This window comes from Mesoplodon mirus (genome assembly GCF_964341445.2).
Source record: "Mesoplodon mirus genome assembly, chromosome: 3".
Lineage (NCBI taxonomy): Eukaryota > Metazoa > Chordata > Mammalia > Artiodactyla > Ziphiidae > Mesoplodon > Mesoplodon mirus.
Genome location: NC_138978.1, coordinates 196,543,736 through 196,615,824, shown reverse-complemented (window position 1 = coordinate 196,615,824; position 72,089 = coordinate 196,543,736). Strand labels below are relative to the sequence as shown.

Below are 72,089 nucleotides of genomic sequence, written 5' to 3'. Positions count from 1 at the left end.
CATTTGTTTTTGATAATAGTCGAAGACAACAAAATTTAACAATTGCTTATTTTGTGTCAGGGACTACACTTTTATGTGTATTGTCATTCAATTGTCACAGCAACCTATGAATAGGTACTATAGTTACTGTGAATTGTCTAACGTCTCAAAAAGGATACTTAAGGAAAGAAGATATAGGAAAAGCCACAGAGCTAGTAAGTGGTAAAGCTGAGATGTGAACCAGGTAGTCTACATTTCCCTACCCTTTTTTATCCTCACGTACACCCTAGGTGACACTACCCCCTTGTGTAGCAAGAGAGCCAATTCAAATTAACTTGAAAATATTTGTTCAGCTTATACACAGTGCCAAATATTGTGCTAAATGTTGAAAAAAATATGAAAAAGTATGATTTCTTACCTAGCTCTACATCACTGGGTTGGTGGAAGAAAGAAAGGAAAGTACATTATTTTGGGGACTTTTTAAGATGAGGTAGGTAATGATAAAATTGAAGTTTAAATGACTTATGTGGACATCTGAGACTTGCAACACAGAAGAAAGAATTGAAAAGTTACATGTGCAATGTAACATTTTATAGGGAAGAAAATAGTGAGAAGTGAAAGTGACTGAGGAAAGAACCATAAAAACACAAATTTTAGAGATAAGTAGAGGAAGAGGAGCTAACAAAGGGTATTTAGAGAGGAAAGAAGAGAAATAAGAGCAAGCAGAGTCATAGAAGCCAAGGGATGAATGAGATTAACAAAAGGGGTGAATCAGTAGCATCAGATCATGTGGATAAGCCCACATGATTGTAGACCGGAACAAAGCCATTAGCTAGGCAATCATGAAGAAAGCCTTTGGTAAATTTGATGAGGTAGGACTTTAAAATATTTTTCCTATGGGAGAGATTTGAGTATGATTAAAGCCTGAGTAGGATATAAAGTAAATGAAGAAAGTAAGTGCAGATGGCAGGGTTAATGTGGGAAGAAGTTCACAGTACCTCTGGCAATGGTAATTGGAACAATGGTTCAGAACAAACTTCTGCTGAGAACTTAACAAGCTGCCTAAGTAATGAAGTGATGTCCTTTGTATTTATACTACTTAGAGGTCACAGTACTTCTTGAATTTATGGCTTGATGTCTTTCATCAGTTTTTGAGAAACCACACCTTCATGATAAATTGTTGAAAACCAAAGACAAAGACAAAGAGTTAAAAGCTGACAGAGAAGAAAAGACATATTGTCCTCAAAATAGCAATTTTGGACTTCTCATCAGGATCTATAGAAACCAGGGAACAGTGGAATGATAATTTCAAGGGGCTGAAAGGAATATAACTGTCAACGTTGAATTGTTAATGCAGAATGCTATGTAAAAATGTACCTCAAAAATTAATGTAAAATAAAGGCATTTTTAGAAAATAAAAAATAAAGAAAATTGCTTCCAGTAGATGTGCAATATAGAAATACTGAAAAGTGTGTTTGGGCAGAAGAAAACAATCCCAGATGAATGCTCAGAGATATAAAAAGACCTAAAGAACACTGAAAAAGTAAAGAGGTGTTTAACTCTAAATAAATGTAAGAAATAATGTCTGGGGAGTTTCAGGAAACAATAGTATGCAAGGTGGGAGACAGATAAGTGATTATTCTAAGATTTTTACATTGCCTGTGAAGTGGAAATGTACTAATTTATATTAGACTTCGTTAAGTAAAGACTTCATACAAAATCTCCATGACAACCCAAATAGAATTGTAAAAAAGTGTGTAAAATGATGGTAGAGAAGAAAATTAGAATAATAAAATATATACTCCTAAAGAAGGCAAGAGCAGGAGGGAGATAATAGCAGATAGGATAAAAAGAAAAAGTAAGTGGCAGATTTAAGCCTCAATATTTTAGAAATTAAGTTAATACTTCAATTGAAGACAAAAACAGAGATTGTAAAAAATTCAAAACTCAACTCATGTTACAGGACACGTAACTTTAATGTAAGTTGAATATAATTGAATGGTAAAAGTTACCCATGCAAACACTAATCAAAAGGAAGCTGGTATACCTACATTAACTATTTTAAAAAAGCACTTCAAACTAAGAAGCATTACTAATGTTAAAAATAGGCATTTCATTATAATACAAAACTTCCATTTACCAGGAAGATATAATAATTCTAAATTTGGAAAAAAAAGTTCACGTGCTTCTGAAATTAAAGAGAAGGTTAGGAAGAATGAAGATTTAGGTCAAATCTGCATAACCTTTTTTTTGGGTCACAGATTCCTTTGGAGAATCTAATAGATACTATTGTCTTTTTCTTAAAAAAAAAAAAGAAAGAAACTGTACATAAACCCAAATTTCGGCTTACAATTTAGTAAGTAGAAGTCCCTGAAGCAGGGGTTAAGAATTCCTGATAGCCACTATTTTAAGTTTTAGAGGAAGAAAGAAAGTTTATGGTCTTCCTAACTTAAAAAAAAAATTTTAAGTTAAGAACCCAAGTTCTTCTAAGAGTAAGATAAGCTGGTGCAGAATTGGAGGTCTTGAGAAACTTGTAGATTTTGGACAGCTGGCATGGAGCATGAGAAAGGGAAGTAGCTTAAAATTAGTGAAAATGTTGCTGTGTATATTTAAGCCTCTAACTGAAGTTTGAAATAATATTTTTATAACATAGCCTTTGAACACAGGAACTTCATTTTCTCTAACATTTCTCAGGAGCTGAGAGCAAAAGCAGAGAAAACAAATGGGTTGATCTAGGATTTGAGAGTAGTGCAATAGTGGGTCTTTGAAAAGAAAAGAGAACAACTTGAAGATACTATAAATTGTGTTGGTGAGCTGATTGTGACATCAGGGATGGATAGGGATGAAAGTAAAAATGACAGAGGGCATATTTGGTGGTGGCACAGAACATGAGCTTTGTAGTTGGGCAGACCTAATGCATAGAGAGAGCATTGCCGATAAACTTAACCTCTCTGCAGCAATGTTTCTCCACTGGTCAAATGGGGAAAATTAAAATACAAAACTTTGAATATTAAATGAGGAACTATATATAAAATTCTTAGTAAAAGTCATTATTGCCATCATATCAACTAGCTAGATAGGTCAAACAACTGGACATAGTGAAAGATTAAAGAACAATTTTTATACAAGAGAGGATATGGAAGATGTGGACAGGAAGAAGCTGAAATCAAAAGGGGAATTTCAGAAGTGGGGCTATTTTGAATAAAAAAATTCAGAATTTGGCACTAGGAGTAAAATCCCAAACTGGAAATAAAAGCCATTGGAATCACATGGTCAAAAACACAGCAAGCATCCCAGGGGGTCAGGAAGCATATCAACTCTTTTCAGTATTCTTGGCCTCCTTTAGGTTGTATAAACTCATTTTTTACTAAATTAAAAAAATGTTTTAAGTTCTTAACCTTCCATATCTTAGTGTTGTTATTTATATTCATCAGTCTTCTTGGTGTATCAATTAATCACTTATAGACACTAAGCATGAGGAAAATGATGGAGGTCAAAAGGCAAGAAGCTTGAAATACTGCATCGAACTGCACTTGTCTGACACATGCCTGGTTAATACAGAATGATGACAATGAACTACTGATAGCCATTGTAATTAAAAACAGCACATTTTTCAAAGTTCTAAGAAGAAGTGAATTCCTATGAACCCTAAAAGGTTCAGTTCAGTTCAGGAAAAGGTTCAGTTTGATGTTATTCTCTGAATTAGCTTTCCAAGCCCTAATTACAATAATAGACATTATTTTACAAACTTGGAAAAGGTTCATTTATATGACAGGTCCAAGAATCAAATGATCTTATTATCTTTCTTTTCATTTTGTCTTTCAAATGCTGACTTGAAAAGGCAGAAATAAGAAGTAATTATAAAGAAAAGTTTAAGGAGAGGAAACACTACATTCTTTACTAAATTATTTTATTAATTACATGACCCTATATTGATTAAAGCAATGCAAAATTCTTTCCAAAATTTAACTCTTGACAAATTAGAGAATATGTTCTCATATAAGGATGCAATTTACCAAAAACAGTCTGATTCCATGATGATACAGAGCTCACTTAATTAATGGGTGAACAACCTGTTCCTGGAAGGAAATATCTTATATTTTAATTTGTAGATTTTTTTTTTACATTTGTTTACCAAATGTGAGATGGTTTTTGTTGTTATCATTGTTCCTTAGATATAAACAAAATGTGTCAGGAAGGCTGAAGATATACAGAAATGTTTTGACAAAACTCTTTGTCACCCATCTTTGCAACATCTGCCCATGATTCATTTCAAAATGGAATGCAATCAGTTCTGTCACTTCTCTTCTCTTTGACCTTCTTTTTTCCCTTTGTTTAGAGCTTGCTGTATAGCAAAAGGATTTCCTATATATTATTGATGAAATCACAGAACATGTCATGTTAACTTGCATAATTTTATTCATTATAAAATAGAGATTAATTTAAAAAGAGGGAGAAGTGGAGAATGTGTGCAAACATCTTGGTTTTAATATGTGGTTATGCTTTGACAACTTTCATTAATCTTTGTGTGACCTCATGTAATAAGCCTTGTGGAGTCGTCCTGCGGTAAGTTAAAGACCAATCTGGAGATTCCCATTCATTGCAATCCACATCAAATCATACCCAAACCACAAATCTGATGCTAAGCCCTTGAAAACTGGCATTGATCATTACAATAGGTTTCTTGGAGTGATGATAAGGGTGTTTACCTGACAAATCATAAAGATTTCAAAATTTCTCTTTAAATAACTGTCTCCTTCCTTTAGAGTTCTAGTCTTCAGCACTCCCATATTTCCATGCCTCTTTTTCCTTTATCTTGAACTTGACTATTGAAATCCTGATTCTATCCTATACTAGAAGTCTAACCTTGGGCAAGTTCCTTAACTTCCTCAGTTTTCATGTTTGTAAAAGAGAAATATTAATAATACATACTTCATATGTATGGTGGTGAGAACTAGGTGAGGTAATAAATGTAAATTTAGAACATTGCTTGTCATACAGTAAAAACTTAATAAATGATAGCTGCCATTTTTTGAGGGATTTTCACACATATAAGTTTAAGTCATTCTTATCATTTAAAAGAGGGACTAAGCTGTGGGCGATATCCCGGCTTAAAGAGTTGTGAAGAAGAGTTTAAAATTACTGGAATAGTACTTCTGCTTATTTCACTCTGTGGGTAGCTTGTTTTAGTCTTACATTTTCACATCCTAAAGGGTTTTTTCATAATTTTAGCTCAAATCTATATCTTTTAGTTTCTGTCTCAATGTTTCTTAGCTACTTTCATCTTTGATTTTATCTTGGTGTTTATTTTTTTCCTATGGCTTTAATTACCTTATTTATTTATGTCTACCTAAGAAAGACATGGATCTTCAGACTGAAGTACAGTGTATGCTGAGAGGTTAGAAATGAATCTTTACTAAGGTAGGCATCTTCTCAGAGCATGTGTGTAATTTCCCAATTAAGGAGGTTCCCTGCTTCTTCTTCAAGAGCTTGTAGTCTCTTGTTCACTTTGGTGCTTGTTTGCAGTACTGCAGGTCCTCTGGTGCAACCACAGCTACTGAACCTACTTTTGTTCTGAATGACTCCCAGACATCCAAAGTATGCTGGTTCCCTGTCAGTACTCTAAGTCAGGTGAGACAGGAAACCCCCAGAAAAGCTTGAGTGTTGATGTTTCACTCTTTCCTTTACCTCCAATGGGAGCAGATGTGGTGGCTTGAGGGAAGGACTGATAAAGATGGAATTAAATGGCTTTTATTATGCTTTCAATGTTGTTGCTCTCAGTTTTGAGCTTACCTGGGGTCTGTGAATTCCTAAATGGTTTCTGGAATTCTCATAAAGGCTTTTTGAATGATACTTTTTGTTCAGTTTGTGTTTCAGAGAAGGAGCAAGTCCTGGTTCTTCTTACTCTGCCATCTTGCTGATGTCACATTCCAAAACATATCATTTGAAAGGACCAAAATTTAGATCAAAAGCAGATCCAGCCTTCTAATCCTAGATAAACTAATCATTCAATAGTAGAGAAAACAATAAATAAAAAGACAAAGAATTTACTACTGACAGACTTTTGCCAAAAGGGTGAGTTTTAGTAAGAAAAAAAGTTCCACCCAACAGATAAAAATAGTATACGAGAAGTAATGGGACCAGGGGTTGGGGTGGGGGGAGGATTGTTAGACATATTTGACAATCTAAGTGGATTTTAAGTGGAAATTCAGCCATAGGGGAAGGGGTAAAATGTTAAAAATTAAGTCTTCCCTGAAGTGACAGATAATACTAACTGGATATAGGAAAGAAGGGGAAATCACAGTTAAAGTGTTCTAAAGTCATCAAAAGTTTAGGAAGGAGGATGAGGTTAGAGATTAACTTTGTTCTTTGTTAATTGGGTGTGTTTATAATTTGAGGTTTTGGCTGAAAAGTTAAAAAGAATATATATAACTTTCATATCCACAGTGTGGAAAGGGGCATAGAAAAGAAAAGTCAGTATAATTTTTAAGAAAGAAAAGAATTAAAAGAAAATATGGTCCTAATAAGTAGAAATCCTAATATAGGATGACAAAGTGTATTAGTAATTACAATAAATATAAATGGATGAAATTAATCTGTAAATAAGTGGAGATTCTGGGACTGGTTAATAAAACATAATGGCAGAGAGGTGAAAGGAAAGCATGGAAAATGGTAGTAAGCAAACTATCCAAAAGAAACTTTGTTTAGTAATAATAATGTGTAATAAATTTTATTTGAAACAATGACTATATTGTAAATAGATTCATTACTTGATAATAAAAGTAACATCTTAACAGGAAGCTATCTCAGTCTTAACATGCATACTTTGGTATCAGTCAGATACACTGAGGAGGCAGAAACAACACAGTAATTACACAGGCTCTGGACGCACAGGCTCAGCGGCCATGGCTCACGGGCCTAACTACTCTGCAGCATGTGGGATCTTCCCAGACTGGGGCACAAACCTGTGTCCCCTGCATTGGCAGGTGGACTCTCAACCACTGTGCCACCAGGGAAGCCCAACATGGTAATTTTAACATGGAAGATTTATTATAAAAAATTAGTTAGGGGGGAATAAAATCTAATTTCCTTTAAGAGTACCCTGGCACTGAGGAAGAATACCCAAGGAAGAAATAATCTTGGAAGATGGGGGATTCATGGGATTGGATCCTCCCATGGCTGACATTTAAACTTCAGTAGAAATGGGACAGTTACAGGGGAAGTTCACCGGGTTGTCCCTGAGCTGGTCCAAAGTCAAAGAAGCACAGCTGGAGGGCAGAGAATTGCTGTGAGGGAGTCCACAAGATTCCCTGGGAAGCTGCCTGCGGATGGGTGCTGTACTCTCTGGAAAGCTGCTTGGAACCTGCCAACAGTGGGGGTAGTGGGTGCTATTCAACTCACTGGAAGCTGTTGCTGGAAGACTTATTTGGGCACCCACAGAACTCTCCAGAAACTGTCCCCAGGGATGTCACTTGCTGCTGGGAATCCACCTGTGGTGTAGGACCAAACTCAGCTGGAGTGGGGAGTGAGCTTATGGAGTGTCCTGCACACCAGCCTGGCACTCAGGAGCAAAAGAAGCAAAGGACAGGGAACCAGGAAAAGAAACTCCTCTGATAGTTGTCCACTTCCCTCTACTGATAAATCTTGATATCATGTAATCTGGCGAGGTAAACATGTCCCAGAATCACAAGCACACAGTGAAAGGTGGGTTCAGAGTTCAGAGGCAATAAATTGATAACTGGCACAGTACTTAACCAAAAAAGTTAAAAATAAGAAAAAAAAATTGACAGACAAGATATTAGTAGATTAATAAATTGTGAGGTGTTATTGCACACAGCTCTGTCAGAAATTGATAGATCAGGTAGAAATCAATTACAATATAGAGTATTGCATAATAAAGTTAACTAATGTGAAGTAACAGATGCTTAGAAACATGAATTCTTTCCAATCCATATAGAATATCTTCAAAAATTGGCCATAGGTCACAAGAAATCTCAATTCATTATAAAACTAATCAATAGAGATAAACTATTTTATAGAACATTAAGGCAATAAAATTGAAAACCAATAACCAAAATATAACCAAAAAATAAATACCTGAAAAATAAAAAAATGGAAAACTAAAAGAATAATAACGTAAGTATTATGAAGACATATTAAAACTGAACAAGAGTTTAAGGAATACATATTCAAATTTGTGAAATGCAGCTTAAGTGATATTTATAGGGAAATTTATTAACTGAGCTGCATGTATCAAATAGAAGAAAAGAGTGTGTTCGACCAACTCAACCACTGCAAATTTAAAATACAAAGATTCTATCACCATTTTACTTCAAACCCCAGAGATTTTAGTTGTTGATGTTATCATTTTGTTAATCTGTTTGAGAGTTCACAGAGAGAAATGCCTCTTTTCACCCGGGAGAATCTACACATGTATTGAGGTGCATGTGGAAAACAGTTCCTTGTCTTTTCTATATAGTTTGTTTTATGTCAGGGCATTTAATTTCTATATAATTAAATTTTCTGGTAAAGCACTGGCATGTGTTAATATTTTAGTGCTGAAATATAGAAATCCAATATTCATGGTCATAAGATTGCCAATGCTTAGCATTGGCATTTACATTTGCTTAGCATTTACAGAGAGAGAATGGCAAAATTTCCTACTCATTTATTCATTCATTCATTTCACAAATATTTATTAAGTGTCCTTTATGTGTCATATGTTTTTCTAGCTTATGGGGATTCATTAGTGAACAAAATCCAAGCTCTTATAGCTCTTCTATTCAAGTAGAGGAAACAGGCAAAAGAAAAGAAGTAAAATATATAGTGGAAAGTACCACTGGGAGAAATAAGCAATAAAGAAGATATAAAAATATAATTAGAATCACTATATGAGATAAGTTGGCCAGAGAAGTCTTCATTGAGAAGGTGACTTTGAAACACAATCTGAGCACCTGAATAGTGAACCATTTGGACGTGGGGAGGAAGAACGTTCCAAGCAGAGGGTAAATCCAGGTGGCCAGGTGTGGTTACTGTTGTCAAAGGGGAAAGCACTAAATGAGTTCAGAGAGGCAGTGAAAGCCCAGTTTATACAGCGTCATATCATTTTGTATGGGGTAGCCCAAATTTAAGCTCATCGTTCTGGAATAATTAATAGTAGTCAGCCTTTACCATTCAGCAAGGCTCTGGTTTGGATAATAAAATATAGAGTTACTATACTTTTTGTAAAGACTTGGGGTTTTGCTTATATAAACAGAAAACCATCAGAGGACTTTCAACATGGGTGTAACATGGTCTGATTTAATTTTAACAAGATCACTTAGACTGTTTTGTTGAAAAGAGACTATAAGGGAAAAAAATTAAAGCAAAATCTCTCCAGAATCTGACCAGTCCTTCTCATCACCTTGTTACTACCTTCCTGGTCCAAACCACCACTATTCTTACCTGGATTGCCTAAATAGCTTCCAGATGAGTCTTCTGTGCTATATTTAGGTACACATACAAGCTAAATTTTTAAAGAAAAACACCTTGAAAAAAGTGCATTTTCTCCCTATGTTTCTAAAGTTCATAACTTTTCTCTTTTATGCCTGTATAGTTATAAAAGAAAACAACCATTAGTACTTCTTTTCTATTCCACTTAGTATCAAAAATATCCATTTTATTCAAGATTTGTCCTTGGACGCATTTGGAATGAAAACGCTTATGTCGTTTCCTTTACAGATTAATGATGAATTAATTATACCTCAGTTTCCCTTTTTCTCAGGTAGAAAGATAAAGATCCAGAATCAGAGCTGAAAACTCACATCTTACTTCTGCTCTATGAATGATACTTAGCTCCAATTTTTATAGAAGTGACCCTAAGATATACTAGTCATGTAACTCTATCAGGGCTGGTAAACAACTTTAATTTCTTTTTCTTGATCATGTCTCCATGACAGTTAATGTTTTTGAGATAAAAACTGAAAAACAACCCTTTGTCATGACTTTTTTTTTTTTTTTTTAATCTTCCCTCGCTGGGTCTTGTGCGAGCTAGAAGTTTCCAGCCAATAGTTCCTTTTGGTACTAACAACGTCTCCGACAGAAAGCTTAAGGTTCTAGGTATCATTTTGTTCAGAAGCCGGACCAGAAGAGGATTATATATTTCTCTAGTAAAAATTCCCTACGGTGAACATTGAAGCAGAAAACTCAAAAAAACATATTATTCTATATGAAAAACAGTTTCATCTCACATCATCAGGCTACAAGAAAAACAGATAGGTATGTGAGAAAAAAAGGGCAGAATGTCTGAATGACCTAGCACAGCCTCACCTTCATACAGCCTTCCCCAATTTTTCTCCCCATTTCTTCTCCCCATTTCTCCTGAATTCACCCTTCTTCTATCTTCTATGGCAAGTCTACTATACAATTGTGTGCTTTAGTATATTTCCTTCTAATTTTTTGGTGACTGCTACTCTAAGTGTTCATCTGAACTGTCATGTCATGTTTGAATGTATGTTGTGAGCTTTCTTTCTTTCTTTTTTTTTTTTTGGTATTTATTTTTGGCTGTGTTGGGTCTTCGTTGCTGGGCACGGGCTTTCTCTAGTTGTGGAGAGCGGGGGCTACTCTTCGTTGTGGTGCACGGGCTTCTCATTGTGGTGGCTTCTCTTGTTGCAGAGCACAGGCTCTAGGCACACGAGCTTCAGTAGTTGTGGCACATAGGCTTTAGTAGTTGTGGCGCACGGGCTTTGTTGCTCCACGGCATGTGGGATCTTACCAGACCAGGGCTCGAACCCGTGTCCCCTGCCTTGGCAGGCGGGTTCTTAACCACTGCACCACCAGGGAAACCTGAGCTTTCTATATGATGTTAGTAGCTGAGCCATCCAAGGTCTCACACAGGAACTGCTCAGGGGAACCCTGTGTTGGGAGACGAACTCTAATTCATAACCTAGTACTTCTCTAAGTGGTCATTAGCTGCTGCTGCTGCTTCTCCAAGCAGGTGTACACTGCACTTGCCATTTGCACTGACATAGGATCCCCTGGATGTTTCCCTACTTAATAAAGTACAGGTTTTTTGTCTTTTTTTTTTTAGATTCTGCATAAAAGTGATATCATATGATATTTGTCTCCGCCTGACTTACTTTACTTAGTATGATAATTTCAAATGATATAAGACCAATTAACTTGTTTACAAAACAGAACAGACCCACAGACTTAGAGAACGAACTTATGGTTACCGGGGTAAGGGTGGGGGGAAGGATTTTTAGGGAGTTTGGGATTGACATGTACACACTGCTATATTTTAAATGGATAACCCACAAGGACCTATTGTATAGCACAGGGAACTCTGCTCAATACACTGTAATAACCTAAATGGGAAAAGAATTTGAAAAAGAGTAGATGCATGTACATGTATAACTGAACCACTTTGCTGTACACCTGAAACTAACACAACATTGTTAATCAACTATATTCCAATAAAAAACAAAGGCAAACAAACAAACAAAAAAACTACAGGGTTAGTGGTTGACACTGAAAAATTGATCAGAATCATCATGATGGTTTCCAACAACTTCCTGTAGTACTGTGGCCATACACGTATTTTGTCAGTCTTAAATGAGTTTTGTCATTTTGAATTTTTAAAATGCAGTGAGGTTGAAGCATAAGTTTTCCAAGCTTGAAACCAAAAACTTTTTATAATGAATGGATCGGAATTACACCATGTTAATCTAATATTATCTATTTAGTAAAATGAAAAGGTGGTATTGTCATTTCAAGAGGAAAGTATTCAAAATTATTTAAAAATTGTGTTTGCATTTAATTATCTTACAAACATACTGAGAACCTCTATCATGTCTAGAATTAATTTAAGCTCTGAAAAGAGCAACAATATTTGCCTTTTATCACCAAAATCTTAAAATGATGATTAATTTAACTCATTCTATTTCTATCAACTCAGATGTTATATCAATAAATGGAAGCTGTCATTGATCAGAAACAGTTAGCCTTTAGATGAGAAAAATTAACCATAACTAAATATTAGAAACAATGTCAGAGAAGGAGCTTAGTTACATCATAAGTTTTCATTCCAAGAAACTTTGGATGAATATTGAGAATGGAAATCAGAGTAGAGAAAGTCCAGTCCTAGGAGCCTGAGACAGTGCCTACCCTACCATATGGTCCCAGTATTACTAAAGCCTGATTACACAGGGCTGAGGAATATTCTTTGTATATATTTGGGAAGAGGGAGTTAAAGCAGCCAGGCTGTGGTCCACTCATTCCTTTTACCAGGGTACATCCCCAGGGGAAACAAAGAGCCATTTCTCCTTTTCAACTGAACTCTGAGTGAAGAGACTAATAATTTTATTAGGAGAAAGAGACCTTGTCTCTGAGAATGTTCTTGGCTATAGATTACAGCTCCTAGACAGCCATGTAGTCTGTACAGTTCTCTGGAGGCAGAGTGGAGATGTTTTATGGCTGAAATGCTCTCACTGTGTGAGTGACCCCCTGGACCTCACTGAGAGACCCATCTATTCAGGGTCAGAGGGGCCCATCCCAAATGTCCCAGGCCACTCTCTGCTCCATTGTAGGTTTTTGAATACCTGTATCCTTGTAATAATTAAGTGAAGTGGATACTGGGTAAGATATCTGTGTTAACTAAGTCTGATGTGATAACTCAATCCTTTGTGTTAGTCCAGTAACCAGTTATTACTATTACCTAAGTCAGTGGTCCTTAAACATGACTATGCATAAACATTACTTGGGGAGCTTGTAAAATGCATATTCCTGGCCTCCACTCCTAGAGCTGTTGATTGGGTAGATTTGGAGAGGGGACCAGTACCTGTTTCTTAACTTAGAAATGTGTATGTGACAAAAAGGTTTGTAAATATCTCTAAATCAATCTTATGTTCACACAATTCTATACTTTTTCATTGCATTAAAAATATCTTCAGTGTTTTATGATTTATTCCTTGAATTTTTTTGCTTTTGCTTATATTATTATATTTGTCTAACACACAGAAGCTGAATTAGTGATGGAAATAGAAAGGGGAGATGATCTCAGTCTCCTGTCACATAAAATAGTGCAGTTCTTTACAAAAGTGTTACTAAGAGTTAAGTTATTGAGGATTTTGAAAGACTCCTTCCAAAGCATTTGATTGGTCTTTTTTTTTTTAAGAAGATGTCTAAAAGTTTAAAATTTACAGTTAGAGTCAATGTTGAACAATTTATTCCATGCAATATATAAAGCACCTTTTAAAGATGAATGTTTGGTTTTTATCCCATTTCTTTCATATGTTTCACAACTATATTTGGCACGTCTTAATTAACCCCACTATTTACTTTCAGTGGTGATGGTGGGTCTATGTTCAAAGTAAAGAAAAACTAGAAGGTTGTGGGGAACATGAATTGGGTGAGAAGGAAAGGGTCTTCCAGCAAGTCTCCTAAATATACAGTATTATCCCAAACAGAGAAATACTTGGCAATTACAACCCACCTTCTAAAAGAGGTATGCAATTCTTATATTACTAAGTATAACTTAGTGCCAGTCAGATTACAGAAGCAATATATTCTGCAAACATACAATTTTCTGGCCACATCCTTGGCCTTATATTCTAGTTTAAAAAGTTTCTGTCTCTCTCAGTTGAGTGTATTTTTTTCTATCTCTCTTGTTTCTTCTACCATAAAACATTTTACATCAAAAAGGTAGACTCCAAATTAATAATTAGGAAAGAGGGAAAATTACATTTAGCGAAGTATAGAAAAACTTAAGGGGTTTTAAATTCTATTTATCACACGCAAAACCCAACTTCCTCATTCAAGTTAAAAAAATATGCATACAGCTCCTTGGTTGTCAACTGGCTTTTACAAAACACCATCTTGATGAATTAAGAGTAAATGAATGAGAACCATATGGATAAATATCCTTTGAAATACACCCAGGATTAAAAAGTTTAAGAAAAATAGCTCTTGGCAAATATATTTTTGTAGGTTTTGTTGAAATGAAAGTGTTTGAAAAATAGTCTGAAGTGTTTTGTGGAACCCAAATTTCAAAGTCCCAAATTTTCGAAGTCATAGGGCAAAGGTGATGATGTTGAACCCTCAGGAAGGTGAAGGTAATGGTCTTATTCTAGGAGGAGATCAGAGAGCATATTGCCTTGATCATTTTGGGAGAGTCATTCAAATAAAGATTCATTTCATAGTTTACAGCACAGAGATAAAGAGCACAAGCTCTAGCTCATTGTTTCTCAATCCATTTCTCCTTATTTCTTTCCTAAGGGGTCTTTTTAGACAACTTTTTTTTTCTGATCCCTCCCATAAAATTATATTACTACAAATGTACTGTACATCTGCTTATATATTCGCTTCATAATTAGGAGTTTTTTGTACCTCCCAGAACCAAAATTTTCCCTCTTGAGGGTGATATTGTCCCCTTTTGAGAATGTATATTCCAGAGCAACGGTTTGCTATCAGGAGTATTTTTATCCCTGAGGGGAAATTCGGCAATGTCTGAAGACATTTCTGATTGTCACAATTGCATGGTGGGGTGCGAAGAGGGATGCCACAAGGAGGTAGTGGGACGAAGCCAGGGGTGCTTCTAAATGTCCTACATTGTACAGGACAGACCCTCACCAGAAAGAATTATCTGGTCTTAAGTGTCAATCGTGTTGAGGTTGAGAAACCCACTTGAGAGACAGACTGTTTGAATTTGAATCTTAGGCAGGCTCCTAACTCACTGGATCATCTACAGTTTGGGTCTGTAAAATGGGGATAACCATAGTACCATCTATATAGGGTTAGTGTGAGGATTAAATGAGTTAATACACATAAAACATTGAGAACAGTGCCTGGCACACGGAGCAGCTTAATAAAAGTTAGCTATGGTTATTATTTTAAATCACAGTATCCTGGAAACAACAAGGTCTCACACCAAATTACAGAAATGTATAAGCATCACAAAATCTTTCTTGGAATTTACAGAAGTCTATTCATTTTCCTGAAGTGTGAATAGTCAACTTATCCCTATTCCAACTTAAGTTCAGAAGACATTTTTGTAGTGGCAAGGAAACTATTAAATTTGGCAGGTAAGTGATTAGATGAACAAATATAATAGGAAAGAATCACAGCTGCTACTGCAGACTAATGCATTTTCATTATACTCTGGAAAAAAAAAAAAGACCTGAATGTAACAATGTAATAAATACTTTTCTTGGGCTTCAGTAGACAATCAAAAAGTGCCCTTTGACAGTCAATATATCCTGGTGGCACTTCAGGAAATGCTGTTTTTAATGAGAATTTTAAGGTTCGTAGCATAGTGAAATATGAATTAGTGACTCTGATGTACTTGTGTTACATATATCTTAGCAAAATACTAGCCGTAGTCTTGGAGCTTCTTGCTTTTTTTCTTTTCCTATAAGAATTGTAGTTTTTGCATGTACAATGCAAATGATATGAGTAAATGGGGCTTGCTGGGTATATAGCGAAGCATGGTTTGTTACAGAAAATTGGATACCATACCTTTCCCTGTCATGTTATAAAATAAAAATAGAAAATGAAAGGGGTGGGGGAGAATCCTTTTGGCTTTTATCTCAAGTCCCACTGATTTGCCATTTCCTAATCTGAACTGATTTTCCAGGTGATCAGTTCAGTCCTCACTGCTTCTCTGATCTTCTGTGAGTGTAGCAGAAATAGGCAGAAATCATCCACAGGAGATGGTTAACACTAGGTCTTCTACTTTTTCCTCATCTCCCTCAGTCTCCTAAAATCTCAACAAAACTTTGGAGAGAAGTGTGTCCTGTAACAATCTCACGAATGAAAGAAATGGTGAGGGTCAGGGAGCACAGTCTTTGGAGAAAAACTTCCTGGACTGGAATTCTGACTCTGCCACTTCCTAGTTCTGCTTTTGTTACCTGGGTAGGATGGATGAGCCAGCACCTGGGATGAACTCACCTACGAGATGTGCCTGCTCTGTAGACCTGCTCACGATAGGACATCAACTTCTGGTCCTTTGCTGATCTTGGCAGTACTGAATCTCCATTACAGTGAACACAACCCCCTCAGGGTTCAGCAGGCTGAAGAAAGAATGGAATACCCTTTATTTAAAATATGATCTTCCCATTGTTATGCTGATATGGCAAGTCTCATTTTGTGTTACAGAGGGATTTCTTAGGGTGTCCTTTTTTTTTTTTAAATGATGAGCTTCTAAATTTCACCAGCAGTGAAAATCACTTCCAACCAGAAACAAGAGCCAGCAGCCTCATTCTTGGGTGTGACTAGAAAGAATCACATAAACCTGTCAATGCTGACTTTGTTTTTGTAAAGTCTCTGAAGGCTAAATGCCCTTCAAATGTCCTTCCTTAGAATCAACATTGTGAAAATGATCATACTACCAAAAGCAATCTATAGATTCAATGTAATCCTTATCAAACTACCAATGACATTTTTCATAGAACTAGAACAAAATATTTCACAGTTTGTATGGAAACACAAAAAACTCCAAATAGCAAAAGCAATCTTGAGAAAGAAAAACGGACCTGGAGAAATCAGGCTCCTGGACTTCAGACTATACTACAAATCTACAGTAATCAAGACAGTATGGTACTGACACAAAAACAGAAATACAGATCAATGGAACAGGATAGAAAGCCTAGAGATAAACCCACTTACATATGGTCACCTTATCTTTGATAAAGGAGGCAAGACTATGGAGTGGAGAAAAGGCAGACTTTTCAATAAGTGGTGCTGGGAAAACTGGACAGCTACATGTAAAATAATGAAATTAGAACACTCCCTAACACCATACACAAAAATAAACTCAAAATGGATTAAAGACCTAAATGTAAGGCCAGACACTATCAAACTCTTAGAGGAAAACATAGGCAGAACACTCTATGACATAAATCACAGCAAGATCCTTTTTGACCCACCTCCTAGAGAAATGGAAATAAAAACAAAAATAAATAAATGGGACCTAATGAAACGTAAAAGCTTTTGCACAGCAAAGGAAACCATAAACAAAATGAAAAGAATACCCTCAGAAAGGGAGAAAATGTTTTCAAATGAAACATTTGACAAAGGATTAATCTCCAAAATTTACAAGCAGCTCACGTAGCTCAATATCAAAAAAAACCCCAAACAACCCAGTCCAAAAATGGGCAGAAGATCTAAATAGACATTTCTCCAAAGAAGACATAGAGATTGCCAACAAACACATGAAAAGATGCTCATCATCACTAATCATTAGAGAAATGCAAATCAAAACTACAATGAGGTATCACCTCACACCAGTCAGAATGGCCATCATCAAAAAATCTACAAACAATAAATTATGGAGAGGGTGTGGAGAAAAGGACACCCTCTTGCACTGTTGGTGGGAACGTAAATTGATACAACCACTATGGAGAACAGTATGGAGGTTCCTCAAAAAACTAAAAATAGAGTTACCATATGACCCATCAATCCCACTACTGGGCATATACCCTGAGAAAACCATAATTCAAAAAGAGTCATGTACCACAATGTTCATTTGCAGCTCTATTTACAATAGCCAGGACATGGAAGCAACCTGTCCATTGACAGACGAATGGATAAAGAGAATGTGGCACATATATACAATGGAATATTACTCAGCCATAAAAAGAAATTAAATTGAGTTATTTGTAGTGAGGTGGATGGACCTAGAGTCTGTCATACAGAGTGAAGTAAGTCAGAAAGAGAAAAACAAATACCATATGCTAACTCATATACATGGAATCTCAAAAAAAAAAAAAGGGTTCTGAAGAACCTAGGGGCAGGACAGGAATAAAGACGCAGATGTAGAGAATGGACTTGAGGACACGGGGAGGGGGAACGGTGAGCTGGGACGAAGTGAGAGAATGGCATGAACATATATGCACTACCAAATGTAAAACAGAAAGCTAGTGGAAAGCAGTCACATAGCACAGGGAGATCAGCTCGGTGCTTTGTGACCACCTAGAGGGGTGGGATAGGGAGGGTGGGGGGGAGACGCAAGAGGGAGGAGATATGGGGATATATGTATATGTATAGCTGATTCACTTTGTTATAAAGCAGAAACTAACACACCATTGTAAAGCAAATATACTCCAATAAAGATTTTTTTTTTTAAAGAAAGGCATGAAGAAGAAAATTAAAATTACTCATTTTTCAAAAAAAAAAAAATTCCTTCCTTCCCCTCTTATGAACGAGCTGTCCTTATTTGGGCACTCTTGGCTCCCAGCCTCAGTGTGCTGCTGCACTGCCAGCATTGGAAAGGAAAGTCAAGGGAAGAAGGTGAGAAGGATCTACTCTGCCTGGGGCTGGGTCTGTGGCAGACTCTTCCAATGTCACCAGCATACACGTCTGCCCTCTCTCACTCTGCTCTGCAGTCATAACTTTGCTGCATAAAATTTCTAGAAATGTCTAGATGTGAACATAACATTTCATTGAATTCATACAGAGGTTATTTTTCTCCCCGCTCCTGGGAGTTGGGAGATGAGGAGGGTAGAAAACGACAGCGGCCCTTTGTGAATCAACCAGGACCCTTTAAACAGTGACCTGGTGGGTCAGGGGCAGGGGTGGAGTCAGGGGCTGTCTTTCGAGGATGCAGTAGGTACACCTTCAGTCTGTCTGATTCTAGAGCATTGCACCCAGAGGCACTTAAGTCACAAAAAGATTGTGGGTCGCCATTCATGAGCCGGTGTCCTGCCTCAGCTACTAATGAATGGAAAATTCTGGAAAAAAAGATCTAACCTCTTGGTACCACAATTTTCCTCAGGTGTTTAAAATTTCGGGAGTAGGGGGTGGGTGGGGAGAAGATGGATACAGCCAAGGCTTACCTCACAAAGTCTTTACAAGGATCAAAATGGGATAAATAAAGTCCTCTGTAAAGCACAAGTTTTATGCAAATGTTACATGGGATTAATATTAGGAGAATTTTGGTCCACACCAACTTGCTTTTTCTTTCTCTTTTATCCACCATATTCTTTAATATATGTTTTTAAATTGTTTTTTATTAAAGTATAGTTGCATTACAATGTTGTGTTAATTACTGCTGTACAGCAAAGTGACTCAGCTTTACATATATATATATATATATATATATATATATATATATATACACATTCTTTCTCATATTGTCTTCCATTATGATTTATCATAGGCTACTGAATATAGTTCCCTGCACTATACAGTAGAACCTTGCTGTTTATCCATTCTGTATATACCAATTTACATCTGCTAATCCCAAACTCCCAATCTAACCCTCTACCCACCATATTCTTTCATCTCATTTAACCCATACCCATTTTGGACTGATAGCTCTCTGAATGCCCACATTATATATTGTGTCAAAAATCTCAGAGAACAGTATGGAAACTGAATAAATGTTGATTTAAATCTAATTTTCTACAAGGTGTAAGAAGATAGAGCCATAACAATTCCCTTATAGAATTCACCTAATAGAAGTAGGAAAAACGGATTGCCATCATTTTATATGTGAAGAAATAGAAGAAGGCACTGGTCAAACAAGACCTATCTTAGGAGCTAAGAATTTCTAATTCTACAATTTTACTGGAAACCTGCTTTCTACAAAAGATCTTAAATTTGCCCTTTGCTCTCATGAATAAAAAGACTGCCACTTTGCCTTGGCTTCTAATGTGTCGCTATTTTATTCTTAGGTTAAATGTGTGGGAGATAACATTTCATTCAAGGAAAACTTGAGCTGAAAGGCAGAGGGGAATTTCACAGCTAGGAATTTTAGGTTCACAGACCTTTTCTTGTACTCGAGAAAGTAGGATACGTACTGAAATGTTAGAAATGTCAGATCACTCGCTTATTTAGCTATTCCAAAGTAAGAGTTGACAGCTGAGTCTGAAAGCATAGTGTCTGTTGTTCAGACACTTATTTAGAAGACTTTAGTTAATTTTAGTGTGGGTGGAGAGAATTCTATTTATTTGAAAATGTAATATAGATGGTATGTAAACAATGTGAGAGGCTATGTTTTCTAATGCCGTATCTATTCACAAATAAATTTTGAGTACTTATTATGTGCCAGGCATGGTGCTAGCAGTGAGCATTTAAAAAATAGTAATAAATGGTTACTGTCTCTCGTTGGACAGATTAGGCAAAAAAATTTGAAAAGCAAGAAAGAAAGTATCTGACCGAGTGCCAGGTGGAAGGGAGATAGTGCTATCAGAAGTCAGAGGATGTGAGACCACGAGGGGACTGAAGGTCAGGGAAGCATTTAATAAGAAAGCAGAATGTGAGCAGGGCTTTAACAGAATGAGTGGAATTTGAATACATTAGGAAAAGGGGTAAGGGTACCAAGGATGCTACGGGCAGGTTGGGATAACCTGGAGGAGGTGGGGTTTCCTGTCAGATGGAAGCAGTACACAGGGTTCAAAAGGCAGGGCTGGATGGGATTGTAGCAGGTCTTGATCATAATGGGACCCATGGCAGAACCTTCCTTTTCCAGGGAATCCCGTGGTAAGAAATGTTATTTTAGTAATATTAATATGATCATCATTTGCAAGACCGATGCGAAGGACGAGAACAACAAGGAAGATAGTGCAACAAACCTGGATTTGGAATTGGGAGGCAGCAGGGAAAAGTGTTTAAAAGTGTGATACACAAGGCATCTTTCCAAATTTACGCATAACTCTCAGCAATGCCGCCCTGATGCACTTGTTGCTGTGAAGGGCAAGCCAAAAGCCAATAGTCTTTTCCAAACAACCAAATCCTATGGAAAAGCCACCCCTTCCTTCAAGGCTTTCGCTGTTATTTGAAGAACTTTCACATTTGATGACTTCTACGTAGACCCAAGTTTTTCTCTTAAAATAAAACAACTCCCTTCTCATTGCCCCTCGTAAGATGCCTCATTCTTTGAGCAGCACAAAGCTCTTTCCCCTATCTGGATGTAAAGACTAATGCATCTTTCTGCTTCTTCCTTTTTTGTCCTTCCCAAAATTTATTTTTTAGACTAGAGGCATCTAGATGCTGAGATTCTGCCAGCATTACTTGGCATTCAATTTCCATTCTAATAAAAAAAATGATCCTAAACCAGAACAGGACCCTGTGAGGCCTTCCAGGGGACGGACTCCCCCTCCACCACCATGTCTCTCACCTCGTTTGTAGAAAACTTTAGCCTCCTAGGCCTCCCCCCAGTTCCAAAGAGCAGATTCAATTAGAGAAGTGAGAAAATGCAGAAGCAAAGGAAAACAGTCAAGTAAGATAAAGTAATAGTTTAGTTTTAAAACAAAAGTCAAGGACCCTTATTTCCTACTCAAGGGCTATAAATAATATTCTGAGCCATATCCGTGAGTTGTTCTATAGATACTAATCCCCCCCACCAGATGGAAGAAGTGGACTGAGTGCTGACAAAAGCACACAGACTCCAGACCGTTTGGAGCCATAACGGTGATAATGTTGACTCCCAAAAAAACACCGAGTTACCTCACCACCAACCAGAAATCAATCGGAAAAATGGCCACAAGCTGATCAGGCCCCTTGTGACCCTCTCCCTGACACTGCCTTTAAAAACCCTTCCCCAGAAGCCATCGCAGAGTTCAGGGAAGCACGAGCTGCTTGTTCTCCTTGCTTGGCACCTGCAATATACACTGTACTTTCCTTCATCACACCCAGGTGTCAGTAGACTGGCTTTGCTGAGTTGAGTGAGGGGATCCAAGTTTGGTAACAGTCCGGGTGGTGGTAAGAGGGTGTTCTCAGTGCCTCCGTTTGAATGTGTTTATTGCATTATTTCCTGAGAACAGGTTTTTAAGCAGTAAGACCCAATGATTTTACTTGGGTTGGCTCCACCTGAAATGAGATCTCCTGACCTGCCTCTTTGCTTCTGAAACTGATCAACGCTCTAGGTGTTGCTAATGGCTTTATGTACCTTATCTCATGAAAGCCTCACAATACTCCTATGAAGTAATCATACATATGATCGTGTCATTTTTCAGGTGGGATTATTGAGACCAAGAGAAAAACTTGCCTGGGGCTACACAGGAAGTGGATGACTCAGGGTTCTAGCAAGTCTATCTGGCTTCTGCATGTGCCCTCCTAACCACTAAGCTACACTGCCTTGCACGTGCCTCCCATCATAATAGTCTTTGGTCTCCTGTGTTTTATGAAATACTGTCAGGTTACACTCTCTCTCTTGATTCCCTCAATTATCTGATGAAATCTTAATTATTTTCCTTTTTCAGATGAAAAAGGGAGGCTTACACCATGAAGGGATACTTAATAAATGTTGTCTTGGGGACTTGAATTCAAGATATCTCTGGAGTTGTTTCACACATCGTTGCTTTCATTATCTGATCTTTGTACATGTCAGAACTCTGGAGCTACTCAGGAAGAAAAGATAGTAGAGCAACAGTGTGCTGGAGTTTTGTATTGATGTTTTGATAGTTAGAATATCAAATAGTCATAATGCTCACCATGTAAGATAAAAGATATTTATATATTTTTTCTGTTTAATTCTTTTTCTTCATATGCTAAAAATGCTCTGAGAAAAATCATAAAATGTAAAACAAGTATTAATACCTGTGACCACATCAGCTTTTTCTCCTACTTATGATTAAATGGAGAAAAGCATCTTTTTACTGATTTATGAAATAACATTAATAAAGACACACATATTACCACCTATGGATCAAAGGAAAACATGTATGAGGGCCGTAAAAGCTTAAGTATTTCCTCCTCAATATGTTGTTGGAAAATCCCTTTGGCTTTTCATCGGATGAAGGTGCAGTTTCCTTGACAACCAGTTTTCTGAACAGACTGCCTATACCTCAGCGTTCTACAGCTTGCTGTAAAAGTTAAAGTGTGATATTCTTACAAGATGCGCGCACAAATTTACTAAGGAGTGACTTTACAATTTGTAGATGATTTCTACTAGACACGACAGAGAAGATGTTAGCTAACTGAGAAAAAGGAGGTTCTAAATCCTTAACATCCAGGACCATAAAAAGCTCTTAAATTTACGGCTGTTCCTTAAATAAAATTTGCTATTTCTTTGTGATTATCTATCTATGTCTGCTTGTTCATTAATCCAGAAACAGGTCACTCTGGGTCGATCCTAACATTTATCTAAAGATAGAAATACTAGAAAAGTAACAACTGGTTAGACATTGTTAGTCATCGTCACCAGGAACGATGCCAAATTGCCCCAGCTGACCGTGAGCGTCCAGCAAAGTCTTCCCGAGAAGCTTCCTTTTCCAGGGGACTCTTACTGCCTCCGGGAATTTATGTGCAGCCAGAAAAGAAGTGAAGCAAATGGGATTGGCAGGGCTTTTCAAATAACTTGTTTCATTGCTAGAAATGGGAAACCTAACTAGCCTGTAGGCATTGGTCCAGAAGCACCACACTCAGGTTCATTTTTCTTTAGGGGAATATGACTATGTATTTTTTCACCACCTCTTACCTTTGGATTAAAAATAAAAAATCACAGCTTAATCTCTGCAACCGTGAATATGCCCTTTAAAACACGGCTATGTCTTCCACATACTTTGGTCCATGCCTTGTCTTTAAAATGCATAATTTGTGTCTGTGTCCAAGGTGAGGCATCTCAACTTCCAGTTATGAGCTTATATGCAAAATTGTATTGATGGATATATGTATTATTCTGAAAGGGATTTCAGTTCTTCTATAAGACCCTAAAGGCGTCCACGATTCGTAAGTGTGTTGACAGCACTTCTACAGTTCCCTGCCTGAATTTCCATCCTTGCTTCTCTCTTACCGACGATGCAGTTCTGCCCTCTTTCCATCCTCACATCCTCCTTCCAAAGCAAAACTTCCCATACTTCTACTCTAGTCCTTGCTGCTTTATCTTGACTGCTTAGACAACATTTTTTGGGGGGGTGCAGATTATGCAACACATTTACACATTTAATCAACTAAAGCCATGAGTTAGTTAACAGACCAGGATAATATACATTAACTCATCACATGATAAACCAAAGCCCAATATCAAAGAAATGACACAAATCCTGGACTCGATATACTTCAGAGCTTCCCTTGGAGGTCAAAGAGCAGCTGTAAGTGTTTAGCTGAGCAAGTTCTAATAAGCACTTGGAAGGATGCGGTGTTAGTTACATGCAGAGAGGATCTTTCTTTTATTGAAAATGACATTTATATGACAGCTTATAAGATAATGAGTGCACTCAGTTCTGGGTAACGGATGGGGCCAAGTGCTGAGCAAAGCAGGACTCCTTCAGTTTCGTGAAGCCATGGTGTTTGCTAAACAACAGAGCGGAGGGGTGGGCGTGTGTGGCTAAACTCCTCATGAGCCCCCTGGGAAAGGACCGTGTGGCACATTTTAGAAACTGTGCTCTTCCTAAACATGCAAGCACTTTGAAGATTGATCTTTCTGTAAGAAATTTCTTGCCTGGTTCGTGTGGGAGAATGAGATACAGAAGATGTGTGGAGAGGCACACTTGCTCTCAAAGGAAATGTTAAATGTATATGTTATTTTCATTACGTCTCACGATCCATATGTTTTGTGAAAATATGTCACTGTTATTTTTACTTAATATGGAAATTAATTGAATTGCATCTTGTTTACAGTGTTTCATAAGTACATGTTTTCTCTGAAACTTCTCTTTTCCAGCCCCACCAAACCTTCCCCCTCAACACCACAGGTGACTGCTTCTCCTTTTTCTGGAGATAAAATGGCAAACATCTCATAGAAGCCTCTAACAGGGCTTTCTCTCAGTGTTTATTATCCCTGTGTTGATCTTTTCTCCAAACTCAAGGAAGAAAAGCATCTCTTCTCTCTGAGCAACATTTTCAATGGTTTACTGAGTCACATGACTTCGAAAATCCTCCAGGATTAAACTCTCAAGTTCTTCTCTTCACCTTCACCTCTCTGGACTCTAATTTCTTTCAAATTGTCTTAGGCTTTTCTTATGTAGAGAAGTTCATTTGCTTTTTACTATCTGAGAAGTTTGTTCCACTCTTCTCTCTGATGTTAATCAACTCTCATAGTTGGTTAAGATTGCGAGAAGGAAATAGAGATGCATGTTTTCATTCTTTTGGAGTTTTTTTCTTCTCTTATCTGCCTGCCTGCAGGACTATATATTTGGTTCTGCTCCAGATTCCAGATGGTAAGGGAGCCAGAGTCAGGGCAAATCTTACCTTCTAAAAGCAGGTCTATCAGCCAACTTCTTTCAATCTCCTCCCCGGGCTCTCAACAGATATGTAGCAACGAATGGGTCTTCTGGATTAGGCGTGAGTTGTGTGTTAATAGTCGCCTAAAGGTGGCTGATACACACTTTCCAATTCAGCTTTAATCAGTGATAAAGTGGGTAGTTTGAACTTTATCACTCTGATTTTTTTAGCTATTCTAAACATATGTTTGTCCATTCTAAACTCCAAATGGGATGGGGTTATGAATACCTCCTCAAATTTCTTTAATGCAAGGAAACATGCTCTGCTCACTCTAGCTTCTTCTTTTTAAAAGACTTTAGTTTTTTTAGAGCAGCTTTAAATTTACAACAAAATTGAGAGGGAGGTACAGAGATTTCCCATATACCCCCTGCCCCCATACATCCATAGATGTTTCCAATATAAACATCACTCACCAGAATGGTACTTTTTTTTTTTTTTAACAAGGATAAACCTACACTGACACATCATAATCACCCAAATCCGTAGTTTACCTTAGGGTTCATTCTTATCATTATACATTCTATGGGTTTGGACAAATGCATAATGACATGTATCCATCATTATAGTATCATACGGAGTATTTTAACTGCCTTAAAAATCCTCTGTGCTCTGCCTAATCATCTTCCCCCACCCCTGCCTCTGATCTTTTTATTGTCTCCATGGTTTTGCCTTTTCCAGAAAGTAATATAGTTGGAATCGTACAGTATATAGCCTTTTCAGATTGGCTGCTTTCATGTATTAATACACATTTTACATTACTCCATGTCTTTTTTATGGCTTGATGGCTCATTTCTTTTTAGTGCTGAATAATATTCCATTGTCTGTGTTCACTTAACTGAAGGACATCTTACGTACTATCAAGTTTTGGCAATTATGAATAAAGATATTATAAACATCCATGTATGCAGGTTTTTGCATAGATATAAGTTTTCAACTCCTTTGAGGAAATACCAAGGGACAGGATTGCTGGATGTATGGCAAACGTACGTTTAGTTTTGTAGGAAACTGCCACACCGTCTTGCAAAGTCTTTGCACCCTTTTGGAATCTCACCAGCAATTGTACAAGAGTTCCTATTGTTCCTCATCCTCACCAGCATTTGGTGTTGTCAGTGTTCTGGATTTTGTCCACAGGTATATAATGGTATTGCATTGCTGCTTTAATTTGCATTTTCCTGATGACATAAGATGTAAAACATCTCTTCAAATGCTCATTTGCCATCTGTAGAGCTTCTCTGTTGAGGTGTCTGTTAAGGTCTTTAACCCATTTAAAAAACTCAGGTTGTCTATGCCACATTGCTGTTTTTAAGCATTCTTTGTATATTTTGGATAACATGCTTAATCAGATGTGTCCTTTGCAAATATTTTCTCCCAGTCTGTGATTTGCCTTCTAAGTCCCTTGATATTTTCTTTTGAGGAGCAGAGTTTTTAAAATTTTAATGAAGTCCAGATTATCAATTATTTCTTTCATGGATTGTGTCTTTGGTGTTACAACTGAAAAAGAATCACCACCATAATCTAGGTTTTCTCACAGGAATTTTATAGTTTTGTGTTTTACATTTAGGTCTACGCTCCATTTTAAGCTAATCTTTGTGAAGGGTATAAGGTCTGTGCTAGATGAATTTTTTGCATATGGATGTCTGGTTGCAGCCACACTATATGTTGAAGAGGCGATCTTTGCTCCACTGTGTTGCCTTTGCTCCTTTGTCAAAAATCAGTTGACTATATTTATGGAGTTCTACCACTGGGCTCTCTATTTTGTTCCATTGATCTGTTTGTCTGTTCTTTCACCAGCAACACACTGCCTTGATGACCGTAGCTTTAGAATACGTCTTGAAGTTGGATAGTGTCAGTCCTCCAACTTTGCTGGTCTTCTTCAATATTGTGGTGGCTCTTCTGTGTCCACCCTCACTTCTTCATCCAACCTTTCTCCTTATTTCTGTCAAACTTCTTAAAATGTGTCATCTATACCTGCTGCTGCCATTGCTCATTTATTCAGTTTTTACAAATATAAAAATATATTCATTATATATGCATAGGTAACCACTTCTTTTATTAAATGAATACATACTCATTAATTTTTAAAATCAGCTGACAGTAAAACATTTATAAAGAAAAACTTTACAAACTCTATTCCCTCTTTCACCTCCAACCTACCTACTTCAACTTGTCAAGAGCAATATTTTTATTTTTTCTGTTTCTTCTAGAAGATATTTCCATATTGTTAACGTATGCTTGTGCTGCCCTTCTTTGATTTATCAACTATTAGTCACTATTTATGTCTGCTATGATAGAGAATGACTTAGTTTATACCATTCCCCACCCCCTCTCCTCTAGGCTCTAATATAGTTTAAGTTAGTAAACTCTATTCACACCTTTCTTGACTCTTTCTTACTTTACAGCAAACTCATCACCTAGCTAGTCACTTCCATCTTTAAAATATACCTTGAACCTAATTGTTCCTTGCTAATTGCACCCACCACCATCTAAGGTCAGGTCTTTTAATATCTTGTAGGGACCACTTAACGATTCCTAACTATTTTTTCTGGTTTCAACTCCTGGCTACCTGCTGTCTATTCTATACTCAGTAGCCAGAGGGACTTAAATAAAATCAGTTCTGGTGCACTCTGCCCTCCAAAGACTTCCGATATTTTTGGTATTTCTAGTCTTCCCCACATCTCCTAAGACGTACATGATTTGGATTCTGGCCACCATCACATGCCGTCCTCCCCACTGATCACTGCATTCTTATCCTATTGAGTTTCTTGTTATTTCTTGACTACACCAAGGATGCTCCCCATGGAGCCACTGCACCTGCTGTTCCCTCAGCCTGGAACACATTACATCAGATATTTAAGTACTTCTCCCTCTCACTTCATGTAGGTCTCATTTGAAAAGTCTCACATTTGAAAGTCATCTCATTAGAGACACCATCCTTGACAACCTTATCTAAAAGAAGCTCCCTCCCTATCAAAATCCTGCAATCTCTCTTTAAACCCTTATCTAGAATGTGAGCTACATGAGATCAGGGGCAAGGTTGATTTTTGTCATTGTAAATCTCCAGCACCGACAACAGTGCCTGGCATTAAAGTGTGATCAACAAATATGTGTAGATGAATGAATACATAAATAGACCACTGCTACAGAGAAAGCATAGGTGTTTCAGTGGTGTTCTAGATATGACATCCTTGAAGTCTTAAACCCTAGAGGGTCATCATTCCATAGAAATATGGAAACGAGAGAACAGTTGCACTTGGTAAGCATCCTCAATCCTTAAGGGATATAAACCTCTTAAAGTTTGCCTCTTCTAAGGGATCATGAGTAGTTTTCACCTAGTTAGAAACTAAGTTAGGCTCAGTTACTTCAGTCAGGCTTTTTTTTTTTTCCATTTAGGTATTTCAGAAGTCTTTCCAGTACAATCTTTCTGAGTAGGCTACAAGGGAATCCATTTGTAAATGGTGTAACTATAAAATATATTAGCATGTGTTAACAAGAGAGGCCATTCATGCTCCTTTGTCCATAATCTTCAATTTTGAGATTGCACTGTGTGGAATTATTTCTTTTCCTATTGGAAATAGTCCACCATATTGAAACATCATCCCCTTATCCCCAGCCATCCTTCCTCAGCACTCCAGTTCATCTCATTTATGCACTCTTCTATCCAAAGCCATGCTATTAACAAGCGCTGACTCCTAAAACATCCTTCATATGTACCTAGCTCACTGGTCATCTCTGCCTGGAGATGTCACAGAAATGTTAAATGCAACAGGAAATGTATAATTATTTCCCCCAAATCTGTTCTTGTTCCTGCATTTCTCATTTAAGAAGACTGAGAATGATACCAGGTCTCTCTTTCTCATATAATCTGTGTAAGCAATTAGTCACCAAGTTTCATAGATTAGACCTCAGGAGATCTGTTTGCTCCCCTCTGTGCCCAGTAAGACCTCTGTCCTTCAGAATTCTCATCACTACCCTATCACTCATAAATATAACTCTGACTTGGCTAACATTCCTCCAAACTATCCTTTCTGTCTCGGGCAAATTCACATCTGGGCATTCTCCGTGTTCTTCAGTGGCTCCATGGTTCTCCAGAATAAAGGTCGATTAAAGAGCTTCACACTATGCCCTTCACTGTTAGACTCTGTGCATCTCTCTAGCCCAGCCTCCTGCCACTGTCCTATGCAGATTCTTTGCACCTGCTGTTCTGAAAGCTAACAGTTTGCCAAACACACCATGGTGTTTCTTTCATATTTTGTTCCCTCTACTTCAAATGTCCTTGGCTAAAGTCTCTGTTCAGTTCATTTCTACTTGTCCTTTAAGACCAGCATAAGCATTATCTCTGGTAGGAATCCTTTTCTGAATTCCTGGTGTGATTTATATGCCCTTCCTTGGTGCTCCCAGGACAATGTGTGTAGACCTCTTTCATAGATTCATGATGCTGTACTTGCTTGCTTACTATCATTATTATTCACCTCTCTATACTCTCTTATTTGTGTATATTGCCAATTAAACTCCTAAAGGTCAATGGTGGTGTTTTGATCATGTGTATATCCCTACTGACTAGCCTGGTAACGTTCATGGAGCACCCATGGAAAGAAGGAAGAATGAATGAAGGATAGCTTTACTACTTAGACATAGAAGACACTTCCAGAACCAAAATAAAGCCATGCTGCAGCCTCAGAGCACTGTGGGCAAACATCACAAGCTGTAACATAGAGTGTGAACTATGAGGATGACAACCTTTCTATTTTGGTTTTTAACCAAAAAGTAAGCATTATTTAATTGTGTAATGCAGCCCTGGTGTGTGTTTGTGTGTTGGGCGGGAGGTGAGGGGGTTTGCACAGCAAATGTGACCTTGGGGGACTTGATTCAATTCTGTTGTCTCATTAATTCCTTTTCCACATGCATTTGTTGTTGTTGTTAATTTTGATGTGACATATATCATAAATCAATCTTTCTATATATAGTATGTACATAATTCAATAAACAAGGAGATAGATGGATAAATAAGACAGATCTCTATAGCACCGATACAATTACCAAATTACAAACACCTAAAAAGTGTCCTAAAGCCATAGATTGAATGATGAAAAGTTAATAAACTTGAAATTCCTCTCATGGTCCTTAAAGTAAAGAATTGGTACATTGTCTTCCTAATAACTAAGATTTGAAGAGCATAAATTTGTTTCAGGCATTTACAGTTCCCTTCATTTCCTGCCATCTCCCCCATATCCTTTCTTGTGAACATCATGGTTTTAGGTTTGGTTCTAATTAGGGCCTGAAAATTGTTGCTTGATTGTACAGTCATAGCAACATAAGAAGTGGGGGAAAAAAACTATTTAGCAGATTAGAATTTACTACAGCAAGACATCCAACTGTTGAATAACCCCAGTGTCCTTCACCTCAAACACCCTACCCAGAAGGCCATTCCAAACATTTATTACTTGCAGAATGAAAAAGTACTTCCTTATGTCTGTGCTAAATTTATTTTCCCCTAACTTTCATTAAAGCTTCTTTGTGCTATATAAGCTGAAAGGGAAAAGCAACGTATATTATCTACACTTAGATTCTGTGCACTTTAATTAGATCCTATGTGTCATTTCCATTGAAAGAAGGGTCTGTCCTACCAATTCCTGTGATTCATTCCTTCCCAGCTATTGTTATCAAGCTTTCAGCATTTTTCCTTCTATTCTTTTTTTTAAATTTAATGTTGAAAAAAATTGACTGTTGGGATGTAGATATGCATCCTCAAAATCATTTACTATAGATTTCATAACATTTAACCAGAATTACACTTGTAGGATGGATACATCTTGACAAAAGAAAACAAAAGCAGTGGCTCTGAGGGGTGATGATAAAAGCGTTTTCCCTCTGGCCAACATGTCATTAAGCAGAAGAGCATAGAACAGATTTTTAAGATTTTTAACATTAGGGACCACCTCTGTTATGTACTCTGAATTGTTACTGGCACCCCCATAGGTGTTTAATAGATAGTAATACTGCTAAGTTTAACAATAAATGAAAAAGGAAGAACTGATTTCAAGACAATCCAGTAGTGGATACATGTTGGAAGATATGATTCATTGTTTTCAAGGATAATATTCCTTTATTTCACACATAATCTGGAAGATTTAAAATTTTATCTGTTTCATTTGAAAATAATATAAACGCTACTCGTAGCCAAATTCTTCATTTAGTGCAGAGTAAAATTTCATTTTCAGATCAAACAGAAATAGAGGGATATAAACCAAATATGTAGACAAATTCATGATGTACAATTGTATATGCAGATTAAGGCCAGATGGGGCTATAAAACTATCCCCTAAATCTCAACATTTAATTCCATGTGTTTCAGCAGAATAAGGTTGCATACCAATCAGGAAATAAGTAGGCACTGGAATTATCCTTCTGCCGTTTCTTGCCACTCTTTTCTCCCTATCCTGTCAACCACATGGACATGCCTAGAAATGGGGCCTCCTAGATTGAGGAGAGGCAAGGAAAAAGGAATAAGGAAAAAAATAAAACGATGTACCAGAGGGAGAGAAGCGACAGTAGACATTGTGCAGAGGCAGTTTTTACTCACTCAGATGTTCAATATAGAAATTAGCAGTGATTCCTCCAAAATAGAGCCCAATTCCATCTTGTCAAATCCAAGAAATATTCATCAGATCTTAGAATTACTTATTCATAGAGGTGGAAAGGACTTAAGGCCATAAGATTGGTCTTCCTTCATTTGGGTGGACCTGGACATTAGCAGTTGACTTATTTTAGACTCCTTTTAGTCTGTGTGAGTCAAGTGGATTTTTTCTTTGTTTCTTTGATAAATCAGTCAAACAATAGGACTGCCTACTTTGACCCACTCTCTACCTTCCCCTCAAATTGTCTTATGTGATGAGACACTTTATTATTTGATTATCTTATCAACTTATATACTGTATAAGAGATGTACTTAGACCCAGTAACTGTTTCACAGAGAAAATATATGAGATCACACAGACTATTAACCCATAATTTTTATTTTTCATGGATGTAGAAAACAAACTTATGGTTACCAGGGAGTAAGGAGGGGTGGGATAAATTGGGAGATTGGGACTGACATATATACACTACTATATATAAAGTAGGTAACTAATAAGGACCTACTATATAGCATGGAGAACTCTACTCAATACTCTGTAATGACCTGTATGGGAAAATAATCTAAAAAAACTGTATATGTATAGCTGATTCGCTTTGCTGAATACCTGAAACTAACATATCATTGTAAATCTACTATACTCCAATAATTTTTTTAGATCCATAACTTTTGAATAAGAACAGATCAGAAGGAGGGTTCCATTAATCTCTTCACCCTCAAATTGGAAAGAAAAAATAAAACAAAATGATGCAGTAAAATAATTTAAGGGAAACATATAGTAAAGAAATAGGAAGGAGAATACATATTCATTTATTCATACCCCACTTTACTCCAGAAAAGAATGTAAGGGAATTTACAAAATGTGATATAATGGGATAAAAAAACCTCAAATCTTTTATAAAATCAGGCACCCCTCCCCCACAAAATGGTGAGTATGTAAATATTTGAGTCAGATTTTTCTCACAGTACTGACTATAGCATATACCAAAGTCATAGATTTTTCTCACAATAGTGACTATAGCATATACCAAAGTCAAGTAGACTCAAGACTATATGTGAACTTTTCAGTTTCTAAGGTATTCTCCGGTGCTTCAATTTTGACTTGAGAGATGTCAGATTACCTAGAGGAAAATTCCAAATAGTGTCAAAGTGCATTATGGCAATTGATGTTGACATTAACCAGGCTTGAAAGTTCTTGCCAGAAATGACACTACAGTTCAAGACCACATTGACTGGCTAGAACTAGGCATCATTCTGGAAAGCATTGCTTGTCAAAGATAAAATCTTTTGACATGCTTGCGTGTCTGAAGTTGAAGTTCCATGAGGATCACAAATTGGGAGGCTAGCCATGGCTACTAAAAATGCTCAGCTCGCTCCCTCCTCAAGTGAATTTGAGACTAAAGTGGCAATTTAGGTTACAGACTTATATTCCAGACAAAGCCAGTGTGATTGACTCTCAGGGAAAAAGAAAACTCTGACCTCGATACAGGCACAAGGGCAGTGTCCTTGAAGGACAACCTGAAGATCAAGCTCTCTCTTTAATGAATAAGCCCAATTCCTCAAATTCCATCTTTTAAAAGTCAGTCCTTTATTTTAAGACTTGGATTTTCCCCTTAAGTAAATATTCCACAAGGAAACATGATAAATTAAGTTTTTAGTATTATCAGAATTCAGTCATTAGTAAAAGCAGGGATAAATATCTTCTCAGTAGGTTCAAGGAAGGTGAATGGGAAAAAGACAGAAAGAGGTAAAGGAACTTACCCTGGTTTACAGTTTTGCTAAGAGTGGTCCTGGATAGTAGGCAAGATCGCCTAAGGCATCCAAAACCAAAGAAATGCAAGGAAAGAAAGCAGAAAAACGCGAGTAAAGCTATAAAATGGATTTTTCAAGGCATTATATAATGATTTTCCTGAAGGTATTGAAACAAAATAAAATCACTATAAGAATAAAAGAAAGTTCCAGAAAACAGAAAGTGGGAATCACCTCTGTTTCTACTATTATTCTTACAAAGCAATTTTCATTTTTGCATTTTCCTTTATATTTATTTTTGCAAGCATAGGATGTTCAAATCACTTGCAATATGATTTTAACATATTTTAGTATGTTTTCATTTAAATGATACAAGTATTATACATGATTTCACTTTATCTTCAAACTTTTAAATGGCTGCAAAAGATTCCATCGTCTGGTTAAACCAATCATTCATTTATTCAACAAATATTTATTTAATGTTCACCACATTCCTGTTTTAGGAACTGGGCTTACAGCAATGAATGCAAGGTTCAAAATTCTGTTCTCATAGAGCTGGCATCTTAGTAGTAGACATAGACAATAAGTAAATAAATATGTAAATAATTATGTAATAAGACGATGGGGAGTGATGAGTATTTCGAAGGAAAAAAGAAAAGTGTATCAGCAAAAGGGGATAGAAAACCAGCAAGTGAGAGGCTCTGTTAGGTAAGATAGTCAGGAAGATCTCTCTGAAGTGAAGACCCTTAAATAGTGATAGGAATGAAAATCTCTTGGGGAAAAGCATTAAGCAGAGAGAAGAGAAAGTACAGAAGCCCTGAGGTATTATCACACTTAAAGTTTGGAGAAATACAAAGGAAGTCAGCCCAAATGGAATGTGTTGGCTCAATGAGAGGGTCAGAGTCGACAGGAGGCTAAGTTGTACCGGTCTGGAGCTGAGGACACATACTTGGGACTTTGTATTTCTTGGTCTGTTTGAAGTCTTTGGAAGTCTGAGGGCATTGTTCTCCTAACCTAGACATTGAGTGCTTTGGGGCTGGTTACAGAGACTGAGACAAGAGGTGATGTTGGGAAAGCCAGCAGGCAACTATTGTAATGATCGAGGCTGAGCAGAAAAAAAGTGGTGAGATTGAAAATTAGAAGCAACAGGATTTATTTGTGGGTTAACTGTAAGATGCAAGAAAAAGAAAGATTAAGGAACTTCAAGATTTTGATCCTGGGCAATTCATGCCATTGACTATGTTAAAAGATATTTTTCAAAAAGTTAAAAACCTACAAATATCATGGGTGAGAAAATCAGGAGACAGGTAACACTGGTTTGAAGGAGAATGAAAGAGCTGGGAGTTATATAGGCTCAGAGAAGGAAGGTTCACTAGGTTAGATACTAAACTTGTTCATGACCTCAAGTTCAATAAAATCGTAACTACTTGCATCTTGATAAAACAAAAATCTTCAAGTTAACAGGTACTTACATAGAATGTGAGCCTTTAATAAATAACATATGTGAATCATACCAAGGGACCTCTTTGGGTGAGTCTATCCAACAATATTCCAAGATGACATTGAAAGGACAAGTTGTCCTCCCTTTGCCTTATTATGAAGTGTCTGATATTTTAATTTTGTGGGAACTGAGATAGTGAACACTAGCAGAAGGGAAAACTGTAGAGAAGGGTCAGTCATCATTTAATTGTTGGTCCATTGTTAAACATTTGATTTTGTATAATATTTTAATATTATAAATCATAGAGTTTGTTGTCTTTTTTGTTGGGGGTGTGCCCTTAAAATGAATTCCCAATAAAGGAAGTAATTGGTCCCTAAATAATTTTGATATTTTATATTGAAAAGTATTTGCATTTACCACCAATATGTTATTCCAATTAGGTTTGTTTTTTTTTTTAATATAGCCCGGGGAATTCACCTATTACATGTCCATGGTATGTTTTTTAGTACTACTATAATTTCTTTTTTACCTTGTTATCTTGTTTTCCAGATTTTACCTGTCTCTAAAAGCTGTTGATCTCTGTTTGTGTGTGTGTGTGTGTACCAGGGAGAGATCACTGGATTAGCAAAACTGCTTCTAATCAAAAGATTTACTTAAAACTTTTAAAGTCATTGTATTTGACCCAGAGTTGAAAGGTAGTTTTTTAAAAGGACTTATTATTGTGTCCTGTTAAAGTCACTATGAGAATTGAAAGGGCTTACAAGATACAGTTACTGCCTTGAAAAAGTTACAACTTGCTTTATCTTTATGAGTTGTGACTATGATTTCACATACGGATATGATTTGACAGAAGCATAGTACAGGACAGAAATAAAAACATCAGCTTTGGAGATAGTCTTGACATGTACTGGATGTGTACCTCAATATCTCTGATTCTTAGTTTTATTATTTATAAAATGAAGACAATTTAATCCAGATTGTAAGGGTATTATAAGAGTTAAATATACATGTACTATCCATTAATATCCTCTATCTATCTATCTATCTAACTATCTATCAATAGTCTAACTCATCACACACAATAGCACAGACCACAGCACATAATAAGCAACCAGTAAATAGAATCACTATTGTTGTTTGTATTTCCTCAAACATTTTATTCTGAATCAGGTCTCTGAACTTTTACACTTGTCCCCTGTGACTCAATTTTTCTCCACTTTCCCCACCTCCAAATCTCTCAAACCTTCCATTTATCAATACTCAGCTTAGTTATTTTCTCCATGAAATCTTCTTGGGTCCACCAAGGTGAGTCTATCATACTGTAGCCCAGCTCTGTTCTCCCAACATCCAGCACATACCTGGCTTAAAGATGGATATAAATCATTATGTCATGTGAATAACTGAAGAAGAGTCTAAGAAATAATATAGTTACCTATTTATTCAACTCTTTCACAGAATCATGATTAAGCTAAAGCAAGATGCCCAGAGGAGTGTGTCTATATAAACTTCAGACTCTCTTTAGCACCTTCATCTCTGTAAGTAAGCACACAAAAAGCACTACATAAAGGCCTCAAAATTAGAAAATCATTAACTATTATATGCTTCTCTCCTCTTTCCCCCATGGTCAAAACACATGGTGTTAAAGTCAGCAGAGTTTATAACAGGCATTTCACATGCATAACTTCAATTAAACAGAAGAATCAAAAAGTAACAGATTCCACAGGTTTAGAGGAAGACTAACAAATATATACAAATAAAGAATTTGGAAATCATGTCATAAGAGCCAGCATGCAGGAGGCTAGATAATAGTATTCACAGGCCATCTAACCCATGCTTTTTCAAACGGTGCTTGAGATTTGGACCTGTCATAGAAAACACTGCTTCTTGAGTAGTTTTCCGAATATAATCTTAATGTCATGTTCACCAGCCAATGACAAGATAGGACCACCCACAACAAAGTTCTGGAATGCTGCCAGTCCACCAGCCTTGCTGTAATACTGTCAGCAATTCCACGCTGCTGTAACACACATGTAAACATGGCCTAAAAGGCCAACAGGTGTGCCTCAAACTGGGGAAAAAAATAACAGACTAAATCAAGTCTGTAAAGACACACCAAAGACCTTTGACTAGCATTAGTTTAAATAACTAGTAAGCAGTAATTACTGTCTAAACAAAGAAACATTTATTTGTAAACCAAAGATATGGGGGATTTTTTGGGGGGTGGGGAATCAAAACCACCTGGAAGAAAAAGGACAAAACCACAAGAGCTATAACGCTATCACCAGAAGGAAAAAAACACCATCATTTTCACAGAGGAAGAATGGCCCTCTATGCAATTAATAGCTCTGGGTGACCTATCAGTAAAACTTGTACAAAGGACTTATGTACTGGATGTGTCTTGATGAGCTTGGATAATTCTAATGACAGCAGAGCACCTGCTCTAGGATGTCCAGTAAAAGTGGTTTCTTGGATTTTCTAGAGAGGAAGCTGTAAGGAGATGTCATGATTGCACGTCTGCAAAAAAATCTGTGTCCAATGAGGTACAGAACCTGGGTAGCAGAGACTTAAACATGTGAATCCAGGTGACAGTGGTAGTAGGCATGCAAGCAAACAGGCATTGCACAGAAGTTACTGGAAAGATTAACAGGGGAGCAGTCCTTATGGTGGTAAACCTGAAAAGTAAGATTGCAGGGCACACGTGAGGAGAATTAAGAAGACAACACTGAGATATTGATAGCAGAGCACACAGAAATCAAGGAATTTGTAGATATAATAGATTTTATATTTGACCTCAGGAGAAAAATGAAGTGAATACCTAGAAATATGGGCAAGAGAAGGTTGTGATAAATAGAAAACACGCATTTGGGTTCATGCAGATGGGAGAAGAAGTCAGGTGGGCAATCCAGGGTGAATATCCAGTTCGAGGGTTTCAGTTAGTGACATCAACCAGTAATATCTCTGATTAGAAAGGATCATAGACTACATTCTTAGAATGGATCAGATAGATGCAACTGTCAAAATATGTTCATTATTGGCCTGCTGAGAGGATATAGAAAAGGATGTACTATCTACGTAAATCCTAAAAATGAGAACATCCCCCCGCCCCCGTCATAGCTGGTTTTGTTTGAAAACTGCCTATTAGTCTTTTAAATGTAATTGTACACATCCACAACCCTGGAAATTGTGCGAGTAGTTGATGGTCCTTCCCATTGTCTGGGAGGTTGGGAAAACTCTAAAAAGTTGTTCCCCAAAATATCTGGCCCCTCATAAGCTTTGACTCACCCTGAGCTTCTTTGGGTAAGGTAATTAAACAGAAGGAAATGGTACTGAAAAAGAGAAGAAGCAGCAGCGAGACCATCAGCCTGAGAACAGTAATAGGGAAGGAGCAAGAATGGAAGAAGTGAGGCCAGTAGAGAGAATATTAGTTGTCATTGGCAGCCTTTTGAGTGATGAGGAATCTGGGCCACCTAATGTCCCCATCACTATCACATGTCATTGAAGTATTAAAGTTAGTGGCAGGGAAAGCACAGGGTAAAAATGGAAGCCAATTCTATTCCACTTAAATGGTGAGTATTTCTAGCTGACTCCAGCCGTACCTGTGTCTGGTTTATCAGAAGACTTCTAAAGAGCGGTACAGCATGCAGCTTTTAAAAGGCATTTGCAGATTTGTGACCACCTAGAGGGGTAGGATAGGGAGGGTGGGAAGGAGACTCAAGAGGGATGGGATATGAGGATATATGTATTTGTATAGCTGATTCACTTTGTTATACAGCAGAAGCTAACACAACAATGTAAAGCAATTATACTCCAATAAGATGTTAAAAAAAAAAAAAGGTATCTGCAGAGTCAGAGCCTATCAGAAAAGTTTTAGGGTACAAACAAAGCCTCAGATTAATGCATCTACTAAATAATTTAGTTGAAGAATAGAAGAGAAAGTTTAACAGGTGAATTTAAAAAAAAAGAATATTTAAGCACACAGGTAAACCAAAAACAGAAACTTACCACTATAAAGGGAACATATTTTTAATGTTAAGAATATTCCATTCTAGGACTTCCCTGGTGGTCCAGCAGTTAAGACTCCATGCTCCCATGCCAGGGACCCGGGTTCAATCCCTACTTGGGGAGCTGAGTCCTGCATGCATGCTGCAACTAAAACGATTCTGCATGCTGCAACTAAGATCCTGCATGCCACAACTAAGAGCCTGCATGCTGAAACTAAAAGATCCCTCATGCTGCAACTAAAGATCCTGCACACAGCAATGATAATCATGTGTGCCGCAACTAAGACACAGTGCAGCCAAATAAATAAACAAATAAGTTTTAAAAAGAATATTCCACGGGGAGACCTTCAAGATGGTGGAGCAGTAAGACATGGAGATCACCTTCCTCCCCACAAATACATCAAAAATACATCTACATGTGGAACAACTCCTACAGAACACCTACTGAACACTAGCAGAGGACCTCAAACTTCCCAAAAGGCAAGAACATCCCCACATACATGGGTAGGGCAAAAGTAAAAAGAAAAAACAGAGACAAAATAATTGGGACAGGACCTGCTGCTCTGGAAGGGAGCTGTGAAGGAAGAAGAGTTTCCACACACTAGGAAGCCCCTTCACTGGCGGAGTGAGGGGGTGCATGGGGGGGGAGCTTTGGAGCCATGGAGGAGAGTGCAGCAACAGGGGTGCAGAGGGCAAGGTGGAGAGATTCCCACACAGAGGATTGGGCCGACCAGCACTAACAAGCTGGATAGGCTTGTCTGCTCACCCACCGGGACAGGTGGGGGCTGGGAGCTGAGGCTTGGGCTTTGGAGGTCGGATCCCAGGGAGACGAATGGAGTTGGCTGCATGAACACAGCCTGAAGTGGGCTAGTGCACCACATCTAGCTGGGAGGGAGTCCAGGAAAATGTCTGGACCTGCCTAAAAGACAAGAGACCATTGTTTCAGGGCATGTGAGGAGAGGGGATTCAAAGCACAGCCTCAACAAGTTTCAGAAACCAGTGTGAGCCACGGCTATCAGCTGAGACCCCAAGGACGGGCATGAAATGCTAATGTTGCTGCTGTAGCCGCCAAGAACCCTGTGTGCAAGCACAGGTCACTATCCACACCCAATCCCCTCCAGAGCCTGTGCAGGACACCACTGCCAAGGGACCGTGATCAAGGGAAAACTTCCCTGGGAGAACACATGGCATACCCCCGGTTGTTGCAACATCACATCAGCTTCTGCCACCACAGGCTCACCCCACATTCAAATTATAACTACCGTACCCCTCCCTCCTCCCCTTGACCTGAATGAGCAAGATCCCCTTAATCAGCCGCTGCTTTTACTCCATCCTGTCTGAGCGGGAAACAGATACCCCCAGGCAACCTACATGCAGAGGCGGGGCCAAATCCAGAGCTGAACCCCAGGAGCTGTGTGAATAAAGAAGAGAAAGGGAAATCTCTCCCAGCAGCCTCAGGAGTAGTGGATTAAATCTCCACAATCAACTTGATGTACCCTGCATCTGTGGAATACCTGAATAGATAATGAATCATCCAAAATTGAGGCAGTGGACTTTGGGAGCAACTGTAGACTTGGGGTTTGCTGTCTGTGACTGATTTGTTTCTGATTTTTATGTTTATCTTAGTGTAGTGTTTTGTGCTTCTTATCATTGGTGGATTTGTTTATTGGTTTCATTGCTCTCTTTTTTTAAATTATTATTATTAGTCTTTTACTTAATAATTTATTTTTCTGTTTTTCTTTATTATGTTTTATTTTTCTTTCTTTTTTTTCCTCCCATTTCTTCTGAGCTGTGTGGCTGACAGGGTCTTGGTGCTCCAGCCTGGTTTCAGGCCTGAACCTCTGAGGTGGGAGACCAGAGGTCAGGAATTTGGGCCACCAGAGATCTCCCAGCCCCACGTAATATCAATCAATGAGAGCACTTCCAGAGATCTCCTTCTGAATGCTAAGACCCACCTCCACCCAAAAGCCAGCAAACTCCAGTGCTGGATGTCCCATGCTAAAAAACTCACAAGACAGGAACACAACCCAACCCATTAGCAGAGAGGCTTCCTAAAATCATACTAAGTTTACAGACACCCCAAAACACAATACCAGACATGGCCCTGCCCACCAGAAGGACAAGATCCAGCCTCACCCATAAGAACACAAGCACCAGACATCTCCAACAGGAAGCCTACACAAGCCACTGAACCAACCTCACCCACTGGGGGCATACACCAAAAACAATGGGAACTATGAACCTGCAGCCTGTGAAAAGGAGACCCCAAACACAGTAAGTTAAACAAAATGAGAAGACAGGGAATTATGCGGCAGATGAAGGAGCAAGATAAAAACTCACCAGACCAAACAAATGAAGAGGACACAGGCAGTCTAATTGAAAAATAATTCAGTGTAATGATAGTAAAGATGATCCAAAACCTTGGAAAAAGAATGGAGAAAATAAAAGAAACATTTAACAAGGACCTAGAACAACTAAGAAACAAGCAAACAATGATGAACAACAGAATAAATGAAATTTAAAATTCTCTAGAAGGAATCAATAGCAGAATAGCTGAGGTAGAAGAATGGATAAGTTACTTGGAAAAGAAAAGTGGAAATATCTACCACTAAGCAGAATAAAGAAAAAAGAATAAAAATAATTGAGACAGTCTCAGAGACATCTGGGACAACATTAAACACACTACATTCGAATTACAGGTGCTCCAGAAGAAGAACAGAAAAAGACATAGTCTCAGAAAATATATGAGGAGATTATAGTTGAAAACTTACCTAACATAGGAAAGGAAGAATTGTCAATCAAGTCCAGGAAGTGCAGAAAGTCCCATACAGGATAAATACAAGGAGAAACACACTAAGACACATTAACCAAACTATCAACAATTAAATACAAAGAAAAAATATTAAAAGCAGCAAGGGAAAAGCAACAAATAACATACAAGGGAATCCCCATAAGGGTAAAAGCTGATCTTTCAGCAGAACTGCTGCAAGCCAGAAGGGAGTGACAGGACATATTTAAAGTGATGAAAGGGAAAAACCTACAACCAAGATTACTCCATCCATCAAGGATTTCATTCAGATTTGACAGAGAAATTAAAACCTTTACAGACAAGCAAAAGTTAAGACAATTCAGCCACCAAACCAGCTTTACAACAAATGCTAAAGGAACTTCTCTAGGCAGGAAACACAAGAGTAGGAAAAGACCTACAAAAACAAATCCAAAACAATTAAGAAAACAGTAATAGGAATATACATATCAATAATAACCTTAAATGTAAATGGATTAAATGCTCCAACCAAAAGACGTAGACTGGCTGAATGGATACAAAAGCAAGACCCATATATATTCTGTCTACAAAAGACCCATTTCAGACCTAGGAACACATACAAACTGAAAGTGAGGGGATGGAAAAAGATATTCCATGCAAATGGAATACAAAGAAAGCTGGAGTAGCAATTCTCATATCAGACAAAATAGACTTTAAAATAAAGAGTATTATAAGAGAAAAAGAAGGACACTACATAATGACCAAGGGATAAATCCAAGAAGAAGATATAACAACTGTAAATATTTATGCACCCAACATAGGAGCACCTGAATACATAAGGCAAATGCTAACAGCCATAAAAGGAGAAATCGACAGTAACACAATCATAGTAGGGAACTTTAACACCCCACTTTCACCAATGGACAGACCATCCAAAATGAAAATAAATAAGGAAACACAAGCTTTAAATGACACATTAAACAAGATGGACTTAATTGATATTTATAGGACATTCCTTCCAAAACCAACAAAATACACTTTCTTCTCAAGTGCTCATGGAACATTCTCCAAGATAGATCATATCGTCAGTCACAAAAGAAGCCTTGGTAAATTTAAGAAAATGAAATCGTATCAAATATCTTTTCCAACAGCAGCACTATGAGACTAGATATCAATTACAAGAATAAAACTGTAAAAAATACAAGCACATGGAGGCTAAACAATATGCTACTAAATAACCAAGAGATCACTGAAGAAATCAAGGAGGAAACCAAAAAATACCTAGAAAAAATGGCAATGAATACATGACGACCCAAAACCTATGGGAGGCAGCAAAAGCAGTTCTAAGAGGGAATTTTATAGCAATAAAATCCCACGTAAAGAAACAAGAAAAATCTCAAATAATCAACTTAAACTTACAACTAAAGCAATTAGAGAAAGAACAAAAACCCAATAATAGCAGAAGGACAGAAATCATAAAGATCAGATCAGAAATAAATGAAAAAGAAATGAATGAAACAATAGCAAAGATCAATAAAACTAAAACTGGTTCTTTGGGGAAATAATCAAAATTAACAAACCATTAGCCAGGCTCATCAAGAAAAAGAGGGGGAAGACTCAAATCAACAGAATTAGAAATGAAGAAGTTACAACTGACACTGCACAAATACAAAGGATCATGAGAGATTACTACAAGTAAATATGCCAATAAAATGGACAACCTGGAAGAAATGGACAAATTCTTAGAAAAGCACAACTTTCTGAGACTGAACAGGAAGAAATAGAAAATATAAACAGGCCAAGCCCAAACACTGAACTTGAAAATGTGTCTTCCAATAGACAAAAGCCCAGGATCAGATGGATTCACAGGAAAATTCTATCAAACATTTAGAGAAGAGCTAACAAACAGTTATCCTTCTCAAACTCTTCCAAAATATAGCAGAGGGAGGAACACTCCCAAACTCATTCTACGAGGCCACCATCACCCTGATATCAAAACCAGACAAAGATGTCACAAAAAAAGAAAATTACAGGCCAATATCACGGATGAACATACATGCAAAAATCCTCAACAAAATACTAGCAAACAGAACCCAACAGCACATTAAAAGGATCATACACCATGATCAAGTGGGGTTTATCCCAGGAATGCAAGAATTCTTCAATATACGCAAATCAATCAATGTGATACACCATATTAACAAATTGAAGCATAAAAGTCATATGATAATTTTAATAGATGTAGAAAAATCTTTTGACAAAATTCAACACCCATTTATGATAAAAACTCTCCAGAAAGTAGGCATAGGGGGAACCTACCTCAACATAATAAAGGCCATATATGACAAACTCAAAGCCAACATCATTCTCAATGGTGAAAAACTAAAACCATTTCCATTAAGACCAGGAACAAGACAAGGTTGCCCACTCTCACCACTATTATTCAACACAATTTTGCAAGGTTTAGCCACAGCAATCAGAAGTAAAAGAAATAAAAGGAATCCAAATTGGAAAAGAGGTAAAACTGTCACTGTTTGCAGATGACATGATATTGTACTAAAGAATCCTAAAGATGACACCAGAAAACTACAAGAGCTAATCAATGAATTTGGTAGAGTAGTGGGATACAAAATTAATGCACAGAAATCTCTTGCATTCCTATACACTAATGATGAAAAATCTGAAAGAGAAATTAAGGAAACACTCTTATTTACCACTGCAACAAAAACAACAACAAAAAAATAAAATACCCAGGAATAAACCTACCTAAGGAGACAAAAGACCTGTATGCAGAAAACTATAAGACACTGATGAAAGAAATTAAAGACGATAGAAACAGATGGAGAGATATACCATGTTTTTGGACTGGAAGAATCAACATTGTGAAAATGACTCTACTACCCAAAGCAACCTACAGATTCAATGCAATCCCTATCAAACTACCAATGGTTTTTTTCAGAGCACTAAAACAAAATATTTCACAATTTGTATGGAAACACAAAAGACCCTGAATAGCTAAAGCAATCTTGAGAAAGAAAAACGGAGCTGGAGGAATCAGACTTCCTGACTTCAGACTCTACTACAAAGCTACAGTAATCAAGACAGTACGGTACTGGAACAAATACAGAAGTATCGATCAATGGAGCAGGATAGAATGCCCAGAGCTAAACTCATGCACATATGGTCACCCTCCCTTTGATAAAGGAGGCAAGAATATACAATGGAGAAAAGACAGCCTCTTCAATAAGTGGTGTTGGGAAAACTGGACAGCTACATGTAGAAGAATGAAATTAGAACAGTCCCTAACACCATACACAAAAATAAACTCAAAATTAAAGACCTAAATGTAAAGCCAGACACTATAAAACTCTTAGAGGAAAACATAGGCAGAACACTCTATGACATAAATCACAGCAAGATTCTTTTTGACCCACATCCTAGAGAAATGGAAATAAAAACAAAAATAAACAAATGGGACCAAATGAAACTTAAAAGCTTTTGCACAGCAAAGAAAACCATAATTAAGACTAAAGGACAACCCTCAGAATGGGAGAAAATATTTGCAAATGAAGCAACTGAGAAAGGATTAATCTCCAAAATATACAAGCAGCTCATGCAGCTCAATATCAAAAAAACAAAAACAAAAAAACAAACAAACAACCCAATCCAAAAGTGGGCAGAAGACCTAAATAGACATTTCTCCAAAGAAGACATACAGATTGCCAACAAACACATGAAAGGATTCTCAATGTCACTAATCATTAGAGAAATGCAAATCAAAACTACAATGAGGTGTCACCTCGCAGCACTCAGAATGGCCATCATCAAAAAATCTAGAAACAATAAATGCTGGAGAGGGTGTGGAAAAAAGGGAACACTCTTGCACTGCTGGTGGGAATGTGAATTGGTACAGCCGCTATGGAGAACTGTATGGAGGTTCCTTAAAAAACTACAAATAGAACTACCATATGACCCAGCAATCCCACTACTGGGCATATACCTTGATAAACCATAATTCAAAAAGTGTCATGTACCACAACGTTCATTGCAGCACTTGTTACAATAGCCAGGATGTGGATTCAACCTAAGTGTCCATTGACAGATGAATGGATAAAGAAGATGTGGCACATATATACAATGGAATACTACTCAGCCATAAAAAGAAACAAAACTGAGTTATTTGTAGTGAGGTGGATGGACCTAGAGTCTGTCATACAGAGTGAAGTAAGCCAGAAAGAGAAAAACAAATACCGTATGCTAACACATATATATGGAATCTAAAAAAAAAAAAAAAAAAAAAAAAAGAAAAAAATCTGAAAAACCTAGGGGTAGAACAGGAATAAAGACACAGATGTAGAGAATGGATTTGAGGTCACGGGGAGGGGCAAGGGTAAGCTGGGACAAAGTGAGAGAGCGGCATTGACATATATACACTACGAAATGTAAAATAGCTAGCTAGTGGGAAGCAGCCGCATAGCACAGGGAGATCAGCTCAGTGCTTTGTGACCACCTAGAGGGGTGGGGTAGGGTGGGTGGGAGGGAGATTCAAGAAGGAAGAGATATGGGGATATATGTATACATATATCTGATCCACTTTGTCATACAGCAAAAACTAAGACAACAATGTAAAGCAATTATACTCTAAAAAAGATGGTAAAAAAAAAAAAAGAACATAAAATAAATGACAGTGCTCAATTTTACTGGTTAAAAAAAATAAAAAAGAACGTTCTATTCCGATTCCCTCATAGTATAGTCAAATTGTTTAAATTTTCAGAAATGGAAGGCATTCGATCCTGGAGGTGTGTGGGGAAGGACTCATGGTACTAATGGAACCACCTGCCTCTGAGCAGCTGCTACTGATCCTGTCTTGGCTGAGTTCATGCTGTTTTAAGACATTCAGGAATTTATTTCTGCTGAAAACGTCCTGAAACACTCATGTCTTTCAGATATTTTGGGGAGAAATCTCCTGTCCTGACACACTCAGGATTGGGGATTGTCTAGTTGGAAAGTACGGCATTTCTTTTAAAAGTTGAAAATAAAAGGCACTTACAGTGGGTGCTGCTTTATTTAAAGCAAATCAGGGTGTTTGAAAACTGCTGAGTTAAAGAAAACGTGATTCTAGTATGCCTTTGCTGTCTTTGGTCCTTTTTTTGTGGGGAATTCAGAACAAATCACAAAGTTGTGAATATGCTCCACTCACATTCTTGAGTTTTAATTCATTAAGAACTAACTCTTCATACATTTTTACATTGACACATCACTTGATTGATATACATCATGTACCTTTAGTTCTTAAATATCGGTTCTTCCTTAAGTTGTGGCAGAAAAGCTTTAAAAATATATTTTATAAATTCACTTATTAACAAATCAAATTCGGCGGTTCATCCAAAGAAGTTATATTTGAACACTGTAAATAACTGGCTTCAAACACAAAACAAGGACAATGACCATGATACCTGTTTCCTTCTGTGCACAGATATCACCACATAAAAGTGGGGCAAGGTTACTTTGCATTTGTAGCCAGCCAATTTTTACAGGCTTATACTAGGATTAAAAATCAAGAAGACCCACCTTTGTAATCTACCAATGAAACATTTAAGGTACAAATTAGAACTTTGTACCTACAAGGCATTATTTTTACTACAAAGATTTCTAATTATTGGGTTACACACATGGGTGCTTGTGACACACATGACCAGTGCACATTTACAAGCTCCCTGCTTCTGAAATTTTGGAATTCTGAGAGCCCTTGGTTTGAAAGACTCCCAGTGAGTTACAGCAATGCCATTGGCAGAGCGACCTTTTCCCATCCCACTCTCACCAACGCAGCGTCAAAGAGAATGCTTCTGAGTTTCACTGCCTCATCAACTCATTTCCTCTGCCATTCCCAAATGCAGCGCTTGGAGCTGGAGTTCTCTTAAACACCTCAACAATCCCAATGCCAAAGGTCATTGGACTGGTCCAGAGTTAAAGTTTCAAAGCATCTTAGCATAAGCAAACCTCCTGACTTTCCCCTCTTCCAAGGTAGCTGCTGTGCTAACTGTAGGTGAAGTGTGTATGCTTCTCTTTTTGGAAGACTGCTGGACAGATTCCCAGGGCCTCTGACAATTACACACAAACAACAGGCGGACTCAGCCAAGAGGCAGTTTGCCTTTTATGTTCTAGGGTGCTAGGTTAAACCCTAACCCCCTGGAGATTTGTATACAATCTCATCCAGGTTCCTTGGAATCATTAGTGATTGGCTAAATTCACAGCTTTGACTTGATGTGGTTAGTCAACAAAGTGTTTGAACGCTTATCAAAACCTTATCTAAACCTACATATCTAGACTTAAGAATTTAGTACTCGTAGTGTCCCCTGGGATTGGAGACTGACAAAACAGACTTTTATAGTGTGTCAGGGCCTTGAGTGCTGACAGATATGAGAAAAACCCCTGGCAAGAGAAGAAAAAAAGTCAAATATTTTCACACTTAAATAATGTATTTCTTTGTAGAAATTGGTTTGGATATTTAAAATCAGTGATTATTTTTTAAGTTCTAATTTGCCCGTCTTTAACAGACACTTGCCTATAACCACAATTACTATTCCTTTTAGTGGTCTTAGATCAAAGATAACCAAATAAAGAATTCTGTTTTTACATCAAAATCTGTTCTTCATTAGGCATACAGGACCGGTTCTAATATCATTCTCGGCACCCTTCAGCAAAGATCCCAAGCAGGGTAAAAATTTCCACTTACCTCACGTATGCACTACTCAACCCATGACATCTAAAATAAAAGTCCTCCCCTCTTGAAGTAGAACATATAAAACAGCATCTCACTGGATGGGGTAATAGTGTGAAAATAGTGTTTTTAGAGTTTAGGAAGGGAGGTCAATTGACTTTTTTTTCCCTTAAGAATAGTATAATGAACTCAAATTAATATCACTCAGCTTCAACTATTAACTCATGGCCAGTCTTCTTTCATGTACTACCACATCTTACCACCCCAGGTTTGTTTGTTCTTTTACCTTTTTACCCTCTTCACCTGTTTCTCTCACCCCCTACCCCCTGCTTCTGGCAACCACCAATCTGTTCTCTGTCTGTATCTATGGGTTTGTTTGTTTTAAATTCCACATAGAAGAGAGATCACACAGTATTTGTCTCTCTCTAACTTATTTAAAGCCCTTGAGGTTCATCGATGTTGTTGCAAATGGTAATATTTACTTTTTAATAAGATAAATAATATTTATTTATTAATAATCCATTGTATATGTGCATAATGCATAATATTCCATTGTATATGTTCATATATGTATTTACATATATGTATGTGTATATATATATATAATTATGGTATATATATCATAATTTAAAAAACAAATCCATTCATCCATCAATGGACACTTAGGTTGCTTCTACAGTTTGGCTATTGTAAATAATTCTGCAAAGAGCATAGGGGTGCCTGTATCTTTTCGAGTTAATGTTTTTGTTTTCTTTGGATAAATACCCAGGAGTGGAATTACTGGATTGTATGGTAGTTCTATTTTTAGTTTTTTTTAGGAATTTCCATACTGTTCTCCATAGTGGCTGCACCAGTTTACATTCCCACCAACAGTGCACGAGGGCTCCCTTTTCTCCACTTCCTTGCGAACACTTGTTATTTGCTGTCTTTTTGATAATACCCATTCTAATAAGTGCGAGGTGATATCTCATCATGTTTTTTTGCATTTCTCTCACGATTAGTAACATAGAGCATCTTTTCATGTACCTGTTGTCCATCAATTGACACTTACAAAAATAATCTTTATAAAAATCAGTGTATGTCATTCCAAAACTTCCTGCTCATTTCTTTATGCTAAAGATATGATAAAAATTTGTCTCCTTCTGACTATAAATGAAGATAGTATCTTAGTTTGAACTACTGTAACAAAATACCATAGACTGAGTTGCTTATAAATGACAAAATGTTATTTCTCACAGTTTTGGAGGCTGGAAGCCTGAGATCAGTCTGTCCACATGGCTGAGTTCTGGTGAGAGCCCACTTCCGTGTTGCATACTGATGATTTCGTGTTCTGTCTTCCCATGTTAGGGAGCAGAGGCAGGAAGCAAGCTCATCTAATGACTCATGTAATGGCACAAATCCCATTCATGAGGGCTCCACCCTCACAACCTCATCCTAATTCTAATTACTCCCCAAAGGCCCCACCTCCTAATACTACCACATTGGAGGGCAGGGTTTCAACATGTAAGTTCTGGGGGAACAAAAACTTTCAGTCCATAACATGGTAAGCTAAACAGTAAAATATCTCAGCGGCTCAAATATCAAGAGGTGCAAATATCTATAGTGCATGAAAAAAATTTTCTTGTAGTCACAAGGGAAACATGATAAGAAAATTGGCAAAAATATGGATTTGCCAAAATAAAGTAAATACATATGCACACATACAGCTGCACGTGAACACACACGCACACACACACACACAACTTCAATATTTGTCTTTCAGTTACAAAAGTAATTCGGGTGAATTTTCTACTTTATAACATAACAGTGGCAATAATAACTAATACTTATGGAGTGCTTGCTATGTGACAGATGGTGTTTGAAGAACTGTACATAATATTGTTATCATCTCTATTTTTCCTATGAGGAAACTGAGCTAATAAAAATGGTGGCACAAAGAAACCAACCCAGGAATTATGGCTCCAGCTTTTTGCCACCATGCAGTCTGCCTCTGCTCAGTTTCAGAACCTTATTTTAATTTATTTTATTTTATTTTATTTAACTTGAAGTGTAATTGATTTACAATGTTGTGTTCATTTCTGCTGCACAGCAAAGTGATTCAGTTATATATATATATATATATATATATATATATATATATATATATATATTCTTTTTCATATTCCTTTCTATTATGGTTTATCACAGGATACTGAATATAGTTCCCTGTGCTCTACAGTAGGGCCTTGGTGTTCATCCATCCTATATAGACTAGTTTGCATCTGCTAATCCCAAACTCCCAATCCTTCCATCCCCCACCCTTCCCTCCCCCCTGGCAACCGCAGGTCTATTCTGTATGTCTGTGAGCCTGTTTCTGTTTCATAGATATGTTCATTTGTGTCATATTTTAGATTCCACATATAAGTGATAGCATATGGTATTTATCTTTCTCTTTCTGACTTACTTCACTTAGTATGATAATCTCTAGGTTCATCCATGTTGCTGCAAATGTCATTATTTCATTCTTTTTTATGGCTGAGTAATATTCCATTGTACATATGTACCATTTCTTCTTTATCCATTCATCTTTTGATGGTTATTTAAGTTGTTTCCATGTCTTGGCTATTGTAAACAGTGCTGCAATGAATATTGGGGTGCATGTATCTTTTCAAATTATGGTTTTGTCAGGATCATATTTTATAATCAGTGTTCATAGCATGACCACATGGCATGAAGAACATCCTGAATCGAAGGATGAGTTATATTTAATATGCTATCAGAATCATAGTTGATGTGCTTTTGGTTTTAAATTATCTCCCAGTAAACCAGATTATTATTTATATTAGAAAATTCAACATTCAACATCTGTACTGATGTTTCACTGTTTATTATCAAGTACAAAACTCTATATGCCCATGGGAATGTAAAGATTAGCAACTGCATTAAAATGTTATCTTAGAAAAGAATGATGGGGGGATAGAGGGCAAGATGGCGGAAGAGTAAGACGCGGAGATCACCTTCCTCCCCCCAGATACACATCTACACGTGGAACAACTCCTACAGAACACCTACTGAACGCTGGCAGAAGACCTCAGACCTCCTAAAAGGCAAGAAACTCCTCACGTACCTGGGTAGGGCAAAATAAACAAGAATAAACAGAGACAAAAGGATAGGGACGGGACCTGCACCAGTGGGAGGGAGCCGCGAAGGAGGAAAGGTTTCCACACACTAGAAGCCCCTTCATGGGCGGAGACTGCAGGTGGCGGAGGGGAAAGCCTCAGAGCCGTGGAGGAGAGCACAGCAACAGGGGTGCGGAGGGCAAAGCGGAGAGATTCTGGCACAGAGGACCGGTGCCGACCAGCACTCACCAGCCCGAGAGGCTTGTCTGCTCACACGCCGGGAGCGGGGCGGGGCTGGTTGCTGAGGCTCGGGTTTCGGGTTTCGGTCAGAGCGCAGGGAGAGGACTGGGGTTGGCGGCGTTAACACAGCCTACAGGGGGTTAGTGTACCACGGCTAGCCGGGAGGGAGTCCGGGGAAAAGTCTGGACCTGCTGAATAGGCAAGAGATTTTTTCTTACCTCTTTGTTTCCTGGTGTGCGAGGAGAGGGGATTAAGAGCGCTGCTTAAAGGAGCTCCAGAGACGGGCGCGAGCTGCGTCTAAAACCGTGGACCCCAGAGATGGGTGTGGGACGCTGGGGCTACTGTTGCCACCACCGCCAAGAGGCCTGCGTGCGAGCACAGGTCACTGTCCACGCCCCCTTTCCTGGGAGCCTGTGCAGCCGGCCACTGCCAGGGTCCCGGGATCCAGGGATGGCTTCCCTGGGAGAACGCACGGCGCGCCTCGGGCTGGCGCAACGTCACGCTGGCCTCTGCCGCCGCAGGCTTGCCCCGCCTCCGTGCCCCTCCCTCCCCGACCCCGGCCTGACTGAGCCAGAGTCCCTGAAGCGGCTGCTCCTTTAACCCCGTCCTGTCTGAGCGAAGAACAGACGCCCTCCAGCGACCTACACGCAGAGGCGGGGCCAAATCAAAAGCTGAGACCTGGGAGCTGTGAGAACAAAGAAGAGAAAGGGAAATCTCTCCCAGCAGCCTCAGAAGCACCAGATTAAAGCTCCACAATCAACTTGATATACCCTGCATCTGTGGAATACCTGAATAGACAATGAATCATCCCAAATTGAGGAGCCGTGTGGATGAAAGGTTCTTGGTGCTGCAGCCAGGAGTCAGTGCTGTGTCTCTGAGGTGGGAGAGCCAACTTCAGGACACTGGTCCACAAGAGACCTCCCAGCTCCACATAATATCAAACGACAAAAATCTCCCAGAGATCTCCATCTCAACACCAGCACCCAGCTTCACTCAACGACCAGCAAGCTACAGTGCTGGACACCCTATGCCAAACAACTAGCAAGACAGGAACACAACCCCACCCATTAGCAGAGAGGCTGCCTAAAATCATAATAAGTCCACAGACACCCCAAAACACACCACCAGACATGGAGCTGTCCACCAGAAAGACAAGATCCAGCCTCATCCACCAGAACACAGGCACTAGTCCCTTCCACCAGGAAGCCTACACAACCCACGGAACAAAACTTAGCCACTGGGGGCAGACACCAAAAACAACGGGAACTATGAACCTGCAGCCTGCAAAAATGAGACCCCAAACACAGTAAGATAAGCAAAATGAGAAGACAGAAAACCACACAGCAGGTGAAGGAGCAAGATAAAAACCCATCAGACCTAACAAATGAAGAGGAAATAGGCAGTCTACCTGAAAAAGAATTCAGAATAATGATAGTAAAGATGATCCAAAATCTTGGAAATAGAATAGACAAAATGCAAGAAACATTTCACAAGGGTCTAGAAGAACTAAGATGAATCAAGCAATGATGAGCAACACAATAAATGAAATTAAAAATACTCTAGATGGGATCAATAGCAGAATAACTGAGGCAGAAGAACGGATAAATGACGTGGAAGATAAAATAGTGGAAATAACTGCTGCAGAGCAGAAGAAAGAAAAAAGAATGAAAAGAACTGAGGACAGTTTCATAGACCTCAGGGACAACATTAAACGAACCAACATTCGAATTAGAGGGGTTCCAGAAGAAGAAGAGAAAAAGAAAGGGACTGAGAAAATATTTGAAGTGATTATACTTGAACACTTCCCTAATATGGGAAAGGAAATAGTTAATCAAGTCCAGGAGGCACAGAGAGTCCCATACAGAATAAATCCAAGGAGAAATACGCCAAGACACATATTAATCAAACTGTCAAAAATTAAACACAAAGAAAACACATTAAAAGCAGCAAAGGAAAAACAACAAATAACAGACAAGGGAATCCCCATAAGGTTAGCAGCTGATCTTTCAACAGAAACTCTACAAGCCAGAAGGGAATGGCAAGACATATTTAAAGTGATGAAGGAGAAAAAGCTGCAACCAAGATTACTGTACCCAGCAAGGATCTCATTCAGATTTGATGGAGAAATTAAAACGTTTACAGACAAGCAAAAGCTAAGAGAGTGAAGCACCACCAAACCAGCTTTACAACAAATGCTAAAGGAACTTCTCTAGGCAAGAAACACAAGAGAAGGAAAAGACCTACAATAACGAACCCGAAACAATTAAGAAAATGGGAATAGGAACATACATGTCGATAATTACCTTAAATGTAAATGGACTAAATGCTTCCACCAGAAGACACAGAGTGGCTGAATGGATACAAAAACAAGACCCATATGTATGCCGTCTACAAGAGACCCACTTCAGACCTAGAGACACATACAGACTGAAAGTAAGGGGATGGAAAAAGCTATTCCATGCAAATGGAAATCAAAAGAAAGCTGGAGTAGCAATTCTCATTTCAGACAAAATAGACTTTAAAATAATGACTATTAGAAGAGACAAAGAAGGACACTACAGAATGATCAAGGGATCGATCCAAGAAGAAGACATAACAATTGTAAATATTTATGCACCCAACATAGGAGCACCTCAATTCGTATGGCAAATACTAACAGCCATAAAAGGGGAAATCGACAGTAACACATTCGTAGTAGGGGACTTCAACACCCCACTTTCACCAATGGACAGATCATCCACAATGAAAATAACTGAGGAAACACAAGCTTTAAATGATACATTAAACAAGATGGACTTAATTGATATTTATAGGACATTCCATCCAAAAACAACAGAATACACATTTTTCTCAAGTGCTCATGGAACATTCTCCAGGATAGATCATCTTGGGTCACAAATCAAGCCTTGGTGAATTTAAGAAAATTGAAATTGTATCAAGTATCTTTTCCGACCACAATGCTATGAGACTAGATATCAATTACAGGAAAAGATCTGTAAAAAATACAAACACATGGAGGCTAAACAATACACTACTTAACGAAGTGATCACTGAAGAAATCAAAGAGGAAATTAAAAAATACCTAGAAACAAATGACAATGGAGACACGACGACCCAAAACTTATGGGATGCAGCAAAAGCAGTTCTAAGAGGGAAGCTTATAAAAATACAATCCCACCTTAAGAAGCAGGAAACATCTCGAGTAAACAACCTGACCTTGCACCTAAAGCAATTAGAGAAAGAAGGACAAAAACCCCCCAAGTTAGCAGAAGGAAAGAAATCATAAAGATCAGGTCTTAAATAAATGAAAAAGAAATGAAGGATATGATAGCAAAAATCAATAAAACTGAAAGCTGGTTCTTTGAGAAGATAAACAAAATTGATTAAGCATTAGCTAGACTCATCAAGAAAAAAAGGGAGAAGACTAAAATCAATAGAATTAGGAATGAAAAAGAAGTAACAACTGACACTGCAGAGATACAAAAGATCATGAGAGATTACTACAAACAACTCTATGCCAATAAAATGGACAACTTGGAAGAAATGGACAAATTCTTAGAAATGCACAACCTGCCAAGACTGAATCAGGAAGAAATAGAAAATATGAACAGACCAATCACAAGCACTGCAATTGAAACTGTGATTAAAAATCTTCCAACAAACAAACGCCCAGGACCAGATGGCTTCACAGGCGAATTCTGTCAAACATTTAGAGAAGAGCTAACACCTATCTTTCTCAAACTCTTCCAAAATAGAGCAGAGGTAGGAACACTCCCAAACTCATTCTACGAGGCCACCATCACCTTGATACCGAAACAAGACAAGGATTTCACAAAGAAAGAAAACTACAGACCAATATCACTGATGAACATAGATGCAAAAATCCTCAACAAAATACTAGCAAACAGAATCCAACAGCACATTAAAAGGATCATACACCATGACCAAAGGTACGAATGTGGGGTTTATTCCAGGAATGCAAGGATTCTTCAATATATGCAATCAATCAACGTGATACACCATATTAATAAATTGAAGGAGGAAAACCATATGATCATCTCAATAGATGCAAAGAAAGCTTTCAACAAAATTCAACACCCATTTATGATAAAAACCCTGCAGAAAGTAGGCATAGAGGGAACTTTCCTCAAGATTATAAAGGCCATATATGACAAACCCATAGCCAACATCATCTCAATGGTGAAAAACTGCAACCATTTCCACTAAGATCAGGAACAAGACAAGGCTGCCCACTCTCACCACTCTTATTCAACATAGTTCTGGAAGTTTTAGCCACAGCAATCAGAGAAGTAAAGGAAATAAAAGGAATCCAAATCAGAAAAGAAGAGGTAAAACTGCCACTGTTTGCAGATGACATGATACTATACATAGAGAATCCTAAAGATGCTACCAGAAAACTACTAGATCTGATCAATGAATTTGGTAAAGTAGCAGGATACAAAATTAATGCACAGAAATCTCTTGCATTCTTATACACTAATGATGAAAAATCTGAAAGTGAAAACAAGAAAACACTCCCATTTACCATTGCAACAAAACGAATAAAATATCTAGGAATAAACCTACCAAAGGAGACAAAAGACCTGTATGCAGAAAATTATAAGACACTGATGAAAAAATTAAAGATGATACAAATAGTTGGAGAGATATACCATGTTCCTGGATTGGAAGAATCAATATGGTGAAAATGACTCTACTACCCAAAGCAATCTACAGATTCAATGCAATCCCTATCAAACTACCACTGGCATTTTTCACAGAACTAGAACAGAAAATTTCACAATTTGTATGGAAAAACAAAAGACCTCGAATAGCTAAGGGAATCTTGAGAACGAAAAATGGAGCTGGAGGAATCAGGCTCCCTGACTTCAGGCTATACTGCAAATCTGCAGTAATTAAGACAGTATGGTACTGGCATAAAAAGAGAAATATAGATCAATTGAACAGGATAGAAACAGAGACAAAACCCACACACATATGGTCACTTTATCTTTGATAAAGGAGGCAGGAATGTACAGTGGAGAAAGGATAGCCTCTTCAGTAAGTGGTGCTGGGAAAACTGGACAGGTACATGTAAAAGTATGAGATTAGATCACTCCCTAACAAAAATAAGCTCAAAATGGATCAAAGATCTAAATGTAAGGCCAGAAACTATCAAACTCTTAGAGGAAAACATAGGCAGAACACTCTATGACATAAATCACAGCAAGATCCTTTTTGACCCACGTCATAGAGAAATGGAAATAAAAACAAGAATAAACAAATAGGACCTAATGAAACTTAAAAGCTTTTGCACACAAAGGAAACCATAAACAAGACCAAAAGACAGCCCTCAAAATGGGAGAAAATTTTTGCAAATGAAGCAACTCACAAAGGATTAATCTCCAAAATTTATAAGCAGCTCATGCAGCTCAATAGCAAAAAAACAAACAACCCAATCCAAAAATGGGCAGAAGACCTAAATAGACATTTCTCCAAAGAAGATATACAGACTGCCAAAACACACATGAAAGAATGCTCAATATCATTAATCATTAGAGAAATGCAAATCAAAACTACATTGAGATAGCATCTCACATCAGTCAGAATGGCCATAATCAAAAAAATCTAGAAACAATAAATGCTTGTGGGGGTGTGGAGAAAAGGCAACACTCTTGCACTGCTGGTGGGAATGTGAATTGGTACAGCCACTAAGGAGAACAGTATGGAAGTTCCTTAAAATACTACAAATAGAACTACCATATGACCCAGCAATCCCACTACTGGGCATATACCCTGAGAAAACCATAATTCAAAAAGAGTAATGTACCAAAATGTTCATTGCAGCTCTATTTACAGTAGCCCGGAGATGGAAACAATCTACGTGTCCATCATCTGATGAATGGATAAAGAAGATGTGGCACATATATACAATGGAATATTACTCAGCCATAAAAAGAAATGAAACTGAGCTATTTGTAATGAGGTGGATAGACCTAGAGTCTATCATACAGAGTTAAGAAGTCAGAAAGAGAAAGATAAATACCGTATGCTAACACATATATATGAAATTTAAGAAAAAAAATGTCATGAAGAACCTAGGGGTAAAACAGGAATAAAGACACAGACCTACTTGAGAATGGACTTGAAGATATGGGAAGGGAGAAGGGTAAGCTGTGACAAAGCAAGAGAGAGGCATGGACATATATACCCTACCAAACGTAAGTTAGATAGCTAGTGGGAAGCAACCGCATAGCACAGGGAGATCAGCTCAGTGCTTTGTGACCACCTCGATGGGTGGGATAGGGAGTGTGGGAGGGAGAGTGACATAAGAGGGAAGGGATATGGGAACAGATGTATACGTATAACTGATTCACTTTGTTATAAAGCAGAAACTAATACACCATTGTGAAGCAATTATAATCCAATAAAGTTGTAAAATAAATAAAAAATAATAAAAATAATAAAATGTTATCTTAGTATTTCTTTATGTAGAGATGAGGCAATCAGCCTGTTTTCCTATGGTTTGTCTGAGGCTGTAAGTTTTACCTTAGACAAACAGATTTATTTTACCTGGCTGTTTAGCGAAGATGTTAATGTGACACTAGTTTTATCTTGGCGGGTTGAATTTGGCTGCATTTCAACCTGTACTGGTGTCCAGCTTCCACTGTGGACAGAAACCTGAGAATTTTTTTACACCAGGAAATAGAGATACACATTAATTAGGTAGGCAAATAGTTGGCTGTTGTTCCCTTCTCTATGCCTATAGTGCCTTTTCCTCAAACATTCTACATAACCTCAGAATTCTTCTAAATAAAGTGTTAAAGGCATCTTTTGCCATAAAGGGCAGTTAGCAAGAAAATTAAAATATATTTACCTTCCTTCCTCTGGATTATTTATTTCTGGATAGAAGCTGATCTTGAGAATTAATGAACAAAGCAAACACATAGTGGTGGGAGTTTGACTCAAAGAGAAGTATGGTGAGCAATTAAATGTAATCTCTGACCAAAATTTATAGTGATTAGAACATTCTATTAGAACATAGAATCAGACAACTTATGACCAAGCTCTGCCACCTTGGTAAATTGCTTATGTCCTCTGAACTTCAGTTTCCACATCCAGAATATGGGAATAATTATATAATTTACCCCATATACTAAGTACTATTGTAAGGACTTTGTAAGCGTTCCATGAAAAACACTTAGTACAATGTAAGCACATATTAAGTCTTTAGGTGATTGTTATTATTAGTATCATAGTGCTGGCACCTAGTAAGTGCTTTAAGTGTTAAATAGTATTATTATTATCATAATAGTATGATTACCATGGTATTGGCACACAGTAAGTGCTTTAAATGTTAGATATTATTACCATTATTTTATTATTGCTATTATTCCTAGGAACTTACAATGTGACAGGTAGTGCAGAAGATACTACATTACCAAGGTAAATAAAATGTATCTTCTTCCATGCTATGGCTCATAATCTAGTCAATTTTCAAATAATTTTGAGTTCACCAAATAACTTTTCACATTAGAAATATTACATAAAAAGTGAATGAGGAATGAATCTAGTACGAGCAGTAGAAAATAGTTTCAGGAATTTAGACAATGACATCAAGGAGATGGAAGATGAGGACAGCAAGTGTCTTTCTGGAGTAATAGCCTGTGAGGAGGAGGACATGGCCAAGATGGAAGAAGGAATGTATCGTAGAAGAACCTTGAGATTGAGCAGATGCTTTAATATATCACAGGGAAAGAGAGACACACACCGGGAATCGGGGAAGAAATTACTTCCAAGCCTGTATATTTAGAACTATAAAAAAGAAAAAAAAGGTACAGAAGAAACATCAAAATGCTATATTCACAATGTGGAGAATGAGTTTCAATGGTTAAGGGTTTCCATCTGTCAGTCATCTTAAGTTAAATTTCCAAGTTGTGTCATTCATGAAATAAAAATTTAATTATAAATGGTAGTAGCAGTCGTAGTGGTAACAAAACACACCAAGCATTACTACTCTCCTATAAATCACGTGCTGGAAACTTGTAACAGGCTGCTTCATAACATGTGCCAATACCGATAGACACTTTTGTTAGGAAAAGGAAAGTATTTTGAAAGATTGTTAAGTGTAGAAATAGGTATCTTTCACTATCAGCCCAGGAAATTAGATTTTAGAAGGCCTCTTTACAATAGAGCACAAAGTATTACGTTTGTTTCACAGCTGCATTATATATAAGTACTGTGTTTCCCTCCCACAGGAATAAAGTATTTTCTTGCAGAAAAGAAATGAACTCCAAAGCAATGTGAATTGTTAAGAAGTAAAATAAGTATGTACAATCTCATACAGAGGAATTAGGTAAGAATGATCAAGAAAATTATTTCAACATAACAATTAGCTGCAGCAATTAGAAGATGTTAAAGGTCTGGAAAGGATTGTTCTTTACCATATGGGAGTCATTAATAAATCAGTATCACATTTGACAGCTATTCAAATAGTCTATGACTAACTTCAATGTCAGAGTTTCCAGAAATCTGTATTTATTTTACTATATCAAAAGACAAAGGGGAAATGTGGTATTTCTACACAAAAATACGTTCATATATTGATATGAGAGCAATTAGTAACCTATGGGATAAAGCGAAACCAATTTTTTTTGTCTAATGGCTTCCATTTCGTACATTTATAAAGAAAAAAACACTCCATTTTACTAGGCAGTATAAATTCCATTAAATTGTCCTCATGAGGTAAGCAAACATTTTGTTTTCAACTCTGATATTTTAGGACTAATAGAGACAGGGGTTTGGCTACATAATATTTCTCCTAACTAGTAGATAAAAATCATCTCCTCAAAGGTATCTTTAAAACTCAAACTCAACACTTCCCATATTTAAATTTGTTATTTATTACACCTTGTGCTTATATGAAAGAGGCATGAAAAAATAATACATGTTTCAGTTTAGTCCCATCATAACAAATCAAACTGTATTAGATTCATATCCGAGGTAATATACAAGTCAACGTGTTACATGATGAAATGCAGTTCAAAGCCTCATTCTAAAGCCTTCCTTTGAAGGTAAATTAAATAGAAAAAAAATCTTCAGCAATGTTTATACTGCATAATTTTACATCATCACTGATTCATGTACAATGTTGCTTATTATTGTTCTACAATAAATTTGGTTGATTTTTGGACAACCTCATTGGCAAAAGGGTTTTTGTGATGTTTCCACTTTCTAATGTCTTCTTAGAAGTTAAAATTTTCCTCTTCTCTAGTAATTTCCAGCTTTTTCCATTTGGTTGCTATTACCATTTATTTTTCTTATGTTTCAACTGGAAGAGCCGCCAAGCAAAGATGTCTTTTCAGGGCATGGAGGTGGAGTGCCAGTGTGGGGTTACAATATCTCCACTTGGTGGTTACCTGCCAGTCCTCAAGAAAAAGGGGATCTCATTCTCTTTTCCTGGCATTTACAACCGGTCCTACAACTCATCTTTTCTCAGATGCTTAGCAGGGTTGTGACGAGTTCATTTTAACATATAGATTTGAGAATCTGAGGATACGACTGAGCAACACAGGTTGAGGGAGGCTTTTAGATGAAATAGTGGCACAGGAAACTAAACTGTGAGTTTTGTTGAAAGTATAATAAACTTGATAGATGAGGAGGAATATCAGTAGCATTGAAAGAATGATTTGGCTGTTGGAGACATGCCAAGACCTTGGGGGTTTTTTGCTCCCTTACCCCCCGTTTTTAACTTGAGAAACAACATATGAGTAGAAGAGGTCTTTTAAGGCAGCTTCTTTGAGGAAAAGCATGAAATAAGCCCAACACAGTGAAAAGGGTCATAAGGCATTGAAGGAAGCATTGGGCAGGGGGTTGGTGTTGTCCTCTGTGCTTGTGATTTTATGTAACTTTGAATGTGTTCCTTAACCTTCCATGCCTCATTTTTTTCCTGTTCATAAAAATGACAGTGATTACACTTGCCACCTGTGTACCTCAAAGGAGAGAGTGAGGATGAATGGAAGGTCTGTCAAGGGCTTTGAACTTTCCAGAATAAAGCTTTTATGAGTCCATAAAGTACAAAGTAGTGTCCTGTGCTTGTATTTTTCCTGGCATTTACCCCCTGCTCTCAGGTTCTTTACACACCATTGGCTACTTGTCTGGTCACCGTCAGAGCCATTCTAGAGAAGTGTCAGGCTTCTGCTGTTTTTCACCCGAGGCTAGGGAGGTGTTTTGCACTTGGGTCATTGTATCCAAAACTTTTGTTCCTGTTGCCTGTTTCCTTGTGCATGTTAGATTATTTTGCAGGCCTGGAAGCACGGGGAAATGACATGAGAACCAATGTGGGAAACATCAACTCTGACATTCCCAAATGACACATGAATACGAGCATCTCTCGTCTCAGAGCCAACTTGGAAGGCGACAAAACATCTTCTATTATTGTAAAAGAAACGTTGGTCCTGCCAAAAGCAATGTTATATCTTATAAATATTTTGAAACAATATTTATATTCTATCACCCTCTCTCTCTTTTTAACTTTTCTGGTTTTCCTTGAAAGTGGAGCCAGAAATAATTTCTTGGCTCTTAAAGTCAAACGTTGGATCTTTAAGGTAGTCAATCCTATTTGTGTTTTACTGAGGGGGCTTTGAAGGTACTTGATCTAGATCCTGTGCCCTGCAAATCAGCAATGCTTGTGAGGGTCTTGAGAGGAGCTGGTGCTCAGGGTTGTGGTCAAGTCACAGCTTGGGTGCTCCAACACACAGTGTTGAAAGTTGAAACGAAAGCTTGAAAGTTCAGTTGGTTCAATCTCTAGACTTTGAGTCTTCCCTCAGTGAGGGAAAAAAATGGGGCTCGTAACTTGGGGAAACAACTTTTTTTTTTGTAGGTTATTTTTTCTGATTGATTGAAACACAGTTGATTTACAAAGTTGTGTCAGTCTCAGGTGTACAGCAAAGTGATTCAGTTAATATATACATATATATATTTTTTCACATTCTCTTCCCTTATAGGTTATTACAAGACATTGAGTAGTTCCCTGTCCAATACAGTAGGACCTTGTTGGTTATCTATTTTATATATAGTAGAGTGTATATTAATCCCAATCTCCCAATTTACCCCCCCCACCTTTCCCCTTTGGTAACCATAAATGTGTTTTCTATATCTGTGATTCTATTTCTGTGACGTAAATAAGTTCATTTGTATCATTTTTTAAGATTCCACAGGTAAGTGATATCATATGATATTTGTCTTTCTCTGTCTAACTTACTTCATTTAGTATGATAATCTCTAGGTCTATCCATGTTGCTGCAAATGGCATTATTTCATTTTTTTATGGCCAAGTAGTATTCCATTGTATATATGTGTCACATCTTTTTTTTTTTTTTACTTCTTTATTGGAGTATAATTGCTTTACAATAGTGTGTTAGTTTCTGCTTTATAACAAAGTGAATCAGCTATACATATACATCTATCCCCATATCTCTTCCCTCTTGTGTTTCCCTCTTTATCGATGCATCTATTGATGGACACTTAGGTTGCTGGGAAAACAACTTTTGAAGCATTAGAATGTAACTTTCTTCTTGACCATTACTGTTGCAGTAGACAGTAATAATTAATTAATTAGCTCATCCAATAATTTTATCAAATGTTTATGTGCCAAGCAGCATTGGAGAATTTGAGGGAATTAGAAGACTTAGTCCAGGTCCTCCAAGATATTCAATTCTAATTTGTCAAAAGAGAATGCTCAAATATCAGGCATTACACATAGGCAACATTTTAAAATTTACTTAATCATTATAGACTGCTGAGAATGGGGTGCACACACACACACACACACACACACATTTTTTCTTCTTGATTCTCTAATGCTTAAAATGTTACCCTGGTTGCTAGTCTAGTTCTGGATTTCTAAGTTTGGCTTAAGATTTTGAGCCCCATTGAAATGTGACTTCCTCTTGGGGAGGAGCTAAAGGTTCACATTGGCATCATTCAATTACTTGCCCCTCGAGTGAATTTCTGATCCTCAATTACAGTCAGCTTCTGGTGTGGGTGGGTCAGATTTGGGGACATGAGATGGCTTGACAAGGTTCTCGTTGCCACATAATTTAATTTATGAATAATCATCTATTTCATCCTACTACTCTTCCTCTAATTTGATTTTTCTCCTTAGCCACCAAATCATTTTAATGAATACCAATTGTGAAAAGCATATTGTGATGTAAATATGGTAAAATGTGAACAATTTGATCATTGAAATTCCAAAGACTTTTTCATATATCTTTGATTAGATTGTTAGTTAGCTTTAGATTTATAAAAGTCTTTCTAGGGCTTCCTTAGTGGCGCAGTGGTTGAGAGTCCGTCTGCCGTTGCAGGGGACACGGGTTCATGCCCTGGTCCGGGAAGATCCCACATGCCGTGGAGCGGCTGGGCCCGTGAGCCATGGCTGCTGATCCTGCGCGTCCGGAGCCTATGCTCCACAATAGGAGAGGCCACAACAGTGAGAGGCCCACGTACTGAAAAAAAAAATGCGTTCTATTCTGGAACATAAGATGCCTGTACTAACCACAAACACTTAATATCACTTGAGCTGTGTGATGTGTAATGTCAGGCTTCAGAGAATTTCTATTCATTCTCAGAAGGGAATGAAACAGAATGCCCATGACAAAACACAAATGAGACAATTTTATATGTAGCATTTAAAGTGTGAACCACAACAATCTTTTTAAAAAGGTGGCTGGTCAGAGGTAAGGCTGAGGAGAAAATTGAAATAAAATGTGTATTTCATGAATTTATTTCATAACTATGTCTTATACTACAGACCTTCCAAATCTATCACTTTATCTCAAAGGTGGTTGGGGGCTGGTAGGAGGGAGTCAAGCACATTCTCAGGGTATCTCAAAATCACTGTAAATCATTAACAGACATTTCCTCATCACCTCTATGAATGATGGAAACAATAAGGTTGTAGGGCTGGAGAGATCGGAGACAGAGGCTCTCTCCTTAAAGAGTTGACAGTATAGTGTGAAGACAAGCAAGTGGTGCATCATCACAATTCACGGTGGGAAGTAGAATTATATTTTATGCAAAGGTGAGTTTAGTTTTAAAATATTTATTGGAGTATAGTTGATTTACAGTGTTGTGTTAGTTTCAGGTGTACACTGAAGTGAATTAGTTATACATATACATATATCCTCTCTTTTTTAGATTCCATTCCCATATAGGTCATTACAGAGTATTGAGTATTCCCTGTGCTATACAGTAGGTCCTTATTAGCTATCTATTTTATATAAGGTAGTGTGTATATGTCAATCCCAATCTCCCAATTTATCCTCCCTCCCTTTTTCCCCTTTGGTAACCATAAGTTTGTTTTCTACATCTGTGACTCTATTTCTGTTTTTTAGATAAGTTCATCTGTACCATTTTTTTTAGATGCATGGCCTTGCTAAGAATGGGGTGTCAGGAAAGGTGTCCTCCAGGCTTTGATGTCTTGAATCTCAAACAGAAGGAGATACCTGATGGAGAAAATTCTAGGAAGAGGAACAACTTATTTGAAGATGTATGTTTGAAAGATTGAGATGGCCTAAAACCTACAGTAGGCAGTGCATCATGATTGAGTTGTAGGCAAATAATGGGGAATATCAAACATTTTTGTTATGATGCTTGGCTCAGCATCAAGGACAGATCTGGCCTGGAGACCAGACTAGAAGCAGGCAGTACCATTACAAACCAGTAACCCAGATGAAGACAAATGGGTCAGTGGGATATGGAGCCCAAACTAGAGTACAAGAGGAAAAGCCATTTGCCCAAGTCTCACATTCACATAGAGCCTACATTTTTAGACTTTCCGTGTTATTTCCAAATTAATTTATACTAAATATATGGTGTGAGATTTTTTTATTTAAGTATAAACATGAATCTGTATTATAATTTTCATAACTCTTTGGACATATCTTCACTTTTTGTATATGGAAACCATCAAAAGTAGAAGAGGACCGCACCTCCCTGGTCCTGCTGTCAGGAAAAATGGAAGAAAATGTTAGATTTGAGAGTTCTTTAACCTGTGCAGGTGAAATGTCTTGCCCAGGTTTGTACAGTTGGCTCATGGAAAGACAACAACATAGCAATGCCATTTTCAAGCCGAATGCCCTGTTTTTATGTTCCTTGTGTCAGAGCAGCAAATAAACTACTCTAAGTTTCAACTACACAACCAAATGCAAACATTACTATTTTTTTAACTTTTTATTTTATATTGGAGTATAGTTGATTAACAATGTTGTGTTAGTTTCAGGTGTGCAGCAAAGTGATTCAGTTATATGTATACATGTATCTATTCTTTTTCAAATTCTTTTCCCCTTTAGGTTGATTGTCATACTGAGTGAAGTAAGTCAGACAGAGAAAGATAAATATCATCTGATATCATATCATTCTGATATGCAGAATGTAAAAAAAATGATACAAATGAACTTATTTACACAACAAAAACAGACTCATAGACTTAGAGAATGAACTTATGTTTACCAGGGGTGAAGGGATAGTTAAGGAGCTTGGTATTGACATGTACACACTGCTATATTTAAAATGAATAAACAGTAAGGACATACTGTCAAGCATTACTATTTGTTTGATGCTTACCACTGTGATGGAGAGAACAGAAAAGGACAATGATATATATATTTTTTGAGGTGAGAAGGCATACATGCTAAATAAGGTAATGGAAAAAAATGATGGTTAGTTTCAATTAGAGAAAGAGATTAAATAGCCAGTGAAATAGATTAACATTACAGTGGAGGAATTATAGACAAGTAGAACCATCCATGCCTGCGGTAGTAGCAGAAAGCATGGTTCCCCCTTGTCCTCCAAATTTGGCCTTGCCCTTATTTTGTTAAGGACCCTTAGAAAATTTCTATTTCTTTTACACATTTAAGATTGCTCGATCTAAATAAGTATCATATTCTAGGTCTTTATTTTGTAGGTTAACTTGCAAATGCAGTTATTTAAATGAGTAGAACAGATAGTGGAACAAATCTAAATGTAGCCACTCTGAGTGGGTAGTAAAGGATTAAAAAAAAATAAAACCTGGCAAATCCCATTGATGGATGCAAATCTTAAAGAGTTTATGCAATGGTGACACAGATTTTCAAATAGCTAATATTTGGGCACCTGTAGATTAACATTCAGTAAACCTACAACTTCAAAAGATCTGTCCAGGTTGGACGCATTATTTTCCCATCAACTGTATTAACCACTGCCACAGCTGAAAAGACAAACAAATCACAAACATCCGAGAAAGAGATGAATTAACATGAGGAGGAGAAAATCTGCTGGCTGCAGTCGACACAGCTTTCCCTTTCTTTCTGCTGGACTGTCTCCAATCCACCCTAAATTGCTGAGCTGACATGTGGTGAACTTGGACGACCCAGAAGAGGCGAAACACATCCAGCTGTGCGAATCTGGCAGTCTGCTCTTTCACCTGGTATTTTTGGAGAGCAGAACCCTTGCCACACTTTTGGATCAATCAGTTTTCGTAAGTTAAATGATTTCCCAGTTTCCTGGCACAGGCAATGAAAACCTATCTCAGGAAAGATGGAGTTCATACAGCAGACTTGCAAGTTACTCCTCATCCACTGGGCCTGGATGAGTGTAAGCTGCAGAACTGTAGAATTTGTTTTATTTCTTTGATTGCCTTTGCTCCTCCTGGAAAGGAGGAGTTAGGTAATAGTTTGGGGATTCTTTTATAGAATTCCTATGTTTCTATAGTGTAGATTTCAATTTCTCTGGAAGGTTTAAAACATAACACAGGGCTTCCCTGGTGGCGCAGTGGTTGAGAGTCCACCTGCCGATGCAGGGGACATGGGTTCGTGCCCCGGTCCGGGAAGATCCCACATGCCGCAGAGCGGCTGGGCCCCTGAGCCATGGCCGCTGAGCCTGTGCGTCCGGAGCCTGTGCTCCGCAACGGGAGAGGCCACAACAGTGAGAGGCCCGCGTACCACAAAAAAAAAAAAAAACAAAAAACAAAAAACAAAAAACATAACAGCGTTTTCCCAGCACACGTATTCATTCTGTCCCATATTTGAGTGTTGAAGGTATTTGTGCTCTAACCCGGAGCTCAAAATCTCTGTGCTGTTCGACCCATATCAGCTACAGCCCAGTTCTTTTCATCTTCTCAGGTATTCAACTGATAACTGTTGGCATACTTTCATTGAAAATCAATGACAGTATTGGAAACTTCCTCCTCTTTGCATTCTAAAGGATTTATAATCCTATAGAAAAGGTAGAAAATATAATCAAGGTATTGCACTGTATTGCAGGATATCACAGATGGTTTAGGAAAAATGAAAGAGAGCAGAAAGATATTTATTTCTAGTTGGGGGATCAGGAATGAACCATGGATGATGAATAAAAGAGCCCAGTAATAAGTAAATGAACAGGAAACGGTGTAAACTATGAGCGAGCACGCAGAGCCAGAGATCTCAGGCTGTGTGTGGGAAACTCGGGGCGGTCCCCGGAGGCTGGAGAGAACATGGGTGCACCGTTGGGTAGTCACTCTCAGTGCAAATCAACACATTTAATTGAGCAACTACAGGCACTTTTGGAAAAGTTGGTCAAGACCAAGCCTTGCAGGCCCTGGAAGCTGAAGGTGGGAGTTCGGGCCTTATCCCGCTGGTACCTCAGGCTGGCAGGAAAGACCTTGTGCCTGCCGTCCCAAACGTTCCAGGTGTGCTCTCCTTGCCTCCTCTTCATGACCACAGCCAAATGAGTTACTAATTATTTCCTCCATACGACACAAGCTTTCCTCTCTTTTTGACTTTGCTGCTGTCTTTCCTGAGTGGTTTTCTTATCCCTACTTCTCGTGCAAATTGGAAGACTTGCTTCAGATACCACAGCCTCCTCCCACCTTTTCTCCTTTTCCTCCCTGGGCCCTACCTTTGAAGTGCATCTAAATTCATACACAATCTTGTTGCCAGTCGTTATTTTCTAGTATGTATTAAGGTGAAGTATGGACATATCTTACCTACCCAATTATAAGAACATTGAGCAAGATCTTTGTCCATGTGTTTTCTGTGTATACTTCCAGAAATGAGCAGTCATCTACACATGGAAACTCAGTAAATATTAGTTGGATGGATAAATGAATGGGGAGAAAGATGGAGTATAGGGACCACATGATATGTTTGGAAGGTTAACTTTAAAACAAAATTCTACAGCTAAAATTCCTTTACATTATGAAAGTGGATGTCTTTTGGGGCATAACTATTATAAAGTCACATTGATTTTATAATAATAAAATCATATGTATTGGCAGCGGAATGTGGAGTTCAGTTTGGATAAGAAAACATATTTAATGAAATGCATTTTATTATTTCCAGGATTATCTATTTTAAACTACAAATTATGTACTAACAAATTGAAATCAGTTATTAAAACATGTTTCGAAGATCTATATTATATAGAGTTTCTTCAAATTTTCAAGAAACAACACAAATCATAGGAATGACATTTAAGGAATATTTACTGCATTTAATCTTTGATTGCAAACATTGCTTTACATTTTATGCTATGGTTTCTACAATTAAATTTTGAAAATGTATTTCAAATTTTATTTGGTATGATAAGACATACTGAGTTTTAATATTCAAAATTCTGAGTTGGCGATACCTTTCTTAATATATGAAAAAAAACCCCAAGTGTATAGTAATTATGTCCTGCATACTTTTGATAATTGATTAGAACATGTGTGGACAAATAGAGAACATAGGGTTACATATGGTTTCATAACTTATTTTGTACTTCAGAGGTAAACAACACATCTTCCTAAATTATACTCTTCTGTAGCTTTTAAATTGTAATTCTAGCAATCAATTTAAAAATAGTGGAGTCTAAATTACTTCAAGATTAAAACATGCCAGTAAATAAATATAATGAATTGTTGGTTCAATTTCTAATTGAACTGCAGAGGCTCTCATTTTGCAAATTGAGAAGCTAAGCTCACTGTTTTGAAAAGGGGATTAAGTAATTAAAGAATTTTATCAAGAAGAGCAAGGCTGATATATTCTAAGTGGAGACACTCTACTTCTCCAAATGGTCTAAGACATAATATGATCAACTTTTTTTTTTTTTTCCAAATGTGCCTGCCAACAACTAGGGATTAGGAAAAGTACTAGACTAAACACCAAATCAGAAAGAGCACACAGATATTTAGAGTCTGAACTAGAAGAAATAGGAAACCTGATGATTAGAAAATAATGAATTTCAACCCATTCATTGTTCTACTGGTTCCAGTGTAAGGTAATCAAAATTCTTTAGAGTCTGGGAAAAGGACCATTAAATTATGACAAAGTGGGAACTTTATGAACAAAAATTAAATACGTAAAGACATCAGTGTGACTTAGATGAAGTAGAACATAGTATGTCCAACCATAAGAGTGCTGGTCTGTAGATTAAAATCACTTGGTTAAAAAATAAAAATCTTCCACAATAACAGCTTTTGCATAATGGGAAAATAATAATTGCTTTCTCTACATATTGATACTGTAATATTTGTTGTCAGTTGTTCTTTTTTGATCCCTAGTGTGTCAAGGGCCACAGAATACTGGACCCTTCTTTCCAGAGATTTACTGATGGATAAAACAACCCAGAAACTGTGGGCAGGACACATACAGGTTGCTGGGGTCTCTTTAGAGTCACAGGAGTTATTTGTGGAGGATTATCCACAGGTTAAATGGTACAACTCCTGAGGCAAAGTAAAGAGCTTCTCCAAAAGCACAGAATTCCCCGGAAGCAGCTCTGTAGATTGGTTGAGTTTCTAGACAAAATAATAGAAGAATATGATTATGGATGAGAAAAATATGGAAAAAAAGTGTCAAAGAAGAGAGCAGAGCCAAGAAGAGAGATGGAAGTGTTTGTAATTGACAGGGATCTGGATTTGAATGCCTGGTAGAGAGGAAGTAAGACTTTAAAAAAAAATCAGTCTCAAATTAATTAATTTTTTATTGAGTTATGATTAACATACAGTAGTATATTAGGGCTTCCCTGGTGGTGCAGTGGTTGAGAGTCCACCTGCCGATGCAGGGGATGCGGGTTCGTGCCCCGGTCTGGGAAGATCCCACATGTTGTGGAGCGGCTAGGCCCGTGAGCCATGGCCGCTGAGCCTGCACGTCTGGAGCCTGTGTTCTGCAACGAGAGAGACCACAGCAGTGAGAGGCCCACATACCACAAATAATAATAATAATAATAATAATAATAATAATAATAATAATAATAATAAAAAATAAAAATAAAAATAAAAATAGTATATTAGTTTCAGGCATACAGCATAGTGATTCTTTATCCCTTCCTTTCACTTATATGCTTGCACCCACATGTTGGATGGTGGGCATAAATGTTACATAGTAACTATGTTGCTCTGGGCTGCAGGGTGGTGTCAACAGTGCCACCCAGTAAGTGTCCTGTCACCCACATTTCCGTGTGCAAGGGTGGGGGGTGTACTTTTTCAACTCAAACTCAAGCAGCATGTAATGTTTCCTGCCAAACGGGAATTTTGACTCATTCCACGATTTCTAGATGTCTAGCATTTTGAAAGTTTAAGAAATTAAAAGGAAATCTATGTGTACATTAATCATTAAAAACATCTCTTGGGTACTTAATAGGATGCTCTGTGTCTGCATCTCGGCAACCTTCGATGGCCAGAATCAGAGCCAAAACAACAACTTTAAAATCTCTAAACTTCAGCTTTCCTTGGGAGGCATGTGTTTTAAGGAAGATTTGTTAAAGGCTGCATCATTCCATGGAAACTTCACTTGAATCTCAGTGCTCACTGTTTTTGGAGAATTCAACACAGTGCGATACTAATAAATCAAAATAATTCAGATCGGAATGTTGAATAAGCTGGGGGTTGTTTCTACACGATCTTATTCCCTTCCCTCTGCACTTCCCTTTCTGTACCTTACTGTCCCCACCCACCCCAGGAGACAGTGTTTTTATGACCTTCTCTCATCTCTCTTGCCTAACCTCCCCGGCCCACCCTGTCACCAGCTGTGTGAAATGCAGAGATTCCTTGGAACCAACCCTCATACCATAGCAGGGCCACTTGGTACAAGCGCTTAATAAATAAAGCATCCCTGGCCACACCTAAATATACTGAACCAGATTCAAGAGGCCACTAGCAACATTTATTAGATTTTATGACTGTTCAAAGCTTTAGAAAATCAGTGAGAATACTGGAGATGGGGACAGACTTTTGCATTTTGCTTTAAGACCACTAAATCCAGAAAGCAAAAGAGTAAACCATTTTCGTATGTAAAGTGTCCCTAAAAGTCCTGCCCT

At 37.6% G+C, this 72,089-nt stretch overlaps 1 long non-coding RNA gene across 1 annotated transcript; it reads right to left on the bottom strand.

The window, feature by feature from the left end:
* Positions 1-15,909: 15,909 nt before the first annotated feature.
* On the bottom strand, positions 15,910-49,750 carry LOC309799143. Its single transcript, XR_014293261.1, has 3 exons — positions 49,669-49,750; positions 48,448-48,529; positions 15,910-16,025 (listed from the first exon to the last, which is right to left on the bottom strand). It is a non-coding gene; the product is annotated as an uncharacterized lncRNA (long non-coding RNA).
* Between the last annotated feature and the right edge of the window lie 22,339 nt (positions 49,751-72,089).